The sequence below is a fragment of the Corylus avellana genome, chromosome 5 (assembly GCF_965113065.1).
Source record: "Corylus avellana chromosome 5, dhCorAvel1.hap1.2, whole genome shotgun sequence".
Taxonomy (NCBI): domain Eukaryota; kingdom Viridiplantae; phylum Streptophyta; class Magnoliopsida; order Fagales; family Betulaceae; genus Corylus; species Corylus avellana.
The window spans coordinates 11,059,167-11,131,255 of NC_142494.1; the positions used below are offsets into that span (position 1 = coordinate 11,059,167).

Sequence of the window (72,089 nt, forward strand, 5' to 3'; positions counted from 1 at the left end):
CAAATGGGTAATTACCTTTTTCCTCGAATAACTACAATACATTTTTACTTTTTTCTCATAAACTACCAACTGTACCACTCGATCCCACGAACTACCATTTTGTATCTGAAATCCCAATTTCGTCAGTCAAAGGCGTTAATTCAGACGGTCAACCCGTCACTTTGCCCCATGAACTACAATGCAATGTCACTTTGCCCTCATAAACTACTATGCATTGTTAGTTTGCCTCCATGAACTACAACATATTGTCACTTTGACCGTCTGAGTTAACGCATTTGACTGACAGAAATAAGATTTTGAGCAAAAAATGATAGTTTATGGGGTATTGTGGTACAATTGGTAGTTCATAGGGAGAAAGTGAAAATGTGTTGTAATTGATGGGGGAAAATGTGATTATCCCTAAAACAAATAAAGTGGTTCTCATTTCCCAAAGGTCAAGATATTCATTTTATCAATCTTGCTATCACATCCAAAGGAAAAGAGCGTGGCTTTCCTAGTTTGTTTTTCTTTTTAGGGAAATACTAAGTGTTCTCCTGGTATTTTTTTAACTGTAATGTAACTTTTAAAATCACCAATAGATTAAAAGTCAATAATGATAATTTCAAATTCAACGATAATTTTAAAAGGCACATCACAATTGGAAGGACACTAAAAGAACACTAGAAGAATACCTAGCATTTCCCTTTCTTTTTTTTTTCTTTTTTTTTTTATGTGGAACTGAAAGCTAACATTTCAATTAAATCATTCAAAAATTGGAAACAATCAACTAATGAGATACTTTGACCTTTCACAAAAACTGTTACCTTTATTGATTTATTCTTATCATTTATCTTTTTTTTTTTTTTTAAAGCAATGCAAATCTAAATTAATAATTTTCACCAACCTCATCATCTATTATAATAAATACATTTAATCTTTTAGTCATAAGTTGTAAAATTTTTGGAGAAATACACTTTACCCCTGAACTATTCACCGATGTGTACTTTTAACTCAAATGTTTAAAAAGTGATACTTTATCCTCTCAAAGTATCTGACATTGACACTTGACCCTCATGAAGTACACTTTACTCCTCCTGAAGTATTTTGAATTGACACTTTACCCCCCTCAAAACTTAGTTACTTCGAAAGGGTAAAGTGTCAACTGAAAATACTTCAAGGGGATAAAGTGTACTTCATAGGGGTCAAGTGTCAATGTCAGATACGTTGGGGGAGGGGTAAAGTGTCACTTTTGAAATATTTGGGTTAAAAGTGCAAATGGATTGATAGATTAGAGGTAAAGTGTATTTTTCCTTAGAATTTTTTGAATCACATATTCAACTATCTTAGAGTAAAAAAAACAAACAAATAAATAAATTAATTAAAATGCTGGCTTCGTCCTGAATGTTAATACGTGTAACTTTTTATATGTCATTCTCAAAGCTTAATTTGAGCTCAAGTTTAAGTTCCAAAACAATCTTGAATTTGTCTATTTATATAATCGAGTCTCATTCAAAAGTGCAATCAAAACTGTGCAACTAACTTCAAAAGCCGATGTAGATACATCCTTTCTTTCTTTTCTTTTGGTCCAAAGGTGACACAAAATGAAAAAAGGATTGGTGATAATTTCAGTTATGATATTGATCATATATAGGAGAACTTTTGAGAATCTTTTAAATGTATAAAAAATGTGGGCCACTGCATCCTTTTCTAGATACATAATCATACCCTTTCTCAATAGTTTCAACTCTTTCAAGTGTTGCATGTCAATCAAGAGATAAAGCCCTTGGAATGGTTGTCTCTATCCTTTACCAAGGGACACTTCCCATGACAACATATCACTCATGAGAGTTAATTGCTTGTTGTTCCTACAGTTGTTGTAAGTATTTTACATGGTCAAAAGTTTAATTTGCATGTAGTTTAATCTTTTTTTATTATAGTTATCTCTTTGATTTGGCTACCTCGGAATGGTTTTCCTTTCAAGTGCTAAAAGGGTTTTAACTTCATAACCAAAATTTGTGTGTTGATTGTTAGAATATATTGTGATATTATGAGAATATATTAGCATAATATCACAATATATTCTAACGTATAAAACCCAGGCCAAGTTGTTAGAGTATATTGTGTGAGAGAGGAGAAAAAGAAAGGGGAATCTCGGTTGAAATGAAAAAAAATAAATAAATAAAAAAAAAATCAAAAGAGGCCATGTTGCCCATCTTTTGGCCCTTTGTTGGCTTAATCACTATTTGGTCTATTGTTGGTCCTTTGTTGACCTAAACCGATTTTTGGCCCTTTGTTGGCCCAATGTCTTCGGCCTTTGTGGTATTGTTTAAAACCCAGGCCTCTTTTAGCCCATTGTTAGCTATTATATTCGGCTCATAGTTGGCCAATTTCTCTTCGGCCTTTGTGGTATTGTTTAAAATTCGGGCTAATTTCAACCCATAGTTAGCCTATTGTTATTGAAGGCGCATCTCATATCATCGTCGCCAACCGCCATCAAGTGTTGCCATCTACAAAAAAAAAAAAAAAAAAAAAAAAACCTCAAATTCAAGGTTCCAGAACCTTCCACCTTGAGTTTGAGGGGGAATGTTAGAATATATTGTGATATTATAGGAATATATTAGCATAGATTGTAATTGATAAAACCAAATAAGAATTAAATATACTTGATTTGATTTTATTAATCATACCATTTTCTATTATAGGGACCATTTGTATTGTAAAATCATTCATTGAATAAAAGCATAATGTAGCCGCTTTATCTGTGGATGTAGGTCATAGACCGAACTACGTAAAATCTTAGTGTCTCATTTATTATTCCGCATTTAATTTATCTTTCTATAGCATTATAAATTTCTTCATTGATTTTGTTGAGCTTATATTTCAAATTTTTTTTTTCTTGTGGATTTTATTGTGTGTAGGTGGTGGATTTTGAGGGTTTGGAACTCAATATGTGTTCTTTCAATTCGTATTAGAGTAGGTTCATTCCGGTTGGACTATTTCGACCCTCTTGCTATAGATGTTTCTCGATCCCTCGGTGTGCATTCTCATGTTAAGAAAAAGGTAGGGACAAGAAAAAGAAGAATACTCAAGGCATCAAGTGCCAAGAGTGTCTTGGTTTTTGGACATAATTGGGTTGTTTGCCCAAATTACTTGAATTCCTAAAGAAAAGCCAATTTGAAAATTTTGTTCGTCTTGTTGGTTCAAAATTTCTTTCATCAGACAATTTCTCTGCAACATTTCGGATGCACACTAAAGCTCTGTTTGTTTCGGCGTAAAATATTTTTCGTTGTAAAATATTTTTAGGAAAGTCATTTTACAGAAAAATATTTTACGATAAAAATATTTTACGTCGTTTGGTGCGCGCACGGAAAGTCACAAATATTTTTTAAATTCACAACATAAAAATACTAATATACAATAATTTAAAAAATAAAATATAAAAATACCCGCCCGGGACTTGACTAGGACCCACCCTGACTTGATCGGAAGCTACTCGGGACCTCGACGAGAGCTGCCCGAGACTTGACTAGGGCTCGCCCGAGACCCTGCCGGGACCCGACCAAGACCTAACCGGACCGGACCCGCTTCGGACTTGATCGGGACTTGCTCAAGACTTGACTGGAACCCACCTGGACCAGCCTGTGACCCCGCCGAGACTTGATCGGGACATGACAGGGACCCGACCGAGCAAGTCTCGGCGAGGTCCTGGGTGAAGCCCTGGTCAAGTTCTGGGCGAGTCTCGATCAGATCCCGACGAGATTCTAAGCGGGTCTAGGTCAGGTCCTAAGCCACTCTTTCATTAGGGAAAATGATGAAAGACGTATGGCAGCCTCACATGACAATGCCATGTTATGGAGCATGGCCGTGGGAGTAACTTTAAGAGTACCCCCGGCCCCCCAACATTCTCTCTAATTTTTATCACTCTTTCAAAAATTTAAAAAGAAAATGGTCATCTCATATCCCCTAAATGTCAAGCAAATCACTTTAATAATTATCAATATAATAAGAGTAAAACAAATAAAGTTGTTCTCATATTGTCAACTTATCCTAAAACCTCAACATATAAAGACAATGATCGAGTAGGCTCATCTCAGGATGTAAGACGATATTTACTTATATGTTCGGTAAAATTAAAAATAAAAAAATATTATCAAAAATAATATTAGAGCAGTACCGTTTAATTAGAATTTTATTCATTTTTAGACAATAAAAGTACAATAAAAAAGATCGTCACTATTCCTGATTATCAATTTTATATTAGAATTTTATTTTATTTTATTAGGACTTTCTGATTATCAATTTTATATTAGAATTTTATTTTATTTTATTAGGACTTTATTTCCTTTCCTTAAGGGTGAGATTTGCTTTAGTTATTTTTTTTCCTTATTAGGATTAGGTTTACTATTGCTACTAAGATTAGGTTTACTATGTTTACTTTCTCTACAAGTATTTCTCTTCTATAAATAGGCTAACTTATTATGTAAAAAAATCAATTGAATTATTATCAAATCAGAGAATTTTCTCTCAAATACTCTACGGAGTTTTATCTTTTTTTAGCATGCGGGCTTTTTTTAATCTTTTTGAGTAGAAGACAAAAACGCTTCTTCTTGCAAAATCAAATAAGCTATTCTTTGATTAGTTACTTTGGTCCTCAAACCCTATTTCTAATTAATATAGGGTGGTGGAACTTCAGATATCACTGTCTAGAAGACTTTTTGAATTCATATAGAAATCTTTTCAACTTGCAGAGACTTTTTCTTCATGTCCTTCTATTTGGAAACCTTCTGGTTGGACCATTTTATTAATTCCCCCACCATATGGGAGACAATTCACCACATCTATGTGACATGTCACTATATCATAGATGGTATCTGTGATATTGACGTCAACATAGATGCTAAAAATATTAAAAAATTAACTAAAATAAATTTAAAACAAAAAACAAAAATTAATCCAAACAAAATCAAAAACCCAAATTGAAGCAAATCCAAATTCATTATTTTCCCCAAACCAAACCACAAACATTGTTTGGATATCCCAACGCGTTTTGCACTATGTTGGACATGTCCCCCCAAAAAAGGATAAATGGGTAAAAATGTATTTAGGTCATTTTTTTTTTTTTAATATTTTCGGCATCTATTTTAAATGTCTAGAAGGAAAAATGTCACATAAAAATGTCCATAGTTTCTACCACAAACAACCAAAACACCTTATTCTAGCAGGAAAAATGTCACATAAAAATGGGTTTACAACCCATACAATATTAATCCAAAGAGATGATCAACAAAGATATTGCCCTCTCATTCAGTCATGTTTTACATGCTCTTCTACATGTATGTGCAATTTATGTTTCCCACCTTTCGCCAACTCATGCAACATGTCAACGATGTTAGCATCTGCTGCAGCCTGTGCATGAATACCCTCATCAATATTGAACTTGTAGAATGTTGTAACATTGTGTTATGGGCGTAATTTCCCAAGAACCCTAACAGATAAATAAGGGTAGTTTGAGTAACCCTAATGCCTCTCAAATCAACTCAAGGCTGAATAATATTAATCTTTGCTTAATTTCATTAATAAACTTGTCTCTTTAAATAAAGTCTTGAGACTTACATAATATAGTAGATATAAAACACTAATAGAAATAAACTACTTCTAATAGTAACATGTTATCTCTCTAATGATAACATATTATATCTAACATTTAAATTCTAAATCTAATTCTAAAGTTATCAATAAAGATAACTTATTATCTCTAAGTATTTTAATCATAAAATACCTCTATTATTAGACTCGTAACACACTGTTTGGATATCCTAACTCGTTTTGCACTATGTTGGACATGTCCCTAACAAAAAAGGGTAAATGGTAAGGGTATTTAGGTAATTTTTTTAGGGTAAAGTCCACATATTTCTTCAAACTAGCACTAAATTGACAATGTATCCCCAAACTACTAAAACATTGTTAATGTCCTCCCAAAACTAACAAAAAGATAAAATTACCCCTATAGATTTCTCAATAAGAGAAAAATACCCCTATAAATTCGAAAAACTAAAATAAAAAATAATTTTTAAAAAAAAAAACGAAAATTTTAATTTAAAAAACGAATTTTTTAATTTTCTTTTTAAAACGAAATTTTTTTGAACGATTTTTTTTTAAAAGGGATATATATATCTTGTTTTAAAAACGAAATTTTTTAATTTTTTTTCTTATAAAAAGGATTTTTTTTAAAATAAAATAAAATAAAAAAAAAACAAATTTGTACATCCACTTTTTTTTTTTTTTTTTTTTAAGAAGTTTAAGTATTTTTTGTTTTTATTTTACTAAGGATAGTTTCACCATTTGAGGGAATATTGGCAATTTTTTGATAGTTTGGGGGACATTGTCATTTGTCACAATAAAAAATTGGAAGAAGAGATTGTCAATTACATGATAGTTTGAAGGGTATGTGGACTTTCTCTATTTTTTTTTAATATTTTTGGCATCTATTTTAGTGTCAATACCATAGGTACCACCTTTGATATAATCACATGTCACATGCATGTGATGAGTTGTTTCCCATATTTGGCAAATGGTACAAGTGTCGCGTTTTAAAAATTAGAGGGAAATATTAAGTTTGTATTTCAATTTTCTAGAGGTACCCTCTTTAACACTTTTTGAAACGGATCGGTTGATTTTTGCCCAAACAATAGATAACGAAAAGACATTTAACCCTAAAGTAAATATGCAAGTCCATTTCCAACCCTCTGGCGATTGCAACCAGAAGTCGCAGCCAGCCTTATCCCCGTTCCTTGGTATTACCAATACACATTTAACGGCTGCTCAGATGGAAGAAATAACTGCAAACTTACTACTCACATGGGTGAGCACTGAGCTAGGCAATCAACACCGACCCCAAACTGAGTCAAAGACAAAGACAGCCTTAAAATGCATTCTGTGCCTCCTCGAGATGTTTGAAACTGTCATGCTCACAAGAAAGTTGAGCTCAGAGGGTCGATGTACATGTACTCCTCACACTAGAGATTTGTACAAATGAATATACGTTATTAAAAATAAGAGAAAAAGAAAAGAGCTTAGAGATTAAAGGAAGAGTGAATTTGGTGTGTTAGCTCATCCTCTCCCAGTAATTCTTCCTATCTTCGGCAACCCATTTGCCTCCTCTTGTTTGTCAATGGAATTTCCAACGAAGGCACGATACAGGATAAAGACCAAAAAGCTTTCTTACAGATTACATGAAAAAAATGGGGTTTGTTGGGGGAAGGAAGCCAATAGTAGTAGTTACATTTTGAAGAATGTGAATTGTGAAGCGAAACCAGGGGAGATCATGGCCATTGCTGGTCCAAGTGGGGCAGGAAAGACAACATTATTAGAGATACTGGCAGGCATGATCCCACCTAGTAGAGTATCCGGACATGTTTTTGTAAATGAGCAGAAAATGGAGGCAACTTACTTCCGGAGAGTATCTGGATATGTCACTCAAGATGATGCTCTTTTACCATTTCTTACTGTCAGAGAAACGCTCATGTACACTGCACGTCTCAGGTTGCATGGTGGGTTCAAAATGGCCGTCGCCAGAGTGAGAGATCTGCTCAAGGAGCTTGGACTAGAGCATGTTGCCGATGTAAGAATTGGTGGTGAATCAAGGCGTGGCATTTCAGGTGGTGAAATGCGCAGGGTGTCAATTGGTGGTGCTCTAGTGCATGATCCAGCTGTTGTTCTGCTTGATGAACCAACATCAGGGCTTGATTCAACCTCTGCTCTTCATGTTGCCTTATTGCTCAAGTCCATGGCTTTGACGCATGGGAAAACAATTGTGTTAACCATCCATCAACCCGGTTTCCGGATTCTTGAGTCATTTGATCAAATTCTGTTGCTATCAAATGGAACTGTTCTTCACCATGGACCCCTGCATCTCCTGGAGCAGCTGCTAACGTTTGCGGGGCATTCTGTTCCTCTGCATGTAAATGTGCTTGAGTTTGCAATTGAAGTGGCGGAAACCCTGGTCATAGATATTGTAGAAGGCGATATTGAACGAGAAAATGAGCATATCAGAGGAATTTCCAACCAAGTCTATGTCGAAGAACATAAAATATGTTACTCTAATAGTCAATTCAGGGAGGCTTTAATACTGGGGCAGAGATTCTCCAACAACATTTTCAGAACAAAACAGCTCTTTGTTGCAAGAATGATTCAGTCAGTAGTTGCTGGGTTTGTGCTTGGGACTATATTTGCGAATGTAAGCAACGATCCAAGGGGATTTAAGCTAAAATCTCAAATTGGGTTTTTTGCCTTCAGCCTCACCTTCTTGCTGTCTTCAACAACTGAAGGCCTACCAATATACTTGCAGGAAAGGAGGATTTTACTGAGAGAAACCTTGAGGGGATCTTATAGAATCTCTTCTTATGTCATAGCAAACACTCTTGTGTTCCTTCCTTTCCTCTTAGCTGTGGCTCTTCTCTACACGACCCCAGTTTACTGGCTAGTTGGATTGAGGAGGGAAATGGAGGGTTTCCTCTACTTCTCACTGGTGGTCTGGATGGTTTTGTTGATGTCGAATTCATTCGTTCTATGTTGTAGTACACTAGTCCCAAATTTCATCATGGGGACATCTTTAATCGCAGGGCTGATGGGATCCTTCTTCCTCTTTTCTGGATATTTCATATCCAAGGAGGACATACCCTGGTACTGGATTTTCATGTATTACTTGAGTTTGTATAAGTACCCATTTGAGTGTTTTATGATAAATGAGTATGGTGGAGAAAAGGGAAAGAAAAAATGTGTGGGGGCTGCAGAAGGGCAGTGCTATCTGTATGGTGATAACTTTCTGATGCAGCAAGGTTTGAAAGAGTCACACAAGTGGAGTAATTTAGGCGTCATGCTGGGGTTCATCCTTGGCTACAGAATTCTTTGTTTTCTTCTTCTGTGGTACAGATCTTACAGAACCACCAGAACTTAGAAAGCTTTCTAGCGATTTTCTGTAGTAGTAATTGTTAGCTAACTGTATGCAGGCTTCTTTTACTGTCTTGTTTGGCTGTTTTAAGTCTTTAGGGGGGGGAACTTATAGATCTTTTAGGACAGCAAAATGCTCAATCTCAAATGAATTTAAAGGCTGCTTATTTTCCAAACTCGGACTCTTATTTGTACTAGTCAGACTCATTATCACAGCATCTCTTAGTTTGTTCAAGAACTGGTTCAAAAACATCATTTTTTTCCTTATCAAAACTCTTGGGTTGAAATGAAGTGATTACTTTCCACCATTAGTCTCAATTTATCATGCAAAAGTTCATAGTATTTGTTCCATTAATGTGACTTTTGTTGGGGAGAAGAACCATTCTTGTTTTTGTTTGCCAAATTCCAACAATCCAACTTCCAAGATTTCAGCAACAATTACAGCTATGCACTGCCGTGTTCTATAGAAGTCCCATCAATTCCATATTTGGATTTCACTTTTATCACTCAGATGTAACTTTCTTTTAAGTCTTTTCTCTGCCTTTGTATTTCTTGTGAATCTCTTGTATAGAGCTTCCAGCTCTTTTGATTATAAATTCAAGAACCACTCTGCTCTTGGTAAGCAACCAGACAGAGCTTCTCTCAAAATCTTTCAGAACCAACATCTTTTAAGTTGGTTAAGGTTAGACTCTCCCGAGAGAACATAATTTACTTGAGCAAATTGTCAAAATATTTTAAATACAGAAGCAGGCAATGATAATGTGATTTAATTACAATGGGGCATGATTTTATGTTGGAAATTGTTAGAAACCAGATATAGAAAATGAAGAAGTTGGAAAAGAAATTTTATATTTACACCTAAAAATCATTAGGCAAGCCACTTTCCTAACATCTTGAGAAAGAGAAAGGAAGTTCCTCATTTCCTTGCTACAGAAATTGTCCTTCCAATCCAATTACAAGGTTTTTTTTCTTCTTCTGTATATTCATTTCCTTATTTGGGTTTGTATTTGTCGTATGAGATAAAAAATAAAGCATATAATAATAGTAAGTAGCCTAGAAATGGTAGGTGACTTGTTTGGTTATGTGAGTGGAGGCTGAGTGTTTGCCACATATCCAACAGGACTTTTTGGTAAATAAGTGGATATATGGCCCAACTATTGATGGGCCTATAAATATTTGAGTACAGAGAGAGATTGTTCTACTCATCCATATTTACATGCTTTTGCCATAACTCCAACATGTGGGGATGTTGAAATTTTCTCCTGCCAAGAGTAGGCGGAGGCCGCACCTCCATCCCTCACTGTTGGGCTGAATTTGGGTTGTCAAGCCCATCCAGATTCAAACAAACCTTACAAGCTTAGGCTCCGTTTGTTTCGAAATAAAATATTTTCCGTCGTAAAATATTTTCAGGGATGTCATTTTACAAGAAAATATCTTACGATGAAAACATTTTCTGGAGTTTGGCGCGCGCACGGAAAATCACAAATATTTTTTTTATATTCACAACGTAAAAATACTAATATACAATAATTTAAAAAATAAAATATAAAAATACCCGTCCGAGACTTGACAAGGACCTGCCTGGGACTTGACCGGGACCCGCTCGGGATCAAGCTAGGAGCTACCCGGAACTTGACCAGGACTCGCCTAGGACTTGACAAGGACTCGCCCGGGACCTGACCAGGTCCCAACCAGGACCCAACCGGACCTGCTCAGGAACCGCCCCGGACTTGACCGGGACCTGCCCGGGACTTAACTGGCACCCGCCCTGAACCTGCTCAAGACCCACACGAATTAGCTTGGGACCCCACCGAGACCTGACCGGGACCTAACTAGGACCTGGCCGGGTAGGTCCCAGGAAAGTTCTGGCAGGGTCACGGGTAGGTCCCAACAGGGTCCCGGGCAGGTCCGACTGGGTCCCGAGCAGCTCCAGTCGGGTCTCGGGCAGGTCCTAAGCGGCTCCTGGTCAGGTCCCTAGTTGGGTCCTGGTCAGATCCTGATGTTGGCACGGGCGAGTCCTAGTTAAGTCACGGGCAGCTTTCGGCGAGGTCCCGAGCGGGTCCCGGTCAGGTCCCAAGCAGTTCCTGGGCAAGTCCCACCGAGTTCCTAGGCGGGTCCTGGTCAGGTCCCGAACGGGTCCTAGGCAAGTCCCAGGCAAGCCCGGTTGGGTCCCAGGCAAGTCCCATTCAAGTCTTAGGTGGGTCCCGATCCCGTCCCGGCGAGGTCTTGAGTAGGTCCCGGTCGAGTCCTGGGCAAGTCCTGACGAGGTCCCGGGTGAAACCAGGTCAAGTCCAGAGCGGATCCCAGGCAGGTCCCGATTGAGTCTCGGGCGAGTCTCGGTCAACCAATTTGCAGATCTCACAAATGAAGAGTTCAAAGACTCATGGAATAGATTCAAGCCTCATATTTGTTCCACAAACACCCCTTCTTTCAAATATGGAAATGTCACTGCACTGCCATCAACTATGGACTGGAGAAAGAGAGGAGTTGTGACACCCATCAAGGACCTAGGACAACACGGTAATTAGCATTAAATTCTTTTTAGCTAACATCTACATCTATAAATGTCTTTTTTCCAACTCTCTAATTATTTGTCGAAGGTCTATATATAGGCTGTTGCTGGGCGTTTTCAGCAGTAGCAGTGATAGAATATATTACAAAGCTAACAACTGGTGAATTGATCTCTTTATCCAAGCAAGAGCTGGTTGACTGTGACACTAGTGGCGTGGACCAAGGTGTTATACAAATAGGACACCCTTAATGTAGTGCCCCAGAATTTTCAAAGCTATTTAAATAGATTATTTTGATAATGATGTTATTTTAATATCCATTGTAGCTAAGGATTTTAATTCTTGGGAAATTTATGAGAGTAGTAATTAGAGAATGGTAATTGGTGAAATAATAAGATAGTAAATGGTAGGTATAAGGATGGTAAATTGAAGGTAGAATAGTATAGGGTTGGTGAAATAGTATAGGGTTGGTGAAATAGTAAAATGAGGGTATAATTGTAAATTGAAGGTAGAATAGTATAGGGTTGGTGAAATAGTATAGGGTTGGTGAAATAGTAAAATGAGGGTATAATTGTAAATTGAAGGTAGAATAGTATAGGGTTGGTGAAATAGTATAGGGTTGGTGAAATAGTAAAATGAGGGTATAATTGTAAATTGAAGGTAGAATAGTATAGGGTTGGTGAAATAGTATAGGGTTGGTGAAATAGTAAAATGAGGGTATAATGGTAAATTGAAGGTAGAATAGTGTTTGATTTTCTCCTATAAATAGAGCTCTTCTCCTTCAGTATTTTCACCACTCATCTCCTCTCCCATCTCTTGCAATATATTCTTCCTTCTTCCGCTTTTTACTCGGTCTTTCTTCTTTCTAAGAGTGTTTACTCAGAACAGAGAGAGAAAGGGCGAGACCAAGCGCTACAAGAAAGAAAGAACACAAGAGATAGCGGACTTTAGAAATTAGTTTCAAAAGATATACTAGTGGTGTTAGTCATATTGGAGCAACTAGATTCCTTCATACCACTTTTAGCTTCAGTCTAGAGGTAAGTAAATTCACTACCCCTTCTAAAATTACTTCATGTCATGCTATTTATATATTCTTGTATTAAATTGTAAATGATTATTTTATTTACGTATTATGAAGTTATGTTGCATGCATGAAGGATTTCTAAAAGAATTATCTAGAAAGTTTCTATTTGTTTAAATGCTTTCTAAGCACAACAAGTTTATATTTGGAAAAGTTTTCCATTTTGAGAAAAGAAAGTTGAGAAATGATGATGATTATAAGAAAGAAAAATGATGATAAACCCTCCTACATGTTGCCCTAAGATGCATCAAAAGAAGTACAAAGAAAAGTACAAGAGATGAGATAAATGTTTATGAAATGAGGGCACATGTATGGAGGAGAGTATTTTTGGCCCCAAGATAAGTAAAGATGAGAGTTCGGTACCGATACTCGGATGGAGGCGAAACCACTGAAGGAGGCTATGCCAGAAGGTGGTATTCCATCAACTAGACCGTTGAGTGCACCAAGAAAGAGTTAATTGACGGTCGGGCATGGCTGAGGCCTCAGTTCAGTGCCATGGTCACAGGACCCGCAACCCTCGTGCACAGGGGTAACAGTGTACATGGGCCCTATTATGAGAAAATGATACTATATTTTCAACGATGTTATGCTATGATGATTTACAGAGATGATTTACAATGATGATTTATAATGATGCATTATGATGATGATTTATAAAGATGATTTACAACGATGATTTATTACTAGATGTAATAGTATGTATATGTTACGGGAGATGCAACCGTATGTACATACAGATATTATTATGGCTAGAATTATATTTATTTGCGAAAATGATTTTCAAAACTGAGAACAAGGAGTAAAACTATTTATGGTTATGGATTTTACTTGCTGGGCCCCCCTTTGGGCTCATTCAGTTTTATTTCTTGTTTTCAGGTAGAAAGGATGCTGGAATAGGAGGCCGGAATGGGGTGGGAACAATTATTAATTTTCAAAGTCTTTTCATATAAGTTATTGTAATGATATGATATTCCGCAACTAAAATCTAATGTTTTTTAATTCCGCTTGTAATAAAATCTCTTGAAAAAAAATGTTTTACGCATTTATTGTATCTTTTAAAATCAAGTACTCTGATAGACCTTATAGATCTTTGCAAGAATTTTTGTTGAAAAAGAAGAAAAGTGGCAAACTCAGTCTTAACGGACTGGGGATGTTACAATTTTGGTATCAGAGCAAAGGTTATAAGGTTCTGGCAGACTTTTCAAAAAAAAAAAATAATAAAAAATAAAAAATTTGGGGGGTTAATGAGAAGCCACATTCCGGCCAAGTAGAGTGTGCATTGTTGTGTGGTCTCTAATAAATGATGCATTAGCATTTTTCTAATGGTTAATTTTTTTGTTAAAAAAAAAAAAAAAAAAAAATCATCTTAGTGTGATTTATGTGGAGGATTTTATTATTGTGATTAAGTTAATGACGAAGATGAATTTTATTTTATAGATAGGTTGTGATCTATAGTATCTGCCTAATTGGATTTGCGGCAGTTTTCTAGAGTATCGATTGATAAGGGTATATTTTAAGGTGTCTCGAGGATTTAGAAAATATTATTGATCATAATTTAAAATTATATGATGATTTTATAGATTTGGGTTGCGTGATGATTTGTGTAATTAACTTGGTGACAAAATGGTTTTATGGATTTAGGTTGTGAGACAAATTGTGTAAGTGACTTGGTAATGAATAGTCTTATGGATGTCGGTGGTGAAATGATTCTTGAACTGAATTAATGATATACGAGTTTGTATGAGTTTTTGGTAATGGCTAAGATTTAGTTGATGACAATAATGATACTATGATTGATGTTGTAATATATGGATTGATGAATAAGGATTACGTAGTGGCATGAAGTGAATGCCTAAGTATTGCAGGGATAAATGCAATTGAGGTATACCCTAGAATCTATAAGACATTTTGATATTTACATTTCTGGTTTAAAGATTTTGATATTTTTGGATGATTGTGATGACTTTAAGGTACAATTCACGAAATCTTTGAGGTGATTCTTAGAATTTGAGGTGCTAGGTTTTCTGTAATTGAGGTAAATTATATTGAAGTGATGCTTAAAGTTTTGAGGATGAATTAGTGCTCCTAGGTTGTGGATAATATTTAAATTTTGAGGCATTAGTGGATATGAAATTATGAGAAATTTTAGTTATATGCCAAAGCTTTTGATATAATTTTCTTTTACTAAGTAAAGATAATGGATTATTATTCTTGAGGTAAATTGAAGCATAAAGGTAAGAGTTGAAAGACAATATAATACAGTGATATAATATAGTGACATGATCTAAATTTCTCTTATAAGATATATGTTCAATGATATTAAAGTATTTTAGAGGTTGATAACATGTGATGGTGCATACTTAGATGTTTTATTGAGTGATTAACTTGTTAAACAGATTGTTTGTTTAAAGGAAGTTATTATAATGACAGGATGATTATATAATGAATATTGAATGAGTACTAAATGATTACGAAAAGAAATGTTTGGAGAACAAGCTCCTTATAATATTACATACCAGTGTCCATCAAAAAAAAAAAAAAAAAAAAAAAAAGTTTGTTGCATAAAGAGACACGTGGTAATGATGAGCAGATGATTCCTCAGAGCTGCTCCAGGAAAATTATTTCTGCATAGAGAAAACCTAGTATGAGCAGAATCGTATATATTTATATAATTGAATTATCAAAGAGAATATTTATTTCTAATGAGGTACCTGACTAGAGCGTGTGCGGAGAGACTTGCAACACCCCTGAACATCGACCCGGAGTTTTTCGTGCTGTCGCTGGAGACGTTCGGTATTCTTCTCCATTTCTAGCATCTTTGGTCCCAAGTATTCTGCGTAAGATAACACCATCTTTTTCAGCTGAGTATTCTCCTGCTTCAAATCCACGTGTTTTCGTTTGTAGTATTTGAGCAGTCGCTGTAAGACCCCGATTTGGTTTCTTGAGACTTTCAGCTCAACATTTCTGGCACTCAAACGTTGTGCCATGTCAGAAACTGAAGCAGTACCTTGGATACTGAATGCCAATGAATTATTAATGGCATCAGTATCCGACCTATCCGCTAAGAATGTTTGATCCCGTGGAATTACAAAACCTTTGGCCACTGCTACAGCAGTAGAATCATGGAGCATGACAGAATCGTGAATAGTGATAGGACGATTGTCAAAGACAAAAGTTGGCTGCCATACGTTAGGATATGCAGCAGGTTCATTAGGGTGTGTAACAGGTATGACGGGATGAATAGCAGACACTTCAGGGGGAACAACAGGCATATCCGGTTGCACGTCAGGCATAACAATGGGTTGTGCTGCAGGAGCAACATTCAAATCGAGGTTGTTAACGGATGATGATGATGCTCCCATATTTAGGAGAGTAAGGAAAAATAGTTGAGAATACGAAGAAATTGGGAGAGATGAAGTACTGAGAAAAGACTAAGCGTTAGGAACTGAAGAAATTTTTGTGAAGTTTCTGGAAGCAGCAGACGAGTGGCTTTAAAGGAATTTTTCACTTCAGGTGAAATAAACAGTAAACAACAAAGCGTTAGGCGACCTCGGGCCGCGATGGAAATTTTGTCAAAAGATCCCGTGGAAGTAGGATCTTGTCTCCTGTCATAAATTCGACTGAGCTCATTTTTCAAACCCACTGTTCAATCAACGACTTCGAATACCATGCGCGGGCAACTGAATGAATTGTCATGCCAACGCGCACCACGCGCTCGTTCATTATCCAGAAACCCTTCATATAAATTCACACCTCTTTCTCCATTGCAACACATGCCTTTTGATCATACCCTTTCGCCTGAAATCTTCTGCTAATAGCCTTCCATACAATGAAAGCTCGACTTTTCTCCCAGTTGAGCGTATCCTCAAGAGAGAAAAAAAATGCAGCATCACGACTTGATTTACAAACCCAACACCTTATACTCTCAGTAGTAAACCATTGAAGCAAGATTATCGTTGATCATGTCCTGAGGAAGCAAGATTATCCTTGATCATGCTTCTCAGGCTAAATATCTCTCTTTTCTTCTCAGTCTTCGTAAATGACAGAAGAGAGAGAGCATCCGATGTGGGTATTTTGAAAGTCTCACATACATGCCATGTCCTGAAATGCTTTTCAAATCTTCATTTCTAGAAAGCAACAGGACTATCTTTCTCTCTTTTCTCTTCTTGACCTTGCAAGACCCAAGGGAGAGAAATTATAACATGAGTGTTTTGGGACATCCAGCTTGGAAACTTACCCATATCCTACTTTGCTTGCTTATCAATTTTATCTCTAGAACGCAGCAAGCACAATATGTATTAGTCAAGAATGGATGAGAATCTTACATTTGATGTAATCGTGTATTTCGTTTGAGTTGAAATCATAATTACGAGTTTCTATTGTTGAGATATGATTTATCAAGTAAAGATGTAGTACTGAAAGATTTTCGCTGATATTGTAGCATCAACACAAAAGTGGGATGAGAAAATAGAAACGGTTGTGTATTTAGAATGAATCGAATTATGATGTCACTTCTGAGGTATATTCATGTAATGATGTTTGAATGTTGGTGCTATTTACTTTTACAGGTTTATGATGGTGAGAAGTTAATAATTATTAGAGCATCATATTAAAATTTCGTATGCATGATTTGGAATACTGGGATACTAAAGAGAATATAGGCAGGAATGATTTTTACACCTTTTTGATAAAATTGATTAAATTAGATCGAGAAAATTATTGCAGGCTTGAAATGAGGACTATGATATTTGGAGGTATGAACTATTGATCACATGATTTATTAATTTGATGTTTAAACCTTGATTGTAGACTGTTGATGAATAACTCGATTGTTGTTATTGAGGTTGGAAAGAAACAATGGAAAAGATTTTGAGGTAAGATTTTAGTGTGAATTGATGAATGATTGCAGAAATTGAAACTTTAGACTGTGAATAAGATTTACTCATAGAAGAAGGAGATGGAATTTCAATATGATAAAAGAGAGTAAGCTTTGATGAAGGATTGAAATGAATATTTTCTGAATCCCTCAACTTGAAGATTGGACGATAATATTATAGGTTTTAATTTCGATGACGAAATTCTAATAAGGAGGGAAGATTGTAGTGCCCCAGAATTTTCAAAGCTATTTAAATAGATTATTTTGATAATGATGTTATTTTAATATCCATTGTAGCTAAGGATTTTAATTCTTGGGAAATTTATGAGAGTAGTAATTAGAGAATGGTAATTGGTGAAATAATAAGATAGTAAATGGTAGGTATAAGGATGGTAAATTGAAGGTAGAATAGTATAGGGTTGGTGAAATAGTATAGGGTTGGTGAAATAGTAAAATGAGGGTATAATTGTAAATTGAAGGTAGAATAGTATAGGGTTGGTGAAATAGTATAGGGTTGGTGAAATAGTAAAATGAGGGTATAATTGTAAATTGAAGGTAGAATAGTATAGGGTTGGTGAAATAGTATAGGGTTGGTGAAATAGTAAAATGAGGGTATAATGGTAAATTGAAGGTAGAATAGTGTTTGATTTTCTCCTATAAATAGAGCTCTTCTCCTTCAGTATTTTCACCACTCATCTCCTCTCCCATCTCTTGCAATATATTCTTCCTTCTTCCGCTTTTTACTCGGTCTTTCTTCTTTCTAAGAGTGTTTACTCAGAACAGAGAGAGAAAGGGCGAGACCAAGCGCTACAAGAAAGAAAGAACACAAGAGATAGCGGACTTTAGAAATTAGTTTCAAAAGATATACTAGTGGTGTTAGTCATATTGGAGCAACTAGATTCCTTCATACCACTTTTAGCTTCAGTCTAGAGGTAAGTAAATTCACTACCCCTTCTAAAATTACTTCATGTCATGCTATTTATATATTCTTGTATTAAATTGTAAATGATTATTTTATTTACGTATTATGAAGTTATGTTGCATGCATGAAGGATTTCTAAAAGAATTATCTAGAAAGTTTCTATTTGTTTAAATGCTTTCTAAGCACAACAAGTTTATATTTGGAAAAGTTTTCCATTTTGAGAAAAGAAAGTTGAGAAATGATGATGATTATAAGAAAGAAAAATGATGATAAACCCTCCTACATGTTGCCCTAAGATGCATCAAAAGAAGTACAAAGAAAAGTACAAGAGATGAGATAAATGTTTATGAAATGAGGGCACATGTATGGAGGAGAGTATTTTTGGCCCCAAGATAAGTAAAGATGAGAGTTCGGTACCGATACTCGGATGGAGGCGAAACCACTGAAGGAGGCTATGCCAGAAGGTGGTATTCCATCAACTAGACCGTTGAGTGCACCAAGAAAGAGTTAATTGACGGTCGGGCATGGCTGAGGCCTCAGTTCAGTGCCATGGTCACAGGACCCGCAACCCTCGTGCACAGGGGTAACAGTGTACATGGGCCCTATTATGAGAAAATGATACTATATTTTCAACGATGTTATGCTATGATGATTTACAGAGATGATTTACAATGATGATTTATAATGATGCATTATGATGATGATTTATAAAGATGATTTACAACGATGATTTATTACTAGATGTAATAGTATGTATATATTACGGGAGATGCAACCGTATGTACATACAGATATTATTATGGCTAGAATTATATTTATTTGCGAAAATGATTTTCAAAACTGAGAACAAGGAGTAAAACTATTTATGGTTATGGATTTTACTTGCTGGGCCCCCCTTTGGGCTCATTCAGTTTTATTTCTTGTTTTCAGGTAGAAAGGATGCTGGAATAGGAGGCCGGAATGGGGTGGGAACAATTATTAATTTTCAAAGTCTTTTCATATAAGTTATTGTAATGATATGATATTCCGCAACTAAAATCTAATGTTTTCTAATTCCGCTTGTAATAAAATCTCTTGAAAAAAAATGTTTTACGCATTTATTGTATCTTTTAAAATCAAGTACTCTGATAGACCTTATAGATCTTTGCAAGAATTTTTGTTGAAAAAGAAGAAAAGTGGCAAACTCAGTCTTAACGGACTGGGGATGTTACACTTAAGCACCTTAAGCACACCCATTTCAAATGGTCAAAATTTGAGCAAAACAATGTGTCCCCAAAATGATACAAAAATTCTTGAAATGGAAACCATCCCATACACCCAAGATGTGGGCAGTCTCATGTATGTCATGATAAGCACAACACCAGATATTTGTCATGCGGTGGGATTGGTAAGTAGATATCAATCCAATCCAGGAAAGGAACATTGACAAGCGGTAAAAAGAATATTCAGATATCTGCAAGGCACTAAAAACATGGGTTTGTATTTTGGATTTGGAGATCTAAGCATTGTAGAATACACTGACGCGGATTTTGCAGGAGATATAGATGACAGAAAATCAATCAGTGGCTATGTATTCCTATTCGGGAGAACAACTGTTTCTTGGTTGAGTAAGAAACAAAATTGTTTTGCAAAATCCACAATGGAAGTTGAGTATATATCATGCAGCACAATAGTTAGCAATGTTGTTTGGATTAAGCGTTTCATTAAAGTCTAAATTTTGGAATGTCAGATGGGGCTGTCAAAGTATTTTGTGATAATAAGTCTTCCATCTCTCTAATAAAAAGTGGAGCTCAAAGTTTCAAAGGCAAACACTCGACATAAGTATCACTATATTCAAGATATAGTATAGAGGAGTGAAATAAAAGTTGAATTTATTCCCTCAATAGAGATGGTAGCTGATCCCCTGACCAAAGGGTTATCTTTAGATAAATTTAGACAGTATATAGCAAAAATAAAATTAAGAAACACTTAGGAAATAGCTATATGGTTCACAGCATAATCAGAAGTTCGAGGACGCTTGAATGAATGATGATATGCGCTTTCGCCCCATTAAATTAAATAAATAGTTTTGGGTGAATGACACTTACAAGCAACAGACATTATAAACTGACATAAATGTAAAGTCTACCAAAAGGCATTATGTTAAGTTTGGTGTAATGTTTATATTCCGATAGTGTAATAAACATCAGAAAGATGTGTCAATATAAATTTCAAATAGGGATAACCTTAGAGAAAAGAAATTGAATGAAAGATTCAATACAAGTTTACATATGGCTATATGTAAAAACCATCAATTGTAGAATGGGTGTAAACTGTATTCCCAAGTAAGGATAATTGATGTTATTTGCTTAAATTGCATAGCAAGTAAAGTCACCACTAATATGTCATCAATTAGACACATATGGTAAAAATGTATGGTCAAATGAAATAATATAAGTGTGCACACATCAAGAATGTTATGATTTGATGACTACCTGCAAGCACTCGCAGATAAGGAGTTGCCATATTTTGTGGTACCAAGGTAATCATGTACAACTAGGGTTCATTACCAAATATAATAGTATGATCAAGTGGGAGATGATGCTGCATAGGGTGATCACATTATAACAAGTGTGGTCATCCCCAGACTTGATTATTTCTATAGGAAGGTAATAACTTCCTGATGGAGGTTATCTGATAAGAGGACACAACTCTTGGTCAAGAGTTGTGATTGTGACTCTATTTATAGAGTCCCATGACTACATATTTCTGTAACAATTTCATTCTTACTTTAGTCTCTCAAATTCTCTTAGTCCTCCATTGGATTTCCACCCTAACGGGAGAAATCCTTTTAGAAGATCAATCAATAAATTCTACACATACATATGTGGAAATTCCCAAAGAATAACACAACTAAGCCATGCTAATTGGAGAGTGCTACATCAATGCCCTAAGGAGGAGTTTAGCTACTCATGGAGGTGTTGAAAAACACAAACAGGCATGGACCAAGGTGTTATACAAATAGGGAAAAATACAAAAAATGAAAATGCTCCTAAGGTGTGTTACAATGTAACTTTCCTTAAGAAAATATTTGCCCCTACCAAAATTGGTATGCAATAGGGTTTACAGCAAATTTTTCTCCAGGATACAATGGAGCCCAGAAACTTTTGTGTTATAACTGTGTTCTGCACAAACGAAGTTAAAACGCGAAAATACCCTCAGATTTTCTATTCTAACTAGAGACCCAAAAAACAAAGGATAATGCTAATTTTTAAAATTCAAGGATATTAAAGAGAATTGAATTGTCAGAGATAATTATCTATTCTCAAATAATTTCGAATTTCAAAATAAAACTACTATTTTGAATTTCGAAATAAAACTTCTGTTTTGAATTTCGAAATAAAACTGCTGTTTTGAATTTCAAAAAATTAAACTGCTGTAAACTGATAATCCAACTAGCACTTAAATCGGACCATTAAATTAAATAAGTATCTTAATTATTGAATCTCAATTGTTAGAGCAACAGTCTAGTAGATCTAACCACTGGATCTACTTAAGAAGCATCCTATGGTTTAGATCAAACCACTAGATCGAACGATCTTGACCATCCAAAAATGAATGGTCATGATTAGATCGCTCCAAGCTTTGTGCTAAGTGCGCCATCAAGGAGCCACTAGCGCCCTACAGCTCACGCCACGAGCGCGTGTGTGTGTGCGTCCAGTGCTTCACATTGTACTATAACTTGCACTAGAGTGTACCCTATCATAGCTCATTTAATAGCTTGAGTTTGTTGGACCTTATAAATGTTAACAAAATCTTCACACTTTCCAATGTGGGACAATCTTCATTCAATGCTCTTTAAAGCCTTCTATTTAAAACATTCCCAGGACACAAAATAATATATATATTGAAAATTTTTCAACAATCCCCCACCATTTTCAAAATCAAAACAACTCAAGTAAAATAGGAAAACTCATGCATAAATGTAGGTGTCTTGAGGGCTTGAACCTTCACTTAGTGATAGTATGTCAAAGCTAATCAGAATAACATAATAGTTAAACTTTGAACCAGCTATCATATCCTATTTGAGTAACTGGACATACCTCACACATGCTTTCTCTTCTCTTTGGGTATTTTCCTTTTAAGCCGACACGTGGATTGACCTTGTGTCTATATCCCAGTTTCATGAGTGCTTTAGAGTCAATCCTAGTCTCATAGAAGTCAGGACCACCTCTGACACTCATATAGGGAGGCTCATCAAAAGTGTCCTGTAATAAATACACTTCAACAAAACTATGTTATAGGCCTATTAAGTGCATAACACACAACCTCTATTATAACATTACATTCCAAGCACCCTTACATTAGAATGTTTTATTAGTTTTAAAAACTAATATAAAATGTGGTGCTTGTAATCACAATATATAGTGTACTTTAGCTCATTGAACTCAAGATCTTCAAAAATTCAAGCCATCCCCTTTGATGTTTTCCACACCAAATCCCTTGCAAGTCCTTTAGTCAAAGGATTTGCCAAATTTTGAACAGATCTCACAAAATCAATGGTAATTACTCCATTAGTGAATAATTACCTTACATAACTATGCCTTAAACCAATATGCCTTGATTTGCCATTATGATATGACTATAAGCCCATGACAGAATAACTTGACTGTCACAATGTAAAGACACTGGAGACACATGTTTGGAGACACATGTTTAGGCCATAGAGGAATTTCCATTAATAAATTCCTCAACCATTCAGCTTCTTTGCTACAAGAAGCCAATGCCACAAACTCAGCTGTCATGGTAGAGTCTGTAATAAGGGTCTGTTTCTTAGAACCCCAGGAGATAGCTCCTCCACCAAGGGTGAAAATCCACCCACTGGTTGAATTATCCATGATCCAACTAGCATATATATATATCCTTCCAACACTATAGGATATTTGCTATACAAAATTCCATCATCCATGGTCTTTTTTAAATATTTAAGAATCCTATGTACAACAATCCAATAAATATGACTAGGATTACTAGTATATCTACTCATTTTATCCACTGCATATGCAATGTCAGGTCTAGTGCATGTCATTGCATACATCAAACAACCAATAACTCTAACATATTCCAATTGATCTACAGCTCTACCAGTATTAGGGTACAATTTCATGCTAGCATCAAAAGGTGTAGACACAGGTTTGCAATCAAATTGATTAAACATTTTAAGAACTTTCTCAATATAATGAGACTGATTAAGAATTAATCCATTCTCATTTCTAACAATTCTAATACCAATAATTACATCAACAATACCCAAGTCTTTCATGTCAAAGCTAGAAGACAAGAAATTCTTAGTATTTTCAATGCTTTCAAAATCAGTTCCAAAAATCAACATGTTATCAACATATAAACATATAATGACTCCTTGATTTTTATGAAACTTGCTATATACACACTTGTCAGAATTATGAATTTTAAATCCATTTGCAACCACAGCTTTATCAAATTTTTCTTGCCACTGTTTAGGAACTTGTTTAAGACCATAGATGGATTTAATTAATTTACAAACTTTTTCGTTCATGATTAGGCATAACAAATTCCTTGGGTTGATGCATATAAATTTCTTCTTCAAGCTCACCATTTAAAAATGCAGTTTTAACATTCATTTGATGAATTTCAAAATTATAAATGGATGCTAATGCAATCAATGTTCTAATGGTAGCAATCCTAGCAACAGGAGCATAAGTATCAAAATAATACAAACCTTATTTTTGTTTAAAACCTATAGCTACTAACCTTGCCTTGAATTTTTCTATGGTTCCATCTATCTTCAATTTCCTTTTAAAAATCCATTTACAACCAATAGGTATGGAACCAGGGGGTAGATCTACTAGTATCCACGTATGATTACCCATTATAGAATCCATCTCATCAATTATCGCTTCTTTCCAAAACGCAGCATCTTGAGACTTTATAGCCTCTTCATATGTCAAAGGATTTGAATCTATATTAGGTGAGATCATCTATTGTTTACAAGATGAATCTCTAGATCCTTCAACCAAATATACAATGAAATCTGGTCCAAAAGATTTTCCTTTTCTCATTCTTTTACTCCTTCTTAATTCAAAAGATTCACTTGGCTCACCAGATTCATTGTTATTTCTAATAGGTTCCATCATCTTATCATTTATAGATGGAATTGATGTGAACTTGTTTTCATAAAATTCTACATCTCTGGATTCTATAACAGTATTTACCTCAACAGAATTATTAGGTTCAACAACTAAGAGCCTATAACCCTTGCTATGTTGAGCATAACCCAAGAAAATACATTCAATGGCTTTTTGTCCTAATTTCCTGATTTTTGGTTCAGGTAGTCTCACAATGGCCCTACACCTTAAAATAATTAAGATTGGGTTTTCTTTTCTTCCATAATTCATATGGGTAACCTTGGATTTCTTCTATGGTACTCTATTTAATAAATAATACGCTATAAATTACAATTCACCCCAAAAACTTTTATTTAGCCCAAAATTACTAAGCAAAGCGTTTACCATTTCAACTAAAGTTCTGTTTTTCCTTTCAACAACTCCATTTTGTTGTAGAGTATAAGCAATGGATGTTTCATGAATAATGCCTATAGATTCACAATATGAAGGAAAATGGAATTCTCCTCCTCTATCGGATCTAAGGCATTTAATTTTGACATTACACTGATTTTTCACTTCTGTTTTGTAAACTTTAAAATTTTCCAGAACTTCATCTTTTGAAAACAGAATATAAACATAGTAAAATTTCAAAAAATCATCAATGAAGGTTACAAAATATTTTTTACCTCCTCTTGTAGGATTGCTATGCATGTCACAAACATCACTATGCAAAAGTTGCAATAATGTAGAAGATCTATCAATTTTTGGAAAAGATTTTCTGATAATCTTTGTTTTCAAACAGATTCTACATTTATCAACCATATCATTTACATAATGAGGAATCAAATTTAAAACAAACATATCATGCAATTTTCTAATATTAACATGTCCTAATCTATTATGCCACAAAGAAACAAAGTCAATCATATAAGCAGAATTCACAACTTTATTAGCCAAATTAAGTTTGAACATGTTCTGAAATAAATACCCTTTCCAACAAAAACACCCCCTTTGGTTAGCATAAACAGATCTGACTCAAAGACACACTTCAATCCAAATTTATTAAGAAGACCCCTAGACACGAGGTTCTTCCTAATATCAGGAACATAATATACATCAGTAAGAGTAAGAACTTTCCCAGAAGTGAATTCCAAATTCACTATTCCTTTGCATTTCACAACAGCAGAGATGGAATTTCCCATGAAGAGAACGCAACCATCCTCCACTGCTTCAAAGGTCTTGAATAGACTCCTCTCCATGCAAACATGCTTTGAAGCACATGAGTTGATCCATCATGAACCATCTTCTTCGAGCATGAAGATCTCGGATATCATAGCCACAAACTCTTTCGAGTCAGAAGCTTGCTATTTCTTCTCAGAAAATGGCAATCCTTCTTGAAGTGGCCTGGTTTTTCGCAATGATAGCAAGCAAATTTCACTTTCTTATCATGGTTCTGGTTCTGGAAATTCGTCCTCTTCTTTTGAAGGGCTTTTTCTTCTGAAAGGGTTTCTTTGAAGAAGATCCTTCCTCCACCATATGCACTTTCGAGGACAAAAATCCTTGTTCTTCATTGTCTTTTTTCTTCAGTTCTTCCTCAATCTAAAAGTGCTGAACTAACTAATCAATAGTTATTTCTTCATTTTTGTGTTTCAAAATTTTCTTTTGATCTTTCCAAGAAGCAGGAAGTTTGCCAATGATGGATGAGACAACAATTTCCTCATCCATCTTCGTGTTATACTAACTAAATTGACTCAAAATATGCAGAATCTCATTAAATTGTTCAACAATAGGCCTAGCATCTATCATTCTGTAATTCATGAATTTAGAAGCCAAAAACTTCTTACTTGTAGCATCTTCTAAAAGATACTTAGCCACGAGCGCATCCCAGACATCTTTGGCAGTCAATTTGCTTTGGTATATGTCGAACAGAGAATACACCATAGCGTTGCAGATATGACCCTTGCAAATATAGTCATCTTACTCCCACTTCATGATTGCCCGAGTCTCAGCAATCGTATCGTTCTCACGTGCTACTAGCTTCGGAGTTGTTAGCACGTAATCCACCCTAATTCCAGCAAGGAGGAAATGCATCTTCTTTTGCCACCTCTGAAAAGAAGTTCCATCAAAGCAGTCGAGTTTGGTGAAATCAGCAACAAGTTCTTTCATGGATTGTGGCGCCATTGAAGCAAAAATATTTTCTTAAGATTGTTATACAAATAGGAGAAAATACAGAAAATGAAAATGCTCCTAAGGTGTGTTACAACCTCACTTTCCTGAAGAAAATATTTGCCCCCACCAGAATTCATATGCAACAGGGTTTACAACAAATTTTTCTCCAGGATACAATGAGCCCAAACACTTCTGTGTTATAATTGCATTCTGCACAAACGAAGTTTAAACCCAAAAATACCCTCAAATTTTCTATTCTAATCAGAGACCAAAAAAGAAAAGGATAATGCTAATTTTAAAATTCAAACAAGGGTATTAAAGAGAATTGAATTGTCATAGATAATTATCTATTCCCAGATAATTTTGAATTTCAAAATAAAACTGCTGTTTTGAATTTCGAAATAAAACTGCTGTTTTGAGTTTTGAAAAATCAAACTGCTGTAAACTGATAATCCAACTGGCACTTAAATCTAACCGTTAGATTAAATAATTCTCTTAATTATTTAATCTCAATCATTAGATCAACAGTCTAGTAGATCTAACCACTGGATCTACTTTAGAAGCATCTTATGGTTTAGATCAAACCACTAGATCGAATGATCTTCACCATCCAAAAATGAATGGTCATGATCATATCGCTCTGATGCTTCGTGCTAAGTGCCAAGTGCGCCATCAAGGAGCCACTAGCGCCTTACAGCCCACGCCACGTGTGCGTGTGTGCATCCGGTGCTTCACACCGTACTATAACTTGCACTAGAGTGTACCCTAACATAGCTCATTTAATAGCTTGAGTTTGTTGGACCTTATATGTAACAACCTCGATTTTAAAAACTCTCATATAAACGATATTAAATAGATTAAAAGAATAAATGAATAAATTAGATCAATGATATATGGATTAATGATATTGAATAACTATTTAGTGTTACAAGTATATTACATTGATTTTTGACATCTTTTGTATATCCATTCAATTCTAAAATTTAGCTTCACTAATATGTTTATGAGCATAATTAAACACAATCTAGTAAATAAATTATTTATATTGGTGTTTAGTGAAGTTAGAAATTAATTTGAAGCTTTGTAGTTTTTGGCCTAAAAAGCAGTGTCTTAATTTTCATACTGTCTAAATGGGATTAAAACTGCTAAAGAAAGATATCAAGGCTAGCCACCTTTGATGAAAGCTTAAAGTCTTCTAGTAATGATGATTATAGTAAATATCATGATTATAATGATTTAATTAGGCAAGTGGCCAAGTGGGAATGCAAATAGATTAAAGCCCTAGGAAACTTTGTACAGGCCAAAAATAGACTCAAACGAACTCGGATGAAGTCGAACCAAAAATATAAAATGTTTGTCTCGGAGTCCTCTATCTACTCTCAAAATTTCATGTCAATCGGAGTACGTTTGGACATTGAAAAATGGATCGGAATACACTGCCCTCATTTTGGACGAAAATATCAATTGGTATAGAGCATGAAATATGGACTAGGTTCATTCTTTTGATTAAATACATCTCAACCCTTAGATCAAATGTGTAAAAATAAATCCTAACCATCCATTCTCTTATAAATAGAGCCTATGGCTAAATTCACTTTCACTTGAGTTTTTACAATCTTAGAACAAGTAAAATTGTTTGCTCCTTCTTTCATTTTATTTCTTAGTTCTACTCAAATACCATATAGCCTAGATCTTTCTTGTAGTGTTCAAGCGTTTTTCTAAAACTAGCTACCTAGAGAAGATTTGGTGGAGTTTTACTTCTAAAAGATTATTGGGTAAGTGTTTCATCATGATTTATTGCTTTTATTACTTGTCCTCATTTAATTGTTTAAAGACCCAATAAAGCGTATAATGTAAAATAAAGTAATGGAACAAGTGAATTAATAATAAAGAGTTAGTGGACAAAATCAATTAAGGACTTATAATATTATCTATATATTATTTACTTTACAGTATTTACATTAAGTCATTTCTTTTATGTCATTTAAATTTCTGTTCATATTTCTGGCGGTAAAGACTAATTGAGGTCATCCCCGAAATATGCATTTAACATTTACATTCAGTCATTTCTTTTATGTCATTTAAATTTCTGTTCATATTTCTGGCGGTAAAGACTAATTGAGGTCATCCCCGAAATATGCATTTAACATTTACATTCAGTCATTTCTTTTATGTCATTTAAATTTCTGTTCATATTTCTGGCGGTAAAGACTAATTGAGGTCATCCCCGAAATATGCATTTAACATTTACATTCAGTCATTTAACTAGTTATATATGACTATTTTATATTAATATAATAAAATGAGTAAGTAAAGATGAAGTGACGGATAATAAATAAATATAAAAAGATGAGTGTCTTTAAACAATGATATTATTGGAGAATGAACTAAGTATTGTTTGTATGTATGTATTATATGCAGAAGTGGAGCAGAATACTACACTAAGGAGAGTAAGTATGGATATACTTACTGAGTACTAGCTTTGTTTTATTGTTATAGGAATTCTTATTTTGTCTTATTGATATAATTTTGCAATACAACTACTGCATCATGTGTCTAATAAAATGGGCTGATAAGATAGCCACCTTAAGAACAAGCTGGGTGGATTGCCGCGAGGAACTGTCGGTATCTCAGTGGATGGGGGTATATAACCGTCCAAAAGGCCTAATATATAACTAAGCTGGGGCGGTGTAGTTACCAGCACCAAACAAGTAAACCTCTAAAGTGTGAGGGACATAACGGACGTAAGCGGGCTGAGAGCTCATGAGAAGAGGTCTGAAGAAAGATTATCATAAAACACAAACTAATCTGTCATTACGCTGCATTCACAACTCATTCATTATTATATATTTTAGTCTTTAATCTTATTTGTTCAAACTAGTCTTTTTAGTCTTTATATCTAGGAAAATAGATTACTCACTTGTTTGCCTATGTAAATATGATAACGTCATCTTTACATAGATCTTGATGCAGGGATAGAAAGTGAGGACGATGGTCCTTTTACTGGTTTTGATGGTTGATAGACCATCTGCTGCAGGATTTATGCTTACTCTATGGAGCAAGTCTCATTTATGTTAATCGCTTTTATTATGTATGGTGATGTGTGTAAACTTAATAGATATTACTATGTTAATTTAGGTGCCGTCTGTGGCATATATTTGGTACACCTAGTGTATATATATGTTGTAATGAAAACCATGTTTCTATTTTATTTAATAATATATCACCTCGAGGTATTTCAGTCAGCTCAACTGTGTTGTGTAAGTTATTCCTAGGTCATAGAAAAAGAAAAAAATATACATACTCCGTTGTAAGATTGTATTTTCTAAAGTTGCAGCGTCACGACTTCGATATTTGCTAGTTCAAATATCGGGGCGTTACATTATAAATGCCAACAAAATCTTCATACTTTCCAATGTGAGACAATCTTCATTCAATGCTCTTTCAAGCCTTCCATTTATAACATTTCCAAGACACAAAATAATATATATTGAAAACATTTCAACACAAGGTTATGAAGGAGGTTTGATGGACGACGCCTTCAAATTTATCCAATAGAATCAAGGCCTTGCATCAAAAGCTAGCTACCCTTACACGGGTGTTGACAGAACTTGCAACACTAACAAAGAAACCAACCATGTGGCCAGGATAAATAGGTTTTAAGATGTGCGTGCCAACAGTTAAGAGGCCCTTCTCAAGATTGTTGCTCACAAGACGGTTTCTTTTGCCATTGATGCTTCGAGGGCTGACTTTCAGTTTTATTCCAGCGGTGTCTTTACCGGTGCCTGTGGCACTGAGTTAGACCATGGTGTTACTATTGTTGGGTACAGGACTAGTGCCGATGGGACTAAATACTGGCTCGTGAAGAACTTGTGGGGAACACAGTGGGGTGAAGAAGGGTATATACAAATGCAAAAAGATGTTGATGCAAAGAAAGGCCTATGCGGCATAGCTATGGAAGCCTCTTACCCTACTGCATGAAATTCATAATTAATGGCAGTATAGTATCAGAAACTCCATGTGTAACGACCTAGGAAAAAGTGCTAGCCATATTTGCGCTATTACCTCCAAAGGACTAGTCGATTTGGAGCTTCCTTATAATTCATTATAAAGTCCAGTTTCACATAATAACTAAGCAATGTTGGACTTAGCACTTATGACTATTTTATAAACCACCCACATTATGTGGGAAACAATGTGGGACTTAGCACCGATGACTATCTTTATAAACCACCCACATTATGTGTGCTTCTTCTTATCTTCCCAATATGGGACCGGGGTGTTACACCATGCATGTTCTTCCACTTTTACCTTCATTTTGTTGTTGCAAGTGTTCATGCTTCAGGCCTTTGGCTTTTCTTTCCACCGCCTCTTCCTTTGCTTTCCTTTTATTTTTTATTTTTTTTATTTTTTCGTTCTTTAGTCTAAACAGTCTACTAGTTTTGCTTTTGTTTACTGGTTTTCATTCTTCTTGTTTTCTTCAATTTCTCTTGTAGAAAACAAAGACCCAATTCTCTTTTGACTTTCACGTTAAGCCCAAGGTAGAGGACAATTTTTATTGTTATAAATTCTCTCTCTCTCTCTCTCTCTATATATATATATATATATCATTTAAGTTCAAGACTAATAATTAGAAAATATTCCTAACTTAACTATAAAAATGCAAGAATTAGTGCTTATTTTAACTAAAATAATTGTGCATATTTAACTTATTATCACTTGGTCTTTGGACTCTTGTAAATGATCGTCTTTACATATATTGTCTTTCAATAAACCAACACCTTTTATACTACGAAAGCAGAAGACTCACTTAGTTGACTATGTAAATATGATAACGTCATATTTATGCCATCCACAATAGCATCCTTTATTTTTTTACTATATTAATTAAATATTATTTCTTTATAAAATATAAGTCCTACTTACTCTCAACATTTTACAAAATTTGAACACAATCCCCAATAAAATAAAAAATAAAAAGATGAGAGAGGAGAAAGAAATAAGCATTGTGTTATGCCATTTTCCCAATACAAGGCAATAAGTACCTAGAATACATGCGATTGCAGTAAAGGAAATGCACGGTTTTTATCATTTCTCCAAAGGAAATTTCCTAATGAAGATGAACTCGACAAGTGCTAATAAAAAGAGAAACAAACAAAGAAAAGAAAGAAACCAACCAGATTGTGGATCATGCAGCAAACCGTGAGCCAGATGGGAAGTGATGCTGCTATCACTAAAGACCAAATTGGGAAGGGCAACCGAGGGGCTTGTAGCCTGCGATTAAAGGGAAGAGCCAAATTCTGAAACACTGGTGCCTGCAACTTGCGAAATGTGAGAGAGAAGAGATTATTTCTTTTCTAGCTCGGATGCGCAGGAGGTGTTGGCTAAAGCCCAACAAGAGGACAAAATTACTTCTACCCAATCACACATGCTGATGGACTCTATAAAAGAACAGGAAGAAATTTTTTTATTTTTTATTTTTTATTTTGATGTGCTTAATATTTAGCACTTTGATCATGGAATTTATTTCCATGATTATTGTTTTAAAATTAATATTTATTGATATTATTTTGTGTTTTGAGAATGTTTTAACGAGTATTGAATAAAGATAGTCACACATTGAAAAGAGTATCTTTTGATACTCTTGCATGCTTCAGGTATTTTCGGCTCATTCAACAAGAAGTTATTTTTATTAGCATTTCTTGATCATTAATTGAATGTATCATGTCTTTATAACTGATCACCTTGTTAAAACAAAGCGAGAGATTGGAGTGAGGGAGAGAAACCTTCTGTTTTTGGCTCACCGTCCGAACGGTGCAAAGTGACCATCCAGATGGCACCTGCCCAAGTATGTAACCTGAGAACCCCATTTTTCTCCTCCGCAACAGTAGCTCCTCTATCTCTCTCGTGCTGCATGAACCACTTCTTCCCCAAATCTTTTGGGTGTTCAATTCTAGTGGTTTATTTCTTCAAATTTCGAGCATAATCCAACCTCATTACCTCCAAGGTATCTTTCCTAAGCTCCAATCTTCTCTCATGTCACATTTTCTAGAAGATTTGAAACCTAAGTTTTCAAGGTTGGGTTTTGTTTTTGGTTTGAAATTTTCGTACTGCCTTTGTAAGAATAATATCTCCTTGTTGTTGATATGTATTAGCTATATATAAATAGTCTTTATAATATCCACTTCCCCCGCCCCCCCCCCCCTCCAAAAATACTGTGTACGTGTAAATATATATATACAAAAAAGTGCTATATATATATATATATATATATATATATATATATATATATATATATATACACACACAAAACAACATGACTATATGTATTTTTATATATATACATGTGTGAGGTGCTAATCATTTATCCAATAAGTCTTACACATATAAAAAATTTACTATTGCTATTATCATTATCATGGATGTATAATATTTAATCACAAAAATTTGTCTGAACAATATATATATAATCTCTATAAAATCTACAAACTAACATTTCAATAATAAAAGTCAAACTCCATAAATAACCACTCATACAAGAATCCTAAAATACCCATAAAAAGCAAATACTAACTTATCCTAAATTTCTTTCAAGAAAAAAATAATAATAATAATAGAGAAGGGGACTTACCACTACTATGCTAGAATGGGAGTTGCTAAAAGAGAAACTGAAAATACCTGCTACTGAGGTCGTGAAGGGAGGAGAAGACCTTGGGTATATATATAGTGGAGGAAGGAGAGCTGAGAAAGATATAAAATAAGAAATAAACTAAGCTTATTGACATGTGTAAAAAGGCTATGGAAGGAAGCATGCAAGAGGACACACGCTCCTTACGCGGAAGCTTGCATGAAAACATATGGCACCTTCAAAAAGGGTAGGACACGTTGATGGCTTGGAGGCTACGCCTTTTCTTTTTTTTTTTCTTTTTTTTTTTTTTTTAAATTATTATTATTATTATTATTATTATTATTATTATTATTAAGTAATAAATCTAAAAGCTCCCAAATATTTAATAGGCTAACAACCCCACTAATATTCTCCTAACTAAAAGAGTCCTCATATATATAAACAAAATGCTTTATAATTTTATTTTAATCTATAAAATTTATAGGATGTCACATATTGTGTGACTTTTCACATGTCTAAATTTCATGCACACCACATGTTTGATAATTTGCCTAAATGACATTCTTGAGTCATTTACTTTAACTCTTTACTTAAATTGCTCAAGTGTGTTATAATTGTGGTTTAGGCTTTGATTGTGAGGGATACAAGCATGATCCTCATTGAACACTTTTGTCATGCTTAACCTCAACAAGCATCACAAGTTCGATGAAATGTCTCAATGATGTGTTGATGGTCAAACTCTCTTATTTTTCTCTTCGAGTGTTTATGGCTTGATGTAATTAGGCTTAAGGCATTGCCTTGTGATAATATTTTATCTAGCCATGAATAATTGTTCACCTGTCTTGGCTATTTCATCATTATACTTACTCCATATCATGTGTTGGTTGTATACTAATTTGGAGTCAAGTGTGTAGGTACCATGGCTAAGTCTTCCAACGTTCACAGTCCATCATACCTTACAATGAGTTGTTCAAGCCTCATTCCTCCTCATACCATGACTGTAGTTCTTGAGAAATTTGATGCACTATCAAAACAGGTGATGGACATGGACTATATCAAGCAGCAAGGTCAATGGGATTTCTCTAAAATGGAAAATGATTTTTACAGTCCCTTTGACCATTTGTGATAAAAAAAAAAAAGGGGGAGTACTATTGGCAAAGGGGGAGCGGCCTTGTGTGGCTTCTTCCTTGGGCATCTTTGTGGGAAGTTTATGTTAATTGTAAATATTGAGTTTGAATTTTGGCAATATTTTATTTTGTATCACTAAAATGCCAAAGGGGGAGTTTGTTAGATATTTTTATCAAATATGTAATTGACTTATTTTGGTGATCAAAACATTGTAATTGCATCCTACATGTAAATTGGCATCTTCAGGAGCAGTTTGCAGCAGCTACAGGAGAAGGCCACTCGGATGTGCTGCAGGGTGAAGGTCTCCAGTACAAAAACCCAAGAGCTTCGTTCGGAAGCTTGATAAGCGCCGAATGTTGCACATTCAAGCCCCTTAATTTGCATATGTTAATTCCTTAGCGTTGTTATTTGTTTGATTTTGTTTTGTTTTTGTGTTTCCAGGTTATAAATAAAGATGCAATTAATTCCATTGATTTTGGGCTTCAAAGTACACTTTGAGATGATTAAGCGTAGCCAATCATAACAGAGGACTTATATTTTGTGGTTAAGTTTAATCAAATAAAGGAAGGGATTAATTAGGAATTTCTTAAATTGGAGTCAAAATCGGATTGGATTCAAATTTGGATTCTGCATATGTATCGGTATTTTGGCTATAACTTTCGGTTCAAATATCTAATTGAGGTGATTCAAGCGGCACTAGAAATCTAACTCAAATTTCTACAAATCATTGTGAAATAGAATTTTCCTAATTCGGAGTGCCGTATTGCCAAAATCGCCCCGCAAGATAGGAACGCAATTCTGGGCGAATCCTATTCTGATTTGGACTTAGGTTTTCTTTATCCTAATTGGACTTGGACTTAAATCTCCGAAATTTCTAGGATTACTAGTCCTTCTTGGACTCTCCTAAGCCCTATAAATAGGCCTCTAAGCATTAAGAAAACACACACCACTTCCTAGAGCTAGAAATCAGAAAATTGTCTTTGGAGCTTAGAAGATCATAAGCGGCTAAACCCCTTCTTGGGTTGTTGATGTAACCCTATCCAAGCACAATGGTTTGATTGTATTTAATTTCTAGATTTTCAATTTATGCATGTTGATTGTATAACTCTGAGAATTGCTACCTTTTGATTATGTTCTTAATTATTAAAGGCAATTGTTCTTAAATTCCAAAATCAATATTTGTGAAATTCTTCTCTTGTCTTAGAAAGTATTTTACTTTTATTGATCTCAAATCATTCTTGTTTTCTGTGATTATGAGGATGATGGTTATACAATGAGTTTAATTGACATATGATCAACAGGATTTGATAGGACATGCCTAGGGAAGACGGATTGTACTACACCCTAGTTTAGTGTAATTTAGGTAGACAGTCCGTGCCAACCGAAGATGGGTTACACTTATTCATTGATTGTATGTATCCTGTTAAAGAATTTGATAATTTATACCTAGGGAAGACGGGTTGTACCGCATCTTAGTGGTTAGGCGGACGATACGTACCAACCGAAGATAGATTATGCTTATTCTTTAATAAGGTAGTTTCTTGTTTATTTATAGCATGCATAGAATGAATTTCTGGGATTAATTATGATTAGCCATTGTTGTGCGGATAGAGGTGAAGTCAATACCCTACACTCTCTCTTATTTTAAATATCTTTTATTTTCATGCACTTTAGTTTCAAATAAAATCAAATCAATTCTCTTTTGAATTAAGTTAATTTTAATCTTTTGAATTTTGATAATAAAACCCCTGTAGTCCTTGAGGTTCGACACCCTCTCTATAGCCATATCCTACAAAGATTCGTCCTATTGCGAGTGGTTATTTTTATAATTGATATTTTTGGTCACAAAAATATCACATCAAAGCCATTCACAAGCCATCTAGACTGATGCATAAATTTTTCTAAGTCCAGAAAGCTCCCATACAAATTCCAGAGAGCTCCGTTCGCTAGCCGTCCGCACGGAGGTGGCAAGGAAGACTTTTCGGAGGTCTAAGCATTCCTAAACCCTAGCTAGGGTTGCCATGTGTCATCAGGGGATTTAACCTAGTCGCATTCGAAGCCTCATCCGAAAGGAGGAAGGTTTGATGACAATTGGAAATGGCCGACAACTTTAATGCTACATAAAACACGGAAGTAGGTGGCCATAAATGTTAGCCCATCTAGACGGACACTTTCCCTATCCAAACGGACTAAGGTCAAAGCGTGTTGAAAATTTGGCTGGCCAATTTAATGCTACATAAAACACGGAAGTAGGTGGCCATAAATGTTGGCCCATCTGGAGGGACACTTTCCCTGTTCGAACGGACTAAGGTTAAAGCACGTTGAAAATTTGGCTGACTGATTTAGTGCTTCCGGGAAACACGCGAGTCGGTGCATTAAATGTTAGCACGTCTGGACGCCAGTCAATCCCGTCCTGACGGCCAGTAGTCAAAAAGTAAGCACCGCATATTTAATTCTTGTAGTATTCCCGAGATGCTTTCCACATGTCACCACCTTTAGCACACGACAGGAGTCCATCTGGACGGCCAGTCAAAAAAGACATTAAATGCGGCTGAAAAAGGCATCTCATTTCTACCTATAAATAGAGCACTCATGCTGATCATTTTGATGAAGGAAAATAGAGGGCAGAAGCACGAAATTGAGAGAAAAATCCTAGTGCTTTGAGTGAGTTTTTCCTTGTGTGCTAGGAGAGGTTTTATGTTGTGTGCTTAGTCTCTATACTCTCCTAGAGTTGTGCTATAAATTCATTTCAGTAACTTGTGTTTGTAAATAGTCAAGGTAACTTGCAGCTTGTCAGAGGTTCTGGCAAGGGAAGTCAATAGGAGGAGTACCAAATGTTCTGGGGAGACTACCGCGGTAGCCGAGCAAGGAGGGTCACTTGTCTAGACAAGTTCGTGTCAACTACAAAGGTTTTGTAAGTGTGAGAAACTTGTATTTCCTCCTCCTTTTATAGTAAACGATTTCATGGGCCCATTGCTCCGAAGTGGTTTTTCCTCGAAGAGGTTCTTCAAGTTTCTACTTCGTAACCAAAAATATATGTGTCCATATGCTTTACTGCTTCACGTATTTTTGGTGCTCAACTATTGCATGTGTTAATTTTTAATTATGCATTATTTGTGATATACACCTATTCACCCCCCATCTAGGTGTACTTGGGAGTTTAGATAATTATTCTCAAGCTCCTACACAAGATACAAAGACACATTCTACATTCTATTATACTAGAAATTACGGATTAGTGCTCAATTAGTCCCCATTGAGCATATTGAATTATTGTGCGCCGAAGCATAATATTTTTCCCAAAAACTGACTTAGGCATCGAAGTGTAACGCCTTGTGAAAATCAATTAACTGGTAAGTGATTACATGGTTTGCCTCCCAACCTACATCCCTCGCAGGACAAGACTCAGGGATCTTAATCCCTCATAAACAAGAAAATACAACGGAAGACTTTTAAAATACAGAAATACAAAGCATTAACTAAATACCCCAAGTATAATCATAAGAGTTAAAGATAAGTCATCATAACATAAATAGATCATCAAATATATTGGTCAACGGACCCGTCATCAAAATACATATTACAAACAAAAATATAACCGTCTGGAAATAAGATAACAAAATCAGCGTCTAATCTTGAGTAATGCTAACATGATCACTATCTCTACCATCTCTGCCCGGATAGTTCCTCCATCGTCCCACATGGACTTCAGCCAAACCGGGTCCATATCTTCAAAAATGACCTCGATCAGGTCCTAAGCAACCACCATGATCCGGTCCGAAGGCATCTACCTCTATGCTAGCTAAACCACGCAATTATACATAATGGAGGGGGGAAAAATAAAGGGGTAAGTCTTTAAAGACTTAGTGAGTAATAATGTACACAATACTCCTGCTATTAATGATGAACTTCGTTTGATAAAGAATGCAATAGTTTAGGTATGACAGCTATCTATGGATGCAATATAGATATAATACATGAGTAACAGTGATAGTTCAATAGTATGGTCTACCCGAGATATTACCTATTCTCAATAGGGTTGGCACTATCCTGAGGGACCTGTAACACAATGTCGGTGCTCCGACCATTGTACGCTACCGTCCATAACACTAGCAGCCCGATCGAATCCAACCTCGGGTGGCCTATGCTACTAATGATGTACGTCCTGTAGTGACTGCCCGTTAAGGCTGAGTTGATCATGAAACAACTATTGGATCCAAGGCCCATGAAACAGATACATTTGACTATAAAGTTAACATATATAGTAAGCCCATGACCGTTATCCCACACGTGCCGGTGTACCATATCATACGATGCAATTAATTTTGTCTGTATTTTACATGCATGCCTTTATAAGTCTCAATGTCATTATCTTGTTAAGTAGCATATTTTCGCAAATGATAGAGTTCATAGTGTAGCAAAGTGTATATCATAAGAGTTGTAAATATGCATGTTTTGGTACACAAAGTAGTTGTGCAATATGGAAATAAATGGTGAGCGCTATGTGAGTTAAAACTCACCTGGGTCAAACAAGTTCTACGAGTATCCCTCCAAAAGATTCGAGTTCTCCAAATCTGTGGAAAACCTATCATTAATCCTAAGTCTAACTAAAATGAACCTAGAACACGAAAACAGAGGCTATCAGACAATTGGCCAAATTGGCGTTCCTTGGAACGCTTCTGACTCTACGTCCAGGCTCTTGGCCGTACGTCTACCCAGAAGGTTCAAGTAGAACCTCATTTGTTCCAAACATCCTCGTATCCTCCCAAGCTGGTTCTAAAGCAAGCTACCCAAAGGGTTTCTAGGACTTCCTATCTCAAAATAATGTCTCCATGCGTAAGAAAATCCGTTCAACAAAGATGAAATGTTAAACCAACTTAAATAAAGATTAAAGGGAAACAACATAGCTAAAAGCTTAAAACTACCAACTAAACTGACTATGAAAAGCACTTAAACAACATAACAACTAAGGAACAAGATAGGCTTAGAAGATTACCTCCTTGAAGCAAAACCTCCAAGAATCACCTCTCCTTCTCCAAGTCTAACAAAACTCACAAAGACACTCATACAAGGGTTCTAGAGGGTGGGCTAAAATGGGGAGTAATGGGCGTGTGGGGGTGGGGTATTTATAGGTGGGAAAAGCTGTGAGCGTTGTAGGGTTGTTCTGAAAAGTAACGTACGTATGGTACTATAAGGACTTACATCTGCGTACTATTTACCCAGTGGATCAAAGGCTGCATCATACGTACGTGCATTAACCAATAGTCAACCCGAACATCAGCATACGTATAGCTAGTCCCCCACATGCACACTTGTGTACTATTTGCAAGTGTACATCTGTGTGGTCCCCCATGCGTACGTACAGTCAGAAAGTTAAAAAATTTCAAAATGCCCTCCCAATTGTTTCTAGTGACACAAAAACCCAAACTAACTCTCTAACTAAGTTACCTAAGTTTAATTAATTATTTGGATCACTACACAGAGTTTCCCCGGCATAGACGCCGGCAGATTTTTGTAGCTATTTGAAGAGCACAACAACGTATTGCAAATCTAGAAGGCATCAAAAAATATGCAGTCCACACAGTGTCGAAAACAGTTAAACAGCAAATTGCTCTAACAGAAACAATTCTAAGTCTATTCTAAAATAAAAGATGCATATGTTTACTTATTTGATCTGCAATTAATGTTGATTCCTATACGTTTTTCTTTTATTCAATTTCCTTACCTTGTACTTCCGTGTGATCGAGCTACAATATAAACAAGATAAGATTTGGATAAAGATCACTTTTGTTGTAACAAAGAAAAAGTTTAGTTTTATTCTCCTTTGAATGCTTACGAAATACAGGTAAATCAAAAGAACAAGATTCTTGGGCTCCGTTTAGATAAAAATTATATTTTTAACTTTTTTTTTTTTTTTTTTTTGGCTTTTTCTTTCCTCATCAAGGATGCTACATGCACTTTAATTTCCTATCATTTTTCTCTTCATTTGTTTGCTTTTCTTCTCTATATTTACCTTCATTGCTAAAAAAACATGGACAACTAAACCCTAGTTCAAAATTATCCATTTAATAATAATAATAATAATAAAAATAAAAATAACTATGTGATATAGAAACCTATAACTTAGTTCTACATACAGTCCTATAACCTACTATGATTAGATGGATTAAAAAACCTAATCATCTTTCAATTGAACCACAAACTATTAAAAACCTAGATCTTATTATCTAATATGAAATTTGAAAAACATAAAGATTGAAGACTGAAAAAAAAATAAATCATAACACCATATACAACTTCATAAATAACATACATAAATGCATACATAACTAACATAAGTTTGATTACTCTACTGCAATACAACATTGTTCAATTATACAAGTTTAAATCTATCTACGTGCAAGTATATCTGAATCTTTTTTTCTTTTTTTTTCCCTTCACATATTTAGCTAAAAAGAATAAAATCATATTTCTTTTTCTTTGTTTTCCTTTTTTTTTTTTTTTTCTTTTGAAAATAGGATGGTATCACAAATATTGAAAGCATTGCAATGCTTTCTTCTTAGCTAGAATTCATGATCTTACTTCGAGCTACAGTACTTGGTGCACGTGGAGGACCACGCTATCGATTCAATATCATTGCTCTTCAACAACTACCAAATGAAGATGAATGAGCTTCCACAATCCAACAAATCAAAGCTCAACAACTTTTTTTTTTTTTTTTGTGTTTTTAAAAAAACTTTTGCTATGAAGTAATGGCACAAAATGAAAACAAACGAGTATATTTTTACTCTAGAGTGTGTTTGTTTGTCTTCCTATGACAGACACTATAAACCAAAAACTATGCTCTCTTTTGGCATGAGAACCTATATGTACAGTTTATTTTTTACACATGTACCTACTCAATTACCTAATACTATAGTCTTAGTTAACTATAATCACTTCACAACACTAAATATCACAGGGATAAAAAAAACACAAGGAATGAAGCACGTGCCTTCTGACTAGTATTCTAAAAGTAAAGCAAAACAAGCGTAAGTTATGCTTAAAATTTTGGAAAATATGTCAAGGTGACAAGTTTTTAATTTTATAAATGTAAGACCCAAACTTATGAAAATTTTAAATCTAAGATCTCTGTCTAATTTTATATATTAAGGGCCACTCCAATCAAAGGGACCATGGCCTCAAAGGGAGGCTTGCGGCCAGCTCAATAAGAAGGGCAAAATCGCTGGCTACCCTAGTCTGAGGGCGTGGCTCATGGCAGCCCCTACCATAGGGCCATGGCCTCAGTATCTTTTATTTTATTTTTTTAATTTTTTTTTTTAATAAGAAGGACATAATTATATCTTTTATGATAAATGCTAACATTCCAAATTTTTGTTTCAAAAGTTGATTTCTAAATGATTTGTCACAATCTCATGAGTTTGTGACACACTTCCCAAAATAAAAATGACGTAGCGGAAGACTAAGGTAATTAATCAAAGAGCAGCGTCTTTGATTCTGCAAGGAGAAGCGTCTTCGTCTTCTACTCAAAAGATAAAACAAGCCCGCAGGCTAAAAAAATAAAACTCCGCAGAGTATTTGAGAGAGAATTCTCTGATTTGATTATAATTCAATTGATTGAATTTTACATAATAGGCAAGCCTATTTATAGAAGAGAAATACTTGTAGAGAAAGTAAACCTACTTCTAGTAGAGAAAGTAAATCTAATCCTACTGACGTAGCGGAAGACTAAGGTAATTAATCAAAGAGCAGCGTCTTTGATTCTGCAAGGAGAAGCGTCTTCGTCTTCTACCCAAAAGATAAAACAAGCCCGCAGGCTAAAAAAATAAAACTCCGCAGAGTATTTGAGAGAGAATTCTCTGATTTGATTATAATTCAATTGATTGAGTTTTAGATAATAGGCAAGCCTATTTATAGAAGAGAAATACTTGTAGAGAAAGTAAACCTACTTCTAGTAGAGAAAGTAAATCTAATCCTAGTAGAGAAAGTAAATCTAATCCTAGTAGGAAAGTAAACATAATCCTATAGTAGTAGTAAACCTAATCCTAATAAGGAAAGGAAATAAAGTCCTAATAAAATAAAATAAAATCCTAATATAAAATTGACAATCAGCGGGAATCGTGGCAATCTTTCCTTTTGTACTTCCATTGTTTGAGAATAGCTAAAATTCTGATCAAGCGGCGCTGCTCCAATATTATTTTTGATATTTTCTTTATTTTCGTTTTTACTGAAAATAAAGATAAATATCGTCCTACATCAGACACCCCCACTTGAAAAAAACTCGTCCTCGAGTTTTCTTTGGAACATGGCACATGTGGCTCCTCTGAAGAAAAGTACTTGGAGAAATCTATATAGATAGAATCAAGACATGATTTTTCCTTTTCGTCTACTTCCACCAAAATTCCTCCAACGATTTCTTCTTGGGTATCATCTTCAACTTCATTGTTTTCTTCAAAAGAATCGTCAATTTTTGTGATGATCGTGATGAGTTGCACCTGTAGTGTAGGTTGCATCTGTGGTAGAGGAAGTTGCACTTGTGGTGGAGAAGGTTGCATCTGTGGTGGAGAAGGTTGCACTTGTGGTGGAGGAGGTTGTAACTGTGGTAGAGGAAGTTGCACTTGTGGTGGAGGAGGCGGTAGCTGTTCCTCCATTGATGTAGTCGTTGGAATCAATGATGGTGGCTACACATATGTTTTCTCTGATGGCAACTCCACTTCTTCAACCAACTTAACATCTTCCACAACTTCTTCATCATAATTAAGATTGTCATAAGCCGGTGGTCGGTTTATGGGTGCAGGTCGTTGGTGAGGAATAGGCCTCACTCGGATCCCATCGTCATCATGGGCATCATTGTCCCTGTGATTACGATTAGGACCTATGTGCATGCGCTCTATCATCTCTCGCATCTGGCGCATCTCCTGTTGCATCGTTTGCTGGATCTGCTGGAACTCTTGGAATTCGGCTCTCCAAGGAGCCTCCCTGTCACGAGCAGCGTCGTTAAGGGAATCGTCACCGTTGCGCTGATTGGTCATGATCAGGATAAAGCCTGCTCTGATACCAACTGACGTAGCGGAAGACTAAGGTAACTAATCAAAGAGCAACGTCTTTGATTCTGCAAGGAGAAGCGTCTTCGTCTTCTACCCAAAAAGATAAAAACAAGCCCGCAGGCTAAAAGAAGGATAAAACTCCGCAGAGTATTGGAGAGAGAATTCTCTGATTTTATAATAATTCAATTGATTGAATTTTACATAATAAGCTAGCCTATTTATAGAAGAAAAATCCTAGGAGAAAAAGTAAACCTACTTCTAGTAGAGAAAGTAAATCTAATCTTAGTAGGAAAGTAAACATAATCCTATAGTAGTAGTAAACCTAATCCTAATAAGGAAAGGAAATAAAGTCCTAATAAAATAAAATAAAATCCTAATATAAAATTGACAATCAGCGGGAATCGTGGCAATCTTTCCTTTTGTACTTCCATTGTTTGAGAATAGCTAAAATTCTGATCAAGCGGCGCTGCTCCAATATTATTTTTAATATTTTCTTTATTTTCGTTTTTACTGAAAATAAAGATAAATATCGTCCTACATCAAAAAATAATAAATCTCATGAGATGATGAGATTTTTTATTTTCACCTTGAAATTGTTTTTCTATTTTCGTTTTCAAATTTTCAAAAACAAAAACAGAAAACATTTCCAAACAGAAATTACCCAAATCAGGAATCACTTGCAAACTGTTTGGCAACCCATGAATTGACCAAAACAAAATTCAATTGGAGCAAGCTCATTCAGCCCAATTCATGTGTTTGACACAAAAACGAACTTACAATTCAATTTAAATATTTGAAACCCCAACCAATCTACAAGAATAGAATTAGAATTCATGTGAATTCTCTACCAATTTCCAATACATTTTACAAATTTCCCAAAAAAAGGAACATCCATATGCATTTACACAAATCAAGAGAATTCAATTTTATTTCATGTCCACTCCGAACAAATTAATACAACAGCAAAACCAGTTCAATACATTTCATTAACGAATTAAATTGTCAATTCATTTCCTAACAATGAATTGCTTAGTCCAAATGGAAGGTTAAAGTAGCAAAATCTGCAACTCACTGAACTTCATTTTCATCCACAAGTCATAATCACATTTCCAATGAAACTAAATATCTTCTTTTTCTTGCCTTATGTGAAAAAACTCCTGAGCAAATTCTATCAGAACCAGATGAAGCCCTCATCTTCCTCCAATCTTTATTTCTGACTTAAAACAATAACTTGGTTTTGTATCATAGAATACTCATCCTGTGCTGGCTAAGGCATGGACGCATTGGGTGGCTCATTTTATTCATTTTAGGTAACAACAATACACACTCTAGAGATAATGGCCACCATTCACCTTCTTACCAATGCATCTAAGCCATTCTTCTTTGGGTGCTAGCAAAGACATCATAATGCTTCCAAAGCTACTTCCAAAGATGTCACTCAAAAAATGCATCTAATCTTCTTCATGGCGCCACATTCTATCGGCATCAAATATGCAATCCCTCTTCCGCAACAAGACCTGCAATAAACCGATAATTCTGAGTCCAATGTGAGACAATTTGTTCATGCCAACCGTAAAATAATTTATGTAATTATACTGGCAGCATCAAGAGGCAATATAAATTTATTTGGGATAACCAGAGAGCTAGCTGGAATTGCAAATGATTTGGGGTTGACAACTAACTCCCATGAATCAGTTGCAAGCCAAGAAAGCAAGCAGCTCACACCCAACGCCACCTTAAATGAAGGGGAAAAGAAAGTAAAAAGAAGTGACATGTCTCCATGTCTAATCCCAAACAGCATCATTGATATACAATGGCAGGGACAACCATTAATTCTCTCACATCAGTTTCCACCAATATCACCCAAGTATTGTCTCATATTACACAAGACAAAAAATCTGTGTTAATATAAACAAACAAATATCATTTGTTGTCACTAGTCTTTGTGTCAGGTCACACAGTAGTTCTTATTATGCATCCCACTGACAACCATTGGTTCCTTGGTCCACTAAGCCTGCTGATGTTGTCCATTGGCAACCTTAAGGCATTCTGAGAACATACCACTACACATGCAATTCAAGAGAATTTAATTAAGCCTAAAAACAAAGTAATTGGTCTTAGTTAAGAGTTGTTTCAAGGGCTTCAATTCATAGTGGATTTGCATAACTCTGATAAAGGGACGAATCCAACAGAGTTGAATGAGGCTTATGTAAAGAATTTCATTGTTTGAGTGCTTATACAATCACATAATGGACCTTCAAATTAAACCAATAGACAATTAAAGCCAAGTTCTTATCTAAGAAAGGAGGTCATCAATCCTACGCAAGTTACATGTTCCTTCTGATAACTTATAAAAAAAAGTCATATGTTCTTTTTTGCTTTAGTTCTTGCAGAAGCATTTGGTCATTTCATAAGGGAGCATTGTATGTATAGGGGGGTGGCCAACAATTAAACAGCCAAAAGATCCTGTAGATCAAAGAAGAAATCAAAATTGACAATCCAGTTATAGTTGAGGAAGAGTAAAATCATATTTCCTTCCACAAAGGAGTGAAAAATTAATCAGAACAAACACTAAATGCAATGCGGTATGATATAGTTTTCAACAATAAAACGAAATATCCAAATTGCAAGACCATATTGATATATAACATCATCAGTGCAATTTTCTTGATATGAGAATTGCTAAAACACTATATAGAAAGGTCAATGTGATATCAACCTGAATAAATAGAAAAATAATAATAATAATAATAATAAATAAAAATAAAATAATCACAGTGCCAACTAGTGGGTTATTTAACTTGTAAAGAACAACAATCTACATTACCAAATGAAATGTATCAATTGGCATCTATAGAGATCCCAATAGAAAGAAATAACTGGATTGTTTATCCTACCTCTTGGAAGAAATTAAGCTGAAAGTTCTTATCATAGCAAAAATATATTTTATTTCACAACTCTCAATTTAATCAGCCATAATTTGATACTTACAAGCAGAGAAATTTAGAAAAATTGTCTAGAAATTTTCTTTAGGAAATTCCAAAGAAAGAAGGTCATGATAAATTGACAGCGAGGGCGACTAATTATAGCAAACCTCGATTGCATGGAACATTAAACGAAAAATAAAATCAAATCAAATCAAGGAAAAAGAAAGAGAGAAGAAGAATAAAATATTAGCCCATCAAAGTTGGAAGCAAGGCTAATTGCAGAATACTTTAGTAAATATACATTATATACACAGATCTATGATTCAATTGTCTTCAACACCCAAAAAATTTACAGTGAACAATAAAATTTGCCGTTGGATTACTTAAAATACACAATCTAATAAAAAGCATTCTGAAAATTCCTAGACATGACAGTGTGCACCTTCATATGAACTTTCAAGTTCATGAATTACCCTTAAATAATGCCACTGCAAAACAGTAGTAGAAAAAAAGAGAATCTAAACCAAACACTCAACATCTCCACAAAGCTCTCACTTAGACTATTTCAAAGTGTCAAATCAATCAAGACATAAAAGCAGATGCCTTCAGGATGCATATCTAAATCAGCTGCATCAATGTCTTATTTATAAATTTTTTGGTTTGCTTCATTTCAGCAAAGCACTTGCTCAACACATTTATAGTAGCGTCAAAACAGTTATATCTTTCATTTCCTTCCATTGGACAATATTTGCAGGCTTAGATATGAAACAGGTGGTTGCACTTGCCCAATACCATTTTAGTGTCAATCTACTAGCACCATGAGGACAAAATCAGAGAATCAATTTTCAAGCTTATCTACCACAACAATTCCATGGATGATTCACAAGGACATACTTTGGAATAATTGCCATTAGTGCTTCTCCGCATGTCCACTAATTAAAGGATAACTGAAGAAAAAAGACTGCAATAGCTGACACCCTGAATTCATGTATCAAGTAGAATGTCCATGCAACTTATGAGCATATTCGTTGCATAAGTAAAATATCATATGTAAACATGCTGGTCCACCTTAACCTACTTGAGCCAGAAAAGCTCTTACAAAGACAAGAACACAAATTTAAAATCAGTAGCTCTCCACCATTACATTTGAAATCTTTGTCAATCGATCATCCCAAACTGTCAAGTACTTAAGACAATGCAGACAGAAGAAAAGAAAAATCACACTTTCTGGAAACTTTGGAAAATATCTTAAATTACTAGAACACAAATTTGAACCTCTCCTTCATCACCTTCAATGTTGTCAAAAGATAATTCCAGTAAAAGAGTAAAACCTAGACAACAAATACCTGATGAAGAAGCAATGAGACTTTCTTGACTATTTTTAAGAAACATGGATACAAGTGCATAGATCTCATATTTTCTAAAAAGACTGCACAATTGGCTTGTAAATTTATGCAATCAAAAACCCTTTAAACAATATAAGCTGATTTATCTAGGACCCACCTATTTGGCCATAACATGAATATTATTAAAGTCAAATTTCATAAAAAATTATTTGTCAAACATTACTCACATGAAAATCACCCCTAATACACCAACTCCAGTCAGCGAAGGACATGGAGAGCCTCAGGTCCATCCACACTGAGTCCAAACAATGTCAATGATCTTCCTGCCAGAAATAACACAAATAAGAAAATTTCCTGCATTATAACAGAAGGTTGTTTTGCAAAACACTGAAGAAGATAGACACATCAAATAACATCTCAAGGGCACATATTCAGTAGATCACTCTAAGGAAGTCTATGAGCCATCATTGAATAGGAAAAGATATTCACCTCTGAGTCCATCAACTTTAAGCAACTGTCATGACCGCTAAGCTTATAATAAGCCTCCTAGATGTGTGCCTACTTTTCCTTGAAGCCAAGGTTATTTTAGCAGTCTTCTACTCACATGCATTGCCACAGAGAATGTAAGGTATGCAATCCAGGTACAGTAAAATGTACTTTGTCACTGTCCACTAACCCAGATTCAGTATAGTAATCTATTTCTCAGTAAAAGGCTTATTAGTTCAAAACAACCAACATTTAAAACAATGGCATTTACACGGTGTTTGCTAAGATCATGATCCAAATAGGATAGCAGTTGAAAAACTATATGAAAATCATCAGTGCAATAGACGACCCAATCGAATTTTTGATCGAAGCTTCCTTGCTTCACTTGTAAACCCAGAACAGCGGAGACCATCGAGAACAGCATGTTGGGTTGACCTGAGTATTTTCATGCCACCTTTTAAGCAAGAAAGCAAAAGCTTGGATGCACAACGGAACCTCCTTTCCCTACAAAGGTTGTGCACCAAGGAGGTGTAGGTAAACGAATCCTTAACCTCCATAGATTCAAACAATTTCATTGCATGATCAGTCTGACCAGCTTTACACAATCCATCAATCATGCAGTTGAAGGCAACCAAGTTTGAATCAAAGCCCATGGTATTCATATAATTCAAATGTCGTTGAGCGCCTTCAATATTCCCAGCCTTGCACAATCCATCAATTATAATTGTGTGGGTATACTTGTCGCATTTCAAACCTCCGTTCTCTATCTCATCCAACAAGTTAAAAGCAGCTTCCAAATTACCTTCTTTACAATATAGATTAATTAGGGTGTTATAAGACACTAAATCAAGCTCAATTCCATTCCTGACCATCTGCTCCATGTAATCATTTGCCTCTTTTCTCTTTCCCGTCTTAACTAAAGCACCAATGCTAGTGCAGTATGCAAAGCCATCAAATGTATAGCCTCTACTCTTCATCTCTGACAAGATATCAAGCCCTTGTTCAAACTGCCTAGATCTAAAGCAGCATTTCATAACTGTAGTGTAGGTTATGGCATTTGGTTGATGACCAGATTCCCCAAGCTCCTTGAGGATCCTCCTTGCGGCCCCTAATCTACCTGCCTTGCAAAGCCCATTAATTAGAATATTATAAGTCACTAATTCGGGAACAAGCCCATGACGTTGTAAATTCCTAAATAACCCAAGGGCATTATCTGTAAATCCATTTTTACAAAGTCCGTTGATCATTATGTTAAATGTACTTGGATCAGGAGAAAGATTGCTAAGTATAATATCCCGAAAAACCCTATAAGCTTCATCCGGTTTTCCCAATTTAAAGAAGCAATGCATCAAAGTGTTGTAACTCCACACATCAGGATGTATACCTGCTTGAAGCATTTCTTCAAACAGATCCAAACATCGTGATAATAAGCAAGTCCTGGCGGCACCAGCCAGCAAAGAATTGTATGTAACAACATTTGGACTTATTCCAGCTTCTCTCATTCTATAAAGTATTGAATGGGCTGCATCAGTGCCGAAAAAATAACAATGCGCATCAATCAGTGTATTGTAAGTTACCACATCCGGAAGTACCCCTAATCTTATACCGTCAATGATAACTGCCTCAGCTTTTTCCAATTGCTGCGCTTTACAAAATGAAGCTATACATATATTCAACAACCTGGTGGACAATCTACAAACCATTATTTACGTCAGCCCAAGTAACTACCAACAGGACCTGCAATATATTAGAAACATCACGTGTAAGATAAATTCCACCACTTCCCCAATAACAAATAAAATGAAATAAAAAAAAGAGCCGAGTAAGGAGACAAATAAATCTATAATAATTGTTTTGGCTTCCACACCTCAATCAGGTTGCTTGCTATTTATTCATTTATAGAAGTATTGGTTACAAAAATCTTATCAACAAATCTATCTGCTATACATGCAATTACACAATCATTTATCTAATTTATCTATACATTTGAATTGCACTTTTTATCTTCTATCTTCTTTATCTTTATGTTAACAACTCCCTTCTTATCTGTAGGAATCGTTTGATGATCATCCTCTTCTGGTTTTGTTTGAACCATGGATGAGGAGGGTTTTTATTTTAGATTGCTGAAAATCAAAGAGGATAAATATTTTAGATTGCTTATCGCTGGGTTGTGTTTCTAAATTTTTTCTGCTGTTCAGGAATTTGTGGATATGCTAAACAATTTCTGCCTGGGTTGTGTTTCTAGATAACACAATTTATTGGGAAAAAAAAAGGGGAGGAAAAAACAAAGGAAGAGGAAGAACTACAGTACACAGGAAATAATACAAATGCTCTAAAAGTTACAATATAATGTTTAAGAGATCCCAAAATTCCAAGAAAGAGGAAGATGGGATACCACCTATAGCAATCATCAATCACACGAAAGACCTAACAGACATAAACTTAAAAATATTTTGAGATAATGCAATAAGTCAGGCTATTCACAGCACTCTAAATTGTCCAATAAGAAAAAGAGGAACAGTCATCCATAATCGAACTAATTCTATGCTGATCAACCGTGCATTTTCAACACTATTAAAAAAATATGTCTCAGTTATCACCCACTGAACCCCAAAGAAAGAACAGTAGTGGCAAAAAAAAATCTCTTGCAACAAATGATTGTCAACAATCTTGCCACTAACTTTGTACAGCACCAATCCACAAGTGTTGTATGGCAGTTTTAGTAGGTGCCATACAAATTTGTTCTTAGTTCTCTTCATGTTTTCTATGCCTTCTTTCCTTTGTTTTGGCTACCAAATAACATATTTGAAATTTGAAAATGAGTTTAGTTTTAAATAAGTTAGGTTTTAACTAACATATTTGAAATTTCTTTCTCCATGCATGCACCAGTAAGTACTATATATAATAGACTGCCCCCACCTCTGGAATTATGAGGGATTCATATATATGAACATGATCTCTTTACTCTTATGGGGAGTTGCTTGATTGATCCTATTAAGTACTTCTTCTCCCTCTTGAAAGAATAAATGGAAAAACTTTGTGTCATGGATACTTTGATGATGATGATGATGATGATGCATGTTAATTTACAATCTTTTAAAACAGCTTGTAAAAGATTAAAAGAAATAAGTGAAGTTTTCTTAAAATGATATATATACTGTGCATGTTAATTTACAATCTTCTAGGCTAACCACACACTGTTATGGACACCAATGCTGGCATTGACCCTGCATACTTATCTGCTGTGTAAATTTTCAGATTGTGAACCCCGGTAACAGAAACATCAGGGACATCCCAGGATTGGCACCTCCAGCTCCCTCAAGGAGGCTTTTGTGGGTTGCAGAACATTTTGATTAGAATCCCCATTTCATTGCAGTTTTCCCACTCAGATATGAATCGTGTTGTAGTTCATGACAAAGGGAGGTCAGAGGAATGCTGTTTGTGGGCGTCACTCGTTTTTTTTTTTTCTTAATTTTCTTTCTTTAATTTTATCCGTTCTTGCCTGATATGTGCATATCCTGTTTATGATTCTCTTTTATGTGTAATTTGTGTAAACGAGCCGAGCTTGGGCGAGCTTGGCTTGTCCGGGCTCGCTCGTTTACTTTGAGGCCAGGCTCGAGCTCGATATGAGCCTAGAAATGTTGCTCGAGCTCGGCTCGATAGGGTTGGAACCATGTTCGAGCTCGAGCTCGTCTATTTTGGTCGAGCTTGAGCTCAAGCTCGATTAATTTTGGGATGCATTTGGCAAAAATGATTCAATCCTAGAATTCAATATTATGTGAAAGACCAACACCCATCTGTTAGATACTTTTTCTGCTCTAATTTCATCAAACACAAACCATAATTCAGTAAAAAACAGAAACCCCAATACCTATCTATCCAAAAATATTTACACATTTTTCTGGGCAACCAAACAAACACATCAAACGGCAAAACCCCAAACCACCCACCACCCAAGAAGAAACGGAGAAAAAAGAAAAAACCCAAAAAGAAAAGAAAAACCCACAAATCTTATCACCTCCTCCGCCTCCGATCCGCGGCATACTGCGAGAGTGAAACGACCTCCGAGAGCGGCGTGGACACCGGGGTTGGCAGCGGCAAGTTCTTGGAAACCGGGCACGAGCCGTTCAGCTTCAGCCAGGCGTCGAGGTGTGTGGTTGCTGCGGTGGTGGTGGTGGCTGCTGTTGGGGGCACTGGGGGAGTGGTGGGAGCGGCAACAGAGATAGGAGGCGAGGAGGATGGTGGAGACCGTGAGGGGAGAGTCGAGAGAATGGAGAGATCAGAGATGATAGATTTACGTTAAATTTGGGGTTCTCTAATTTGCACGCATTACGGAATTAATCCTCTGTGTGCGTCTGATAGTGAGACCGGTTCCATGCAAGCATAGTAGATGATCTACACTGTTTATTAGGATCTTGACTTTCTTATTCAATTTAGAACGTTTGATTAATGAGCTTATTATGTCATGTGGAGCACCATATAATTCTTTTAAATTGGTTTACTCTTATATGCCATAGATCAAATGCAACGGTCAAGATTAAATTCAATTAAATTGGACAGCTACGATTAAATTTAATAAAAATTTCAAAATATAAAATTTAGGAATTAGGAATAAAAATTGTGTTATGTAGTATTATTTAGGGTCAGTTTATTATTTCAATTTCAATAATTACGATTTTAAAAATTATGTTTTTTTCAATCAAGCATTTTTTTTCTTCTTATTTTAGATTAAGTATTTTTTAAATTACAATGTAAAATGCTTTATGTCACACACTCACACACACTAATCACTATTATCATATTACATATAGTATTATTTAGTTAATATATTAAAATGTTAATGCTTAACACGAGTCAAGTATATAATGTCAATATTAATATATATTGTATCTTATATGTAAACATTTATATACTTATATGATTGTATGATTATATGGGTCAATGTTAATTTTTATATACTTATATTTTATGATCTCATGATTATGATTCATGACATATATATGATTTAAATTCAAACTGTTAATTTTTTACTTACTACAAATTGTGATTATAATGTATAAATTATAAGAAATATATTATTTACTTAATTATTAATCATTTAAATTTAATCTAATTGTAATGCTCAAACTCTAAGTCTTAAATTCCTCATAATGTAATATGAGGAATTGCTTATGTAACAATTTGCAGGAAGTAAAAATTGTTAAGTTTTTACTTACTGTAAATTGTGATTATAATATATAAATTATAAGAAACACATTAGTTACTTAATTATTAATCATTTTGTTGGGGATAAAATCCACTATGGGTCCCACTATCTCTCAACAACCCTTAATTATCTCATAAGGTCCTACATGATCTTATAAGGTCTTACGTTATCTGAACTACCTTACATTATCTCCCCACTATTTCAAATGATTCTTTAATGATCTGCAGGGAGAAGATTAAGGAAGCAGTTATAGAGATAAAACCCTATAAAAGAGACTCAAGACAGAGGAAAAGGGGGATCGATGATTATTTCTCAATACATTGCTAGCTCCGGCTACTTTTTGACCCTATATACGACTGCTAACTTAAGCATCAGAGGGTCTACGGGGCCTTCCCCGTAGACTCCTTTGACGCTCTTATTATTTTGTAGGAGCCCGAAGGTGGTTGATTAGAGACACCTCGAAGAACGTGAAGATCACACCAAATGGAAATTGTTAGATCCAAAAAATGCTTCAACAGTTTGGCGCCGTCTGTGGGAACCGACTAGGTTCTTGCAAAATCAAAATCCGTTATGGTGGTGATCAAGCGTTTGGGCGATACATCAACCAGCCGAAATCAAATCGACACAGATCTATAATCACAGATAGATCCACCCCATGGCGATTTGCATCACTAGTTTGTTTTCGCCAGATCTACAGTTATCCAACGGATATGCGTAGACCTACATTCATCGATCCTGGATCCCCTTTGTAGCGATTTGCGTCGTCAACATCAGATTCACCTGATCTACCACAGAAAAGTATAGAAGCGAAGGAGAAGATGCGTCTCGGGGCTTTGAATGGCAGTCCTGCAATTTTTATTTTCCTATTTTAAGGAAAGACGTTCGCTGACACTTTTGCCCCCACTCTGGGGTCCAACCTCAACTTCTACGTTGGTTCATACTGTAAAAGTGAGGGGTAAATGCAACTTCTCGACCGGAATGTGTAGGGGGACAATCTCCACTGTAGCAATCAGAAAGTAGGCAAAAAGAAAGCTTTCAGTTCCCTAGGTCGGACGATAATCAAAGATAAGTTCACTTTTTACTTGGCTTTTCTCTTTGTTACAATAATATGTGGTAAAATATATATAATACGTGGTACCTTATCAAGATAGGCCCACGTGATGGCATGTTTAGCTTTAATATTTGCAAAAGTCATGCTATTGCGCATGGCTACTCCTGACCAACACTTTGAGTTTCAGGAGAATTCTCCTTAACTGGTGCCCACTTTCATGCAAAGCTAGGCGGTTAGTAAGCCAACATTTACAGGCGTGACCCCACGATTTGCATGGCTTTTTCCATGTTTTGCTTTCAGAAACTAACGCACCTCAATTTTACGGAGATAAGGGGGGTGCATACTTGTTTTTCATTTTCTACTGTTTCTGCAGGGAGAAAGAAATCGAAAAAGCTGTGCAATGTCCAAAGAAGGTCCACCCACTTGCTGGCTGCATCTCTACGACCGACGATCTACATGTCACTCCACACGGACGACGTGCAGGGTCACCACAAGCAAAACCAGCAAGCCATGGATCCCACCGAGGACTTTATAGTCTCAACCCAGGTTTGCCGGACTCCGACTCCGGCGAGTGCAGTAAGCTCTCCAGCGAGCCTAGCGAGTCCCTCGGCGAGTCCTCCAGCGAACTCCGCCGAGACTGCCAAACTCGGCGAGCATGCCTGCTGAGTTCGCCGAGCCTTATTCGGACTATGGGTCACCGAGCCCTCATTATTATTTTGAGGAAATGCGTCTGACGTGTGTCTTCTCATAAGAAAAGAAAAACAATTAAGTTGCTTCTTATTTTGTGCGCATTCACACACAAAACCACATAGTGCCAGGCACTAGGAGAAGATATTTTGTATATCTTTATATCGTAAATTTGCAATTCACAATTTACAATTATGCCATTATTCTTGTTGTCTTCTACAACATTTGGAGAAAAAGCTTTTCCTGAATAACCCATGCAGGTTCTCACGCCTAGCAGCGACCTCTCCTGTAGACCAGCGGCGAACGAGCAAGCCTCGCGCAACGCAACCTAGCCTCAGAAAACGCCAGCGTCGACCCAGTCTCGGATTCACCATGAATGAGCCTGCCTTAGACAGTGGGTCACCGAGTTGTCGTTAAAGCGCCGACCCGGTCTCGGACTCACCATGAACGAGCCTGCTTTGGACAATGGGTCACTGAGTCCTCAAAGCATCGACCCAGTCTTGGATTCACCATGAATGAGCCTGCCTTAGACAGTGGGTCATTGAGTTGTCGTCAAAGCGCCGACCCGGTCTCGGACTCACCATGAACAAGCCTGCTTTGGACAATGGGTCACTGAGTCCTGTTGTCGAAGCACCAACCCGGTCTCAGGCTCACCATGAACGAGCCCTCCTCAGTCACCGAGCCTCGGGTCCATCTAAATGGGTTGTCTTGAGGATCACCGGACCTTGCGTCTAATGTTGGCGAACTAGACTCAGGTTCATGTCCGCCCCACCTGAGTGCAGCGTTGCCCAAAGCAAGAGAGGATGGGTCATCCCGCGAAAAAATTCGAGGCCTGAGTCTGTAGAAATCCGAGGCCCGAGTCTACAGAAATCCGAGGCCCGAGTCTGAATAAATTTGAGGCCTGAGGCCGAAGAGAGCCGAGACCTGAGTCTCACCAGCCGAGACCCGAGGCCTGAGGCTGAAGAGAGCCGAGACCTGAGTCTCACCAGCCGAGGCCTGAGGCTGAAGAGAGCCGAGACCTGAGTCTCACTAGCCGAGACCCGAGGCCTAAGTCTACAGAAATCCGAGGCCTGAGTCTGCAGAAATTCGAGGCCCGAGTATGAAGAAATCCGAGGCCCAAGTCTGCAAAAATCTGGGGCCCGAGTCTGAATAAATTTGAGGCCTGAGGCCGAAGAGAGCCGAGACCTGACTCTCACCAGCCGAGGCCTGAGGCTGAAGAGAGCCGAGACCCGAGACTTGAGTCTGTAGAAAGCTGAGACCCGAGGCTTAAGGCTGAAGAGAGCCGAGACCTGAGTCTGCAAAGAGCCGAGACCCGAGGCCTGAGGCTAAAGAGACCCAAGGCCAGAGTCCGCTGAATTACCAGGTGTGCCGAGTCACAAAGCTTCTAAGCTTTGTCTAGACTGCAAAGCCTGCCTCGGACGGTCTGAAGATGACGACATTCTTATGTCACAAAGAGAAAATGGATGTGGCTATTGATGAAGCTGTCTCACGGGTGATGTCCATGGTTCAGTCTCCAGAGGCTTGCCAGCAATACCATCGTCTGCTTGAAAGATACTGCCAAGCTAAGTTAATGAGAGTAAGATAGAATCAGCATTATTGCATGACATGATGCACCTGACTGACTCCCCTCAAGCTTGCCGATCCACGCGAATGACCGCTGACTCACCTTAAGATGAGTGGTGAAACGGTCCTGAATTAAATTTACGGGCTCAAGCAAATGGGCTTGCAATGTTATTACGGGGGGTCACAATCTCCAGCATGTGAGTCCTAAAACTCGGGTAGCGAGCCTAGCAAGCTTAGACATTTCACAGTGGCCAACCCCTCTGTCTGTGCCGATCACCACTTCAGGTTCGCCGGACACTAAGTCTTGCCAAGTCTGACCTTCGGCAAAACAACCTCGGGTCGCCAACCTAAACTTAGGTTCACCGACCCTTCTTTTCGGATTTATAATTATCAATTATATTTTGCTTGGATGCATGCACTTGTTCTCATTTTGTCCAGAAAAAATTCGAGAGTCCGAGAATTAAACTCCTAGACAAACTCCGAGAAATTTTCCAAAGAAAAATTCCGAGAGTCCAAAAAGTCAAATTCCCGAGGATGGGTCATCCTGCAAAATTCTAAGGAACAATCCCGAGAGTCATAACTCAGGGAAAAATTCCGAGGAAAAATCTCAAGAGACGACTCTTAAGGGAAAAATTCCGAGGATCTCAAGAGAACTCTTAAGGGAAAAATTCCGAGGAAGAATCCCAAGAGTCACAACTCCGAGGGAACAATTCCGAGGAAAAAATCCCAAAAGCCAACTACTTTGAGAGCACCAAGTCCTTAGCTTTAAGGAACCAAAATGAAAATAATTTTCTAGGTTTATTAATGCTCAATTCGTTATTATATTGCTTGGATGCATGCACTTGCTTGGTGTCTTTCTCCTTTTGTGCAGAAAAAACTCAAACCGAAATTCCTAGACAAACTCATAAATTTTTCGAAGAAAATTCCAAGAGTCCGTGGATGAATTTTCGAGAGATTTCCGAGTCAAAAATCCGAGAAGCAAAAAATCTAAGGAGCAAATTTCCTGAGGAGAAATATTTTGAGGATCACTCCACCTCCTGAGGCCCGAGCATCACTCCGCCTCCCAAGGAAGCCTCACCCTGCCAAATGAGTCTCTGTGAACTTATTTTATTTAGTTGTATGTGATTTTTTTAGCCAACTGTGGAAAAGCATGTTCACTTCTTGCATAGGTTTCACGTGTAAGAAAAAAGAAAAAAGAAAAAAGAAAAAAAAGAACCATATCTCTTTATGCCTAATTTGCCTTTTTGCAAGCTTTGTTTAAAAGCAAAAACTCATTGACCTCATCAGGTTGATGACTGCGGGATTCGTAAAAAGAAGATTCCTTCTGCATTTAAAACCAAAAACAATATTTCTTTTTACATCAATTGCCATAAATAAGTATACGTATATTTATAATTGTTAAATGCTTTTGTCATTTACCAGAATCAAAGCACAATTTACAATTCTAAATACATATGCGTATGGCTCTTGATGAAAAGACAATAATACAAGAATGTCTCTGTTGAAGATGTGTTTTAATGCATTAAAATAAATGCATGCCTGATTAGAATAATTCTAAATTTGGGTCTTGGTGAAAGCCAATGGCAATTCAAAAATCATTGGGTATCTAATATGTCCTTTTGTGAGAGGCATGCTCCTCTCGTGAGAACAACTTTGTCATATTTTAGCTTTAATAGCATTCTACACCCTTAGTTCTGATTTCCTAGGATTATGGTTGCTTGGGCTTGATAATAGTCAACTGTGTTTCATACACCGTAAGAAGGCATGCTGTTACTCGATTTTAGTGCAACATGCTCTATATTCTTCTTTCAATTTTGTGCAGTGAATAACATAGAGGAAAAAGTGCACAATGTGGCTTATAGTACAAAAGCACTTCATTCCATCCCGAGATGACACAAACCTGAAATCTGAGCAGTATAAAGCAGATTTGGTGCCTTTACTCAAGCCCAACAGAGTATGGCACCCAACCTTCTGAAACAAACTCAACCGAGTAACTCATTTAAGAGAAGCAGATATACTCGCGGGCTCCCATGAACAAGCCCTCCTCAAAGCCACTGGCGCCAACCCCTCTTTGGCACCGACGGCTATCCACACTCAGTGACTTCTCGGATCACCGAGAAGTAAAGAAACACATTTGATAGATACCAGTAAACAACATCTGAGATAAGTGGTTGCTTTCCCTTGCATCCTCTTTTATTTGCAAGATCTGATTCATGAACACTAGCTATTAAAAGGGTTTCATGATAATTGTGGAATCTCTATACTAACCTTCATCTAAGTAGATGATAAAGTTTTATGTTCCATCACTAATTTATAATGCAGTCTAAAAGGACTCGTATGGTTAGTGTTTGTCGTTTTGTGCAGATCCCAAAACAAAACAATGGTTTAATGGTTAAACCCTTCTTGCACAAACCCATGTGGGTTCAAAGCAAAGAATGGCAAGAAGAAGTTGTCCATTTCGGTAGACATACTATCAGCTCAGCCCCAAGCTAACACTCACTCTTCCAAGGCTTGTTATAAAAGCTTGCGTGAAGGCATGCCAAAAGTGGCTGGGCACAAAGATGAGCAAATGTCAGCCAAGAAGTATTAGCTAGAGCAACTCTTATCCACTAAACTTATTACTCAATTTAAGTGTCTTATCACTGATGCCACTCCTGCCACATAGAATAGGGGGTACATATTCTATTTTTATACTATATGCATCTTATAACCAAATACATGCAGGAAAAGTTCAATGTATGAGGAGTTTGTTCCTTAGCTACCATTAAATGGCTGCCGACAAAATGCTCTGCCTACTAAAACCTTGAGCCCAAGCACACCAAGGAGTTCCATCCCAAGATGCGAAGAGACTGGGCTTCCTAATTGCTCTAAATATTGATCTCATGAAAGGCCATTTCACAATTTATGGGGTATCATGGTGGACAAGGGGAGCTCATTTCCAAGAAGCGGAACTTGCTTTTGGTGGCTTACAAGAACATGATCAAAGAGCGTATAGTTTCATACGGCTGAGCATCACTCCGCCTCATACGGCTGAGCATCGCTTCGCCACACCAAGGCCAAGCTTCGTTGAGCTTCGCCGCTCCCTGCTAAGTGCATGATCGCCTCACCCTCGCTCGCTATTGCCGGATCTTGCCGAAAGTTCACATGATCCCAAGATTTTCTAGGAATCCGAACAAAAGGATCCTGAGAGTCACATATCCAAGAATGGGGGGTATCTAGTTTGAAGATCATCTATGAAATTTGAAGAAACGGCTTGGTGAGCGCAAATGAGGCAGTCATCCCAGCCAAGGTTGGATCAAGAAGCGTTTCAGCTCAAGTGCAATAATGAAAGCCTCAAGCTACACCTTGACATGCTGTAGGAGAAGCGGGACTAGCCCCAAGAAACCATGGCAACATAATAGGAGTGAGCGGCTCGACACTTCAATCAAAAGAGGCTCCTCAGTGGAATATAGCCAAGAGACATTCCCCGAGAACAACTCGGTGAGATACTCGAGGCGCTTTCCCAAGGAAATTTGTGAGGAACACAGTTGAGGAGACTATAACTCATTCTATTTTGAGAAAAACAACCGAAGTTTTTTCGAGTCAAAGGGGAAGTACATCAGAAGTTTTCCCGAGTCTAAAGGAGACACTGTCAAAAAACTTTCCAGTGATCAAACTCGGGAAACATAACCAAGGTACCTTTCTAAGGTTAAATAGCTAACCTGTAAAGAACGTAAATCCTTCAAAGAAGGTGTGTTCGAAAAAGGCTAAACAGCTAACCTGTCAAGAACGTAAATCCTTCAAAGAAGGTGTGTTCGAAAAAGGTTAAATAGCTAACTTGTAAAGAACGTAAATCCTTCAAAGAAGGTGTGTTCGAAAAAGGTTAAACATTTCATGTGGCCTAGCACATAGCCAAAAGCACTCTACCGAGCAATCACAGGAAATTCATAAATTACTGTCAAGATTGCTAGGAGTGATGCATAAATAATACCATTGCAAGTAAATGAAATGACTAGCAGTTTGATCAACCCAAAAAGTCTTATTATTCCAAGTATATAATTACAAAACAGAAGGGCCAGCTTCGGGAGCTCCAGGGCTTCGGCCGCAAATACGCATAAGATTCCCGATGCCCGACTAGCTGGACAAGTCAGCCATGGGAATCGGGGGGTAACTGTTGGGGATAAAATCCACTATGGGTTCCACTATCTCTCAACAACCCTTAATTATCTCATAAGGTCCTACATGATCTTATAAGGTCTTACGTTATCTGAACTACCTCACATTATCTCCCCACTATTTCAAATGATTCTTTAACGATCTACAGGGAGAAGATTAAGGAAGCAGTTATAGAGATAAAACCCTATAAAAGAGACTCAAGACAGAGGAAAAGGGGGATCGGTGATTATTTCTCAATACATTGCTAGCTCCGGCTACTTTTTGACCCTATATACGACTGCTAACTTAAGCATCGGAGGGTCTACGGGGCCTTCCCCGTAGACCCCTTTGACGCTCTTATTATTTTGTAGGAGCCCGAAGGTCGTTGATTAGAGACACCTTGAAGAATGTGAAGATCACACCAAACGGAGACTGTTAGATCCAAAAAAAATGCTTCAACACATTTAATTTTAATTTAATGGTAATGCTGAAACTCTAAATCCTAAATTCCACACAATCTAATAGTCATACATTCATACTTAAATTATATAATCATATTATCTTACAATCTATATTAATACTATCTTAGATCTAAGACCATGTGATATACGTTTTTTAAGAATAAAGTATCTAATTATAATGCATTGATTAAATAAAACAATAACTTATGCAGATATACCATATGATTATATAATGATTAATGATAATATCAAATATTTCTTATTTTATATATATATATACACACATATGCAGAAATAACAAAAAATAAAGGTACATAATATATTTGTTATTATTGAGTAATGTTTACTATATATTGTCATTTGTTACTTATTAAAAAATATACGAGCCGAGCCTAATAAACAAAACGAGCCTTATACGAGCTTGCTCACGAGTTTAGCCGAGTTGAGCCGAGCTTGCTTCGTTTAATGTTTGAGCTAAGATTCGTGTTCACGAAACACTTCATTTAATGTTTGAGTTGAGCACGAGCCGAGCCCAAGTTCACTCGCAAGCGGCTTGCTCTCTTAACACCCCTAATCCCAATACATTTTGCATAAAACAACTTTCATCTTTCTACGGTTCTACCTTTTCATTCTTTTATCCCCATTTCAGAATATCTTCCCTAGTAGTAGGAAAATCATCGATTAAAAACTTCTTCATAACCTCCCTCCTAATCTTTTTACCAAAACCACAAGCAAAAAACAACTGATTCCTCACCTCAATGCAACTCCTACAATACAAGCACATTACTACTCCATTAAATCCCCACTGCATTAGTCTTTCACCCGTTGTTAAACCATCCCTCATAACCAAGACCAAAATAAACATTACAACCAGAGCCAAAAGCCATTGATATGGGCATACATATTCAATAGTGCATCATGCCCACTATAAAACTACAAAATAAATTTGAGCCCGAAATCCAAAAGCACAATCAGAGCCCAATAACTATTTAGATAGGGGAATCATAACAAAAAACAAAAAACATATATATATATCATTGTCGCTCCATGAACCATCGGGAAGCTGATTTTTGGCAATCCTTTGAAGGCTAGATAGGAACTGAGGAAGACCACTTCCATGAATATCTCCAATCAGAGCAACCCAATGCCAACAACAAGCTTCCTCACCCACGCAATAGGCCCAATCCCCATAGAAATTAAAGAAGGCAACAAATGCAGGTATAGACGGCAACAATGCTAAGAACATCAATACCATGCATATACAATCTCAACAACAACAATTCTTCTACCCTACAAAAATACAAAATCAACCCCAATCCACTAAGCAAAGGAGCGAAGCTGAAAGATGAATGATGGAGAAGTTGAAGAGAAGCAAGATCTCAGATGTAGCAGCCGAGAGAAATGAGATTCTCTCAAAGTTAGAGTGGCTATGTGAGGGGAAGAGCTGCTTGAGGGAAGAAGAGCAAGAGCTGCGTGAGGGAACAGAAAAAGGAGATGTCAGGTTGAGCGTAAGAGTGAAGGGGAAAAATGTAAGGGATTTTTTTGATGCATAAACACCGTAAAATGTCGAAAATATTTTATATCTTGAAATAAACAAGCCTTAGACAGTTAATAATTTCATTTCTTGTATTGAGGTTCATAAGGAAGACCAAAGGACTTTAAAACCGATAATTTCTTTATCAGGATTGAGTGATTCCGGGGAGCAACTCCGGCGTTGTCTTGGGTGACAAATCGAAACCCTTGGTGCCTAACTCGCTAGAGTAGGAGGGAGGGTTTATGATCGGGGATGGTTTCTTTGACGAAAATAGCCCCCGAATTCCTCATAATGTAATATGAGGAATTGTTTACGTCACAATTTGTGGAAGTAAAAAATGTTGAGTTTTTACTTACTGCAAATTATGATTATAATATTTAAATTATACGAAATACATTAGTTACTTAATTATTAATCATTTAATTTTAATTTAATGGTAATGCTGAAACTTTAAGTCCTAAGTTCCTCAGAATCTAATAGTCATACATTCATACTTAATTATATGATCATATTATCTCACAATCTATATTAATACTATCTTAGATCTAAGATCATGTGATATATGTTTTCTAAGAATAAAGTATCTAATTATAATGCATTGATTAAATAACACAATAACTTATGCAGATATACCATAATATTATATAATGATTAATGATAATATCAAATATTTCTTATTATTTACTATATATATATATATATATATGGGGAAAATTTACTGTACCCACCTGAAGTTTCAGGAGTTTTTCAATTCTAAGTCCAATATTTAAAAATTGGCAATGTACCCTCTAATGTTTCAAAAATTTTCAATTCAGACTCTCAATTACTAATTTCCGTATAATTGGACGAAAATCATCCCATGTGCGTCTCACGTGGGATTTTGATGCCCTCTATTCCAATTTTGTCCTCATTAAAACTTATGAAATTACATAATTACCCTTATAAAAACTTACAAAATTGAGGGTCATTACATAATTTCATAGGTTTTAATGATGGAAAAATTAGAATAGAGGGCATCAAAATCCCACGTGAGACGCACGTGGAATGATTTCCATCCAATTAAACAGAAATTAATAACGAAGGGTCTGAATTAAAAAATTTTGAAACATTAGGGGAGTACATTGCCAATTTTTAAACATTAAGGTTCGAATTGAAAAATTTCTGAAACTTCAGGAGGGTAAAATGAATTTAACCATATATATATATCTCTGTGTGTGTGTGTTTATATAATATATACATATATATAATATATATAAACACATATGCATAAATAACAAAAAACAAAGGTATATAATATATTTGTTATTATTGAGTACTATTTACTATATATTGATATTTGTTACTTATTACAAAATATACGAGCCGAGCCAAATAAACAAGATGAGCCTTATGCGAGCTTGCTCACAAGCTGTTCACAAGTTTAGCTGAGTCGAGCCGAGCTTGCTTTGTTTAATATTCGAGGCAGGATTCGTGTTCGTGAAATACTTCATTTAATGTTTAAGTCGAGTATAAGCCGAGCTTATGCGAGCCGAACTCGAGTTCGCTCGCTAGCAGCTTGCTCTCTTAACACCCCTATGTGTAAATCACATGCGAGCCCATCTTGCTTTGTTTTGAATGAATGGTTCTTTCAATAAACCTTTCGAGACCACTGCAATCAAGGAATCACCAATTGCTTGATAGCTTTCCAGGGGAATTATAACAACACAGTAGTAATTGAGCCCTAAGGTGACTCTATCTTCCTCTGAGAGGGTTGATATCATCTAACAACATAATCTAGATAGATTGCATCTCAAAATTATGACAATAACAGGAAAAAAAAAAAGACCCATAGAGGATATGGCTGTGCTACATATCGTTAAATGACCAACTAGAAATCCCAAATGCATTATTAAGATTGAGCATTCATCATATATATACTTTGTGGCAAACGAGCAGTTCAGAATCTAGGATGTTATTGTGTTATCTCCATACATACTTAAGGCTTTGAGCATCTCAACAATACCAAAAAAAAAGAAAAAAAAAAAAAAAAAGAAAAGAAAATTAACCATTATTTTCTCAAACACCAAGAATAAAACAAATTACAGTCTGAAAATCACCAAATTTCTCTAACACCAATTATTTTCATTAAATAAATAAATCGAGAACATTACCTATTGTATATAGCAATGAATAGGCTGAAATGAGAGCCAAAGATGGTGGCTTGAGAGTGTGGCCTTTGGGTTGGGTCTCTGGTGAAGCCGAGCGAGAGTGAGAGACATGGACAAAATACAACTGGAGGGCTTTATGCGTAGGAGGAGGCGGTGCAATGGTATTCTGCTGTGTAGGGCCAGCAATTTTGACACGACCCGCGAACCCGACACGAACACGACACAAAAAAACAGGTATTGGGTTTGGGCTAATCGGGTTCGGGTCGTAATCGGGTCTACCCGATTAAGACCCGAAAATTTCGTGTCTGGCGGGTCGACCCGCCAGACCCGGTTTTTTTTTTTTTCTGGACCCAATGGGCGCCGACCCTGTTTTTTTTCTGATTTTTTTCACATGAGGACTGACTGACTCACACCCGGTTTTTTTTTTTTTTTTTTTTTGGACCCGCTGGGCGCCGACCCGGTTTTTTTTCTGATTTTTTTCACATGAGGACTGACTGACTCACAGCTCACAGGCTCACAGCCCACTGCCCACAGCTCACGTCAGTTTGACACTTTGACTCACTTACTTAACTTACTAGTCTTACTTAGTTACTTTAACTTACCTGCTTACCATTTTGATTTTTGTACAAAAAATCAGTCCCTGACTCCCTGTATTAGTATATTCTCAATTTCTCACTATTTTGTAACCTAACCCACTCCCTCTCGGTCTCTCAAATTATAACTATTCTATTATATTACACATTTTGATAAATATATTTGCACAATTAAATAAGGGTCTTTGTCTTCTATGGCTCTCATGGAATTCAAAAATATTGAGTCTTGGCCCAGGGTTGGATGCTAAAAAAAATGTCTGAGAATTTGTATATTTGTTCAAATTAATTTTTTAACACTTTTGTTACATGTGGGACTAAATTATAAGTGGACTATTTTAATAAATGAACTTACTTGTTTTAACTTTTAACTTTTAAGTTTAGATGAAATTATGAGTTTAGTAATTTATTTTGGAGTACAATTTGTCAATTACGGTCGCTTTCCAAATTTTTTTTTTTTTCTTATCCTTTATTAAAGCCTTTAATCTCTTATAACTCAATTTTTTGCATTGACTATATTGATGTATTAGTATTATTATTACAATTTTGAATTTTAATTTTTTTTTAAAAAAAATTTATAGTTTAGGGTAATCGGGTCGTGTCGGGTCGTGTCGGGTCGTGTCTACCCGGTTAGACCCGGTTATTTTAAACGGGTAAAACGGGTCGTATCGGGTTACCCGGTTATTTTCGTGTCATAATCGTGTCAAACCCAATTACCCGTTTAGCTAAACGGGTCGTGTCTGGGTATAGGCTAATCGTGTAACGGGTACCCGCGGGTCGTAATCGGGTCGTGTATGGGTACCCATTTTGCCACCCCTAGTGCTGTGGCATTCGGCTGAAGAGGAAGAGGTGGAGGTGGCTCTAGTGGTTTTTGTTCAGTGGATTTAGGGTGTTGAATGGGGATTGGGATCCACTACAATTTCAAAAAAATTGCCGTGTCCCAATTTTAACAATCCAGGCCGTTCGTTACAAGAAAGGCTTGGAACATGCCACGTGTTTTATAAAATATTGGATTCCGAAATTTGAACCCAGGGTTTTGAACAAAATCACTCTCTTCTCAGTTCTCGTTTTTCTTCGGTTAGCTCTCGTTCTTCTGCTCTCTCTCCTCTTTTATTTATTTTTGGTTTATGGGTTTGGATTTCTCTCCAATTATTTTTCTTGTTGCAAAACATCCAATTTTCTCTCTCGATACTTTATGTATTCAAAAGCATCAAGTTTGACAAAGAAATCTGAGTTCTTCTTAATCAGCAGATTTGGCAATTTGGTCCCTCAAGTTTCTCTTCAATCCCCATTTCCTATGTGTTTTCTTAGACTGATTCTGAATGGATTTAACGGAATGGAGTGATGAGGGCTTTACACTGCCTCAAATCAGCTCTCCATCTTTCAAGAAAATCGGTTGTTTAACAACAAGAAAAATAGTTGACTAGAAGATTTTTGTGCTCGTTATTTTCTTTGGAAAGATTTTTGTGGCCTTTAGTCATCAGTCGGCGATAAGTATTAACCAGGAAAAAAAAAAGGGGGAGAGAAGAAGAAGAGGAGGGTGGGTGAAGTGAAAAGATAGGACGTGAAATATATAAATAATAAAAGCGATCTAGACGTGGCATTTTCTTGACCGTAAATGTCAAAATTGCTGATTTGGCAATTTCTTTGAATTGCCGTGGATCCCAATGCGTTGAATGGAAAAGACAAATCGTAGGTTCAATTTGTTTAGATTCAGTGCTTTCATGTACATTGCACTTTGTGGTATCCTTAGCTTATGGGTCCATGTCTAATTGGATGCTGTAAAATAGAAGGTTACAGCATATCATGATAGAAAAGCTCTCCTCTTCAAAAAAAAAAAAAAAAATGATAGAAAGGCTTTCAAATGAAAATAGTCAATTGTAAATTAAATGAACAGGGATTTTTTAGATGAGTTAGATTTGAAATTTGGGTAAAATTTGAGAATCTTATTATTGAAAGCCTTTTCCAATCGGACGGGACAACTTATCTGTTCGAACGGTCACATCATAGGCTGAAATTGAGACATCTGTCAGTCTAGAGTTCAAATGAAGCATTCTCTAAGATCTTTCAAAAATACAGTTCAGATGGACAGTGAACGAAGCGTTCTGTAAGATCCCTGTTCGGACAGATATCGAACGGACAGCCAATGGAGCACAATGGAATGCAAATACTAACTTGGCATGATTGACCTATTTCCATTCGAATGGTGCGTTCTATAAGATCCTTGGAAGATCCCCGTTCGGACAAATATCGAACGGACAATGAATGGAGCACCTTGGAAGGTAGATACTAACTTGGCAAGAGTGGCTTATTTCCAATGTAAACATTTAAGTAAATTTAAGTGTACATTTAAGTAAATGTACAGTTAAATTTACTTAAATATTTACATTGGAAATAAGGAAATACCCCCATTTGGACTCAAATAAAAATATTAAAAAATCAAATTCACACTATATCAAAATCTAAAAATCGAGTTTTCATGCAAAATACAATTTTCGGCAGTTTTCGAAAAACGATTTGCCAATGTCCTCAATGTAAACTTTATAATAAAATCACATTTGACTATTTAATATATGATGAACAAAAAGCAGTAAAAATCATCTTGAAAACATCAATAAATGAAAAAACTCATTTTTCATACTTAGCCAAATTTGGACAAAACAGTTTTTATGCGGTATCTTATATTTGGCCTTCGACCCACGTGTTTAACTTCTATTCTTTACTGAAACTTGATTAACTTTTAATTAATTCTCTTGGTCTTTACATTCGCTTTAAGACATGATGAACAAAATACTTAGATCTGAGATCTGTAATTATTTAAGCCTTAATGAGAAAGGACTCTCGTCATGACGTGAAGAGTAAAATCATCTCAACCCCATCATGAGTCCGTCCTGACAAGCCATCTGACGAGAGAACAGAGAGCTCGTTCTTCAGCCATGTCATATGCTCGTCCTGATGAGCCATCTGACGAGCAACTAGGGAGCTCATTCTATTGTCACGTCACGTACCCGTCCTGACGAGCCATCTAACCAGAAATCAGGAAGTTCATTCTTCTGTCATGTCACGTACCTATCCTAACAAGCCATATGATGAGAAAACAAAGAGTACTTCTCAAGGTGTCGTCACAAGCCCGTCATAGCACACCATCTGACAAGAAAATAGTAAGCACTCCTTAAGGTGTCATCACGAGCCCGTCATGACGCTATCTACCAGAAAAACAGAAAGCTACCAATATCTTCTAATCTTGCACCTTTAACCCATGGTTTTAAACAACAAAATTAAATAAGACGACATTTGCATTGAATAAGGCCAAACTAAAACCTAACACATTGAGTGTGTGTAGAACCTTCTTAAGAGTTTTGATAGTTTATGCCTAGGGGAATATAGGCCGTGCCACATCTAATGGTTAGGTGGACAATTCGTGCCAACCAAAGATAGACTGTGCTTAGCTTTTTGATTGTGGTAATTTCTTGAAGACTTTGCTGGGTGTTTGAGACACACACGCGTCATAACATGCATAGAATGAGATTCACATGTTCAATATAATTAGCCATTGTTATAAGGTTAATGGTGAAGTCAATCTCCTATCCCACATTCATAATATTCACTCTTTTTATTTCTAGATTTATTTTTCCTAAGCAAAAACCAAACAAATCATCTTTTTGAATTAAGTTAAAGTAGATCTTACGAGTTTAACAATAAAACCATTATTACGCAATCTTTGAGATTTGACACCTTCTATAGAGTCATATCCTACCACTACAAAAAACTGAGAATTTACTGACCAACCGGTAGTGATGTGTTAAGCCTGTTAACACGTCGCTAAAGTATAGTGACGTGTCAATAGCGACATGTGTGGCAGGTCAAAAATAATGGTGTCACTATTGGGACTTTAGTGACGTGTGAATTTTTGGCATGTCACCAATTGGTGATGTGACAAATCCCACACGTCATTAAAGTTTTTATGATGTGTGGTTTTTCCCACGTCACAAAAAATGTGGCATGGCAAAAACAACACGTCACCAAGTTGGTGAGGTGTCAATTTCCCCATGTCACCACGTTGGTAACATGCCACATGTGGTGACACATCACTAAATGGTGACGTGGCAAACCTTGACACATCACTAAAATCAGTAATTAAATAAATTTTTATTTTTTTTTCGCTTCCCATATTTATTTTTTGAATTTCTCGGGGTTATACCTAAATTTTGGAGTTAGCACACCTAATATATAAGTTACATATCTACTATAAAAGAACTATCCATCAATCCATTAAAAAAACTATCAATTATCCATAAATATTTAACAAATATACAAGTTCCATCAACTATATCCAAGACAAAAAAAAAAAACAATTTCAACAAACAATCAAACTATCTTTATTATCACAAATAGATCCAATTATACATCAACAAAACATAAACATATATACAAGTTCACTAATACAAGAGACAAACACTTGCTCAATCCGAGTCAACACCATCATGACTGCCCGACTTCTCCACACTAACTGCAAATGATAAAACAAACAATCAGCAAACATGATAGAATCTTATCAAGTCCTAAACATTGAGCAACATCAATGTATATGAAGGTCATTCACAAACAAATAAAACAATTTCTCACGTTGCCAAACACTAAAAACGGCTCTTAAACAACAACTTCAACTTTTCTCCACTACCAACATATATATATATATATATATATATATATATATATATATATATATATATATGTCCATTCAATATTGGATTGAATAAAAACAAACTGATCAAATAAATCCTACCAGCTTCAAAAAATATGGTAAGAGTAAATATGCAAAGCTCCAACCCGTAGCTACTACCAAACCAACCAAGAATAACCAATTTTAACAAAAGTTGCAATATCATTCCAAATTCCAATGACAATCAATACAAAAACCCAAACACAAATATAGTTGGCTTCCAGTGTGATCGTCGTCCTCAACTTCTAATCTTACGTCCTCTACACATTATGTTGCAAATGTGTTATACACTGTGGTAGAAAGATACGCACAAAGTATGATTATCAAACAATTACTAACCGTTAAAATGATCGACATGGAACATGAATGTGTTAACAAGAGAAAATCAAAAACAAAAAAGAATATAGCATTACCTAATCGACTCCCTATTGAGGATCTCACCCTCACATGGCGTGGGACTCTATGTTTGGCGGAGCCTTACGTTGAGTCACCTCGGGCGTAGAGCTCGCCTGCACCATGGACTCAAGCAAACAAAAACAGGCCTCCTACGCAGCATCTTTTGCTGCCATCTAAGCATCTTTTGTTGCCATCTCCGCAGCAATCTGCTCTCGCTGTGCAGCCAACAGCGCGTCCATCTGTTCTTTCTGTGCAGCCGGATGTGCCTTGTGTTGTTCCCCCTCAGCTTCAAGTGCTCTTTCAATTATTTGTGAGACTGTCGAGTTCCTACAATTCAATGATCGTGCAGGTGTTGGTTTATAATACAAATGGATGGTGTCGCGCACTGGTAAAATCCCCAGTCAAATCCCTCTAACCCGGCCAGCATATTCAAGCTTATTGTTGTGTGCTTGGGTATATGCGTCGTTCGGTGCTCACTGTAGTGTCCCTTGGGTCACCCTTGACGATGTTGCAGAGTCAATTGGCATTAGCTCCTACATCCTCTCATGTAGGTTACTTTAAAATTTGGTGTGTTATCTAAGTGTTAATCATAAATAAGTTATCACACACATAGTAATCAAGATAAGGGGTAAATAGCATACAACTCTCTCATGAAACTCCTGATTTTGAAAGGTACCATCTTTCTTTTGGTGGGTCATGATGTAATTCTGCGCTCGCACAGGAGCCGTGATAAGTGCTAAAATATATATATTTTAATCCCTAAAGTATGTTAATCTCTTAGTCGTGTTATTTTGTGATGTTTTGTTTCCTTTTTGTGTTTTTGTCATATTTTAGGTGTTTGAAGAAAATGAAGTGTTTCTGGAAAGTTTCAAGTATAAAAGACCAATTTTGAAAAAAGCTGGAGCCAGGATCGAGCACACCCCACCTAGGCTCGAGCGCAGCAGCGATCGAGCGCCAGAATATAAGGAGTGAGCGCATTAGCGCTCGCAAGTACAAGAAGCAGGCTCAAGTGCATCAGCGCTTGAGCGCAGAAGAGGAACGATCGATTGCAGGAATGCGCTCGAGCGCACAACTTTGGGATCGAGTGCACTCTAGTGCCCAGCTACGGCCAGAACTCCTTTTCCACTTAGAATTAGGTTTTCAAAGTCTTAATTGGACTAGAAGTTAGACCTCCAATTTTATTAGGTTTTCTAGAGCTTTTAGAGTTTTCCTAAGCCTATAAATTGACATCTAGACTACACAATTCAAGAGAGGAGAATTTGAAGCTACTTCCAGGAGTCGCTTCTGGTTTCTTCTTTTCTTTTCTTCTCTTTTTAGTTTTATTATGGGTAGCTAAATATTTTGTTAGGGGCTAGATTGAAGTCCTAATCATGTCTTTTTAGGATTTCAATATTGGCGCCTTTGTTACATTCATATTTTGGTAT

The 72,089-nt window shown here is 36.2% G+C and overlaps 1 protein-coding gene and 3 pseudogenes across 4 annotated transcripts; 2 read left to right on the top strand and 2 right to left on the bottom strand.

The window, feature by feature from the left end:
- The first annotated feature begins 1,832 nt into the window (after positions 1-1,832).
- On the top strand, positions 1,833-8,935 carry LOC132181831 (ABC transporter G family member 10 pseudogene; annotated as a pseudogene).
- A 1,052-nt stretch (positions 8,936-9,987) lies between these two features.
- On the top strand, positions 9,988-30,592 carry LOC132181833 (senescence-specific cysteine protease SAG39-like; annotated as a pseudogene).
- Positions 30,593-42,273: 11,681 nt separating this feature from the next.
- On the bottom strand, positions 42,274-43,294 carry LOC148585770 (uncharacterized; annotated as a pseudogene).
- A 1,032-nt stretch (positions 43,295-44,326) lies between these two features.
- On the bottom strand, positions 44,327-52,477 carry LOC132181321 (Pentatricopeptide repeat (PPR-like) superfamily protein). 4 transcript variants are annotated; one of them, XM_059594494.2, is made up of 4 exons: positions 52,192-52,477; positions 48,177-49,910; positions 47,915-48,006; positions 44,327-44,931 (listed from the first exon to the last, which is right to left on the bottom strand). In XM_059594494.2, the coding sequence occupies exon 2, from the start codon at positions 49,874-49,876 to the stop codon at positions 48,506-48,508; it is 1,371 nt and encodes a 456-aa protein (XP_059450477.1). In that variant the 5' UTR covers positions 49,877-49,910; positions 52,192-52,477; the 3' UTR covers positions 44,327-44,931; positions 47,915-48,006; positions 48,177-48,505. The 4 variants fall into 4 exon arrangements, with proteins under 4 accessions (XP_059450477.1, XP_059450476.1, XP_059450474.1 ...); XM_059594493.2 differs by having other exon boundaries at positions 47,915-48,010; XM_059594491.2 differs by having other exon boundaries at positions 47,915-49,910.
- Positions 52,478-72,089: the final 19,612 nt, after the last annotated feature.

Bases quoted from the DNA above. Each gene is read 5' to 3' on its own strand.
- LOC132181321 (XM_059594494.2), bottom strand. From the start codon at position 49,876: ATGGTTTGTAGATTGTCCACCAGGTTGTTGAATATATGTATAGCTTCA.